Source organism: Bufo gargarizans, chromosome 2 (genome assembly GCF_014858855.1).
Source record: "Bufo gargarizans isolate SCDJY-AF-19 chromosome 2, ASM1485885v1, whole genome shotgun sequence".
NCBI classification, from domain to species: Eukaryota; Metazoa; Chordata; class Amphibia; order Anura; family Bufonidae; genus Bufo; species Bufo gargarizans.
The window spans coordinates 52,294,316-52,366,404 of NC_058081.1; the positions used below are offsets into that span (position 1 = coordinate 52,294,316).

General features: G+C 45.2%; 1 protein-coding gene and 10 non-coding genes across 12 annotated transcripts; 3 read left to right on the plus strand and 8 right to left on the minus strand.

Annotated features, from left to right (window-relative positions):
* Positions 1-18,809: 18,809 nt before the first annotated feature.
* Positions 18,810-18,881, minus strand: TRNAE-UUC. The gene has a single exon. It is a non-coding gene; the product is annotated as a tRNA-Glu (tRNA).
* A 1,891-nt stretch (positions 18,882-20,772) lies between these two features.
* TRNAE-UUC lies at positions 20,773-20,844 on the minus strand. Its single transcript has one exon. It is a non-coding gene; the product is annotated as a tRNA-Glu (tRNA).
* A 224-nt stretch (positions 20,845-21,068) lies between these two features.
* TRNAM-CAU lies at positions 21,069-21,141 on the plus strand. The gene has a single exon. It is a non-coding gene; the product is annotated as a tRNA-Met (tRNA).
* A 400-nt stretch (positions 21,142-21,541) lies between these two features.
* TRNAE-UUC lies at positions 21,542-21,613 on the minus strand. The gene has a single exon. It is a non-coding gene; the product is annotated as a tRNA-Glu (tRNA).
* A 2,421-nt stretch (positions 21,614-24,034) lies between these two features.
* On the minus strand, positions 24,035-24,106 carry TRNAH-GUG. Its single transcript has one exon. It is a non-coding gene; the product is annotated as a tRNA-His (tRNA).
* Positions 24,107-33,412: 9,306 nt separating this feature from the next.
* Positions 33,413-33,485, plus strand: TRNAM-CAU. The gene has a single exon. It is a non-coding gene; the product is annotated as a tRNA-Met (tRNA).
* A 628-nt stretch (positions 33,486-34,113) lies between these two features.
* Positions 34,114-34,185, minus strand: TRNAH-GUG. The gene has a single exon. It is a non-coding gene; the product is annotated as a tRNA-His (tRNA).
* A 1,426-nt stretch (positions 34,186-35,611) lies between these two features.
* Positions 35,612-35,684, plus strand: TRNAM-CAU. Its single transcript has one exon. It is a non-coding gene; the product is annotated as a tRNA-Met (tRNA).
* Positions 35,685-37,226: 1,542 nt separating this feature from the next.
* On the minus strand, positions 37,227-37,298 carry TRNAH-GUG. The gene has a single exon. It is a non-coding gene; the product is annotated as a tRNA-His (tRNA).
* Positions 37,299-41,557: 4,259 nt separating this feature from the next.
* TRNAH-GUG lies at positions 41,558-41,629 on the minus strand. The gene has a single exon. It is a non-coding gene; the product is annotated as a tRNA-His (tRNA).
* Positions 41,630-48,239: 6,610 nt separating this feature from the next.
* Positions 48,240-61,504, minus strand: UBL5 (ubiquitin like 5). 2 transcript variants are annotated; one of them, XM_044278917.1, is made up of 5 exons: positions 61,412-61,504; positions 54,394-54,457; positions 54,011-54,094; positions 50,047-50,084; positions 48,240-48,479 (listed from the first exon to the last, which is right to left on the minus strand). In XM_044278917.1, the coding sequence occupies exons 2-5, from the start codon at positions 54,447-54,449 to the stop codon at positions 48,436-48,438; spliced, it is 222 nt and encodes a 73-aa protein (XP_044134852.1). In that variant the 5' UTR covers positions 54,450-54,457; positions 61,412-61,504; the 3' UTR covers positions 48,240-48,435. The 2 variants fall into 2 exon arrangements, with proteins under 2 accessions (XP_044134852.1, XP_044134853.1); XM_044278918.1 differs by lacking the exon at positions 61,412-61,504 and adding an exon at positions 58,802-58,893.
* Between the last annotated feature and the right edge of the window lie 10,585 nt (positions 61,505-72,089).

The window sequence follows — 72,089 nt, forward strand, 5'->3', positions numbered from 1 at the left end:
AGACATTTTTTTTGGCACAAGTTAGCGGAAATTTTTTGTTTGTTTTTGTTTTTTCTTACTAAGTCTCATATTCCACTAACTTAGTCAAATCTGTTTTTATTGTTTTCAGGAAACATAGCTTACACATATCATATGCATATCACTTACATCATGCATAAACAGCACAGAACAGATGATAGAGCACAAATAGCCACATAATTATAATCTAGACATTTGGCTTCCAGGGAATGAACCCGACAATACAGGTAAGTGGACCATTGAAATCTCGCACGGCGATTCAGCAGTTCCATAGATGCATACTTAAGTACAGAAGAGACACACATAAACAACATCAACAAATGTGGGTCCTGTCTACCCCCACCCCCCCCTATTCCCTTCTCTTTTCCAACACCCTAAGGTGTGTTCAAGACAACTAGTTCACTCAGGGTTGTTTAGGAATATCCAAGTTATCTCCATCCCTCTTCCTCACATATTTCAACCATGGATCCCAAACCCGTAGATATCTTTCCCTAGTATGATATGTCCAACCCACTAATTCCTTCCATTCTACATATATCCTGCCATTTTGTCATGCCACATCTCTAAGGACGGTGGCTCTTCATCTCTCCATTTTACAGGCACCAATAATTTGGCTGCCGTTATCATGCATGTCGGTAAACACGCCTTGCCCGGCCTGAAGTCCTCCGTGGGTAGCCATAGTAAGACCAGTTTCGGTGAGAGCCGTCAGGTTGATATAACAAACCTGATTAATCACTTTTTCGATACCCTCCCAAAATTTCTTCAGCTTCGGGCAAAACCACCAAATATGTGATAGCGTTCCTCTACCTTCCCCACACCTCCAACACAGATCATCCTGTCTCAATCCTACTTGAAATAACCACTCAGGTGTTCTGTACCATCTAGTGAGTATTTTGAGTGAATTCTCCTGAATTAAAATGCACTTAGAGAAACCATGTGAGTGTGCCAGTAGATATCTCTTTTCCGAGTCCTCTAGCACACAACTCAGTTCTTTCTCCCAAGCTTCCACATAAGAAGGAGAGCTATCACATCTTTCCCTCATCAGCTGTTTATAGATAAGTGAAATGCACTTCGGGGGAAATTTGGGAAGCAACGTGTACGTTTCTAGCCAGGTAGGTTCCTCCAGAGGTACAAACTTAGATTTTTTAAATTTGGCACAAGTGTTCTCAAAGTCCTGTCCCTGAAGGAAATCCCACTTTAAACTATTATTTTCACTAAGGGAGGTATAATATCCATGCTGGGCAGTAGATTTCACTAAATCTCCTACTACTACTCCCTGCAACGATTTCCAAATGGGGCTGATCTCAACATGAGATGAGCTCAATATCTGAGGCAACATTCTAAGTGGTGTTAGAGGAGATAGCTTTCCCTTCCCCATATTAAGTGCTTTTGTCTTATTACAGGCTATAACAGTCCCCTGTGTGAGGACACTAAGTATTGCGTTTTTATCTGGCTTTTTAAAGGGGAACCACAGCATATAATCTGCTGAATAATCTAAGAGAGTGAGTTCCATGTCTATATGCATAGACAAGGGCCCAGGTCTCGCCAGTGCTACCCACCTCTCCAAGTGAATTGCCTGAATATACTGTTCTATCCCTGGGAGTGAGACACCACCTTGTTTCTTCCTTCTAGTTAGCAGTTCGAAGGGGAGTCTAGCCTTTTTGTTTGCCCAGATGTATCTCCCTATCGCCAATCTAAGCTTGGCGATATAATTGGCTGGTAAGTGCAGAGGCAGAGATCTAAGGGTATATAATAGTTGGGGAAGTACATATGCCGTAACTACATTCTTCCTACCTAACCAGGACAAATATGGCAATGAGTTTTTGGATAAGAAGGCTTCAATCTTTTTCAGCAGAGGAGGGAAGTTTAATCTGAACAGTAGTCTCGGATCCTTAGATACATGGACACCTAAATATTTAATAGAAGGTCGGGGGCCACTTAAAGGGAGTCATACTTTTAAGTCTGTCTTGTTGTGTGTTTGAGAGAGATACCCCTAGTGCTTCCGATTTATCTAGATTAATCTTAAAATTTGATAACGTCCCAAACTGTTGAAAGATATTCAGGACTTCAGGCATAGCATTCAGGGGGTCAGTAAGTATGAGAAGTAAATCATCAGCAAAAGCTGCCATTCTATGAGTAAATGTTCCTAACTGCAATCCCCGGACAGCCGAGCTTTGCCTAAATTTAAGGAGTAAAGTCTCCAGGGTAAGAATAAAAAGTGTAGGGGATAATGGGCAACCCTGACGCGTGCCATTGCATATCGAGAAGACGTCCGACAGAGTTCCATTTACCATAATTCGCGCCGATGGGGACGAGTAGAGCGAAAATATGGCATTGATGAACTGTTCCGGCAAATGGAATGCTTCCAATGCATTACGCATATATAGCCAACTGACTCTGTCGAACGCCTTCTCCGCATCGGTTCCCAGCAGTACCAGTGGGGTCCCATTCCTCTTAGCACAACAGACACTGTGAACCACCCTACTTACATTATGCCTCCCCTCCCTTCCCGGCACAAACCCTACCTGTTCCTCCCCCACAAGCCCAGGCAACAACTTAGATAACCTCGCACTCAGCAATTTAGCCCACCACTTTAAATCCGTGTTGAGCAGGGATATTGGTCTGTAGCTGCCACAAGCTTCTTGATCTTTACCCTCCTTATGGATCACTGTTATATGTGCTGCCTGAGCCTGAGGGGGAAGAGTCCCTCCCTGAAGTAGAGAGTTACATAGGCCAACAAAGTGAGGAACAAGTATATCTCTGAACTTTTTGTAGTACGCAATGGGAAACCCATCTGGGCCCGGGCTTTTCCCTATTGGTATGGTATCCAAGACTCGCTCCACCTCCTCTGCTGAAAAGGGTCTAAGCAAATCCAAGCCATCCGCCTCTGATACGGTCGGGATCTTAATGGATTTAAGGAATTCTTTAATCTGTGAGGCTACCTCAAGACCTGCTCCTCCATCTCCTAAGTTGTACAGGGATTCATAGAACTTACGAAACTCCTCGGCAATGGCGTGCGTAGTTGTAAATCTACTCCCATTCGAGGATTTAATCGCTTGTATAAAAGACTTATCTCTCTGGTGTTTTAGAAGAGCAGACATCAATTTAGTGCTTTTATTACCATGTAGGTAATGTTTAAAACGGAGGACTTGTAGGTTTTTGGCTGATCTAACATTAAGAAGATCTTTCACTTTCTTACGTAGGGAGGTAAGGGAAGCATACACTTCACCGGACTGTGATTTTTTATGAAGGCTTTCAAGTGTTGATATTTGCAGCAACAAAGAATTCAACTCTTTTAATCTCTGCCTCTTTACTCTAGCACCCAGACTAATAAGCTCCCCCCTTATTACTTCTTTGTGGGCCTCCCACAAAATGGGTCTTGATACCTGGTCTGAGTCATTGTTTGAAAAATAATCTTTTAGTTTTTGCGATATTAACTGTGCATTCTGTACATCATCTATCAGTGTGGAGTTCAATCGCCAGGTCCAGGATCTACGAGGGAGGTCAGCAAACTTCACCTTCACGCTAACAGGGGCATGATCAGAGATTACCGCGTTACCTATTTTGGCATCTGTAACAATTGGAAGCGCATGATTGGATAAGAATATATAGTCCAATCTCTGGTACGAATCATGTACTCTGGAATGGAATGTATAATCTTTATCCTCTGGGTGCAACAACCTCCAAACATCTGATACTCCCAAATCCGACAGTGCAAGGTGAAGTCTGCGGAGCTTTTTAACCGACGAGATCCTGGATCTAGATGTGGTATCTTTCAAAGTGTCAAAAATCATATTTAAATCCCCTCCTATGATCAGCAATCCCTCGGCAAAGGGCTTCAAGGTCTCAAGCGTCTTCAAAATCCACCTAATCTGATTGGCATTGGGAGCGTACAGATTCGCCATAGTGACGGTTAAATTAAGAATTTTACCCTTAACCAAGAGGTACCTGCCCTCTGGATCCGCAATTTTCGCTGACACTTTGAATGGGATATTTTTCCCAATGCCAATCGAAACTCCTCTGGAGGCAGAAGAATGTGACGCATGAAACCATAGGGGAAAATGTCTGCTAACCATATTAGGGATATGCATATGTCTAAAATGAGTTTCTTGTATAAAGGCTATATCAGCCTGTTCCTTCTTTAAAGTGTGGTACAGCTGGCTCCTCTTTTGAGGAATGTTAGCACCATTGACATTGAGGGAATATACCTGAACATCAGCCATATTTAAGCATACAATCTCCTAAGCGACTTGCTATTCCGTAGGGGTCAGGTAAGACAGGGCACACATAAAAACAAAGGAAAATAACTATGAACAAAACAAGTGGGCTACAGGGCCCAATGGCGTCTCTAGACGCAAAATCGCACATTCTCCTGAAACAATCAAGGCCGGCGGGGGGAAGCATGTGTGAAGAGGCCATCTGGACTCGTCTCCCCACCCGGTCAAACATGTTATAAAGTAAAACCCTTAATTCCTGAATATGTGAAACTGCATATAAGAACAAGGGAAAAAATTATATGGGTTAGCACAAATCCCCAACGGGGGTTAAAGAAGCATATCCACACGCAGATAGTCTGATATGGAAAGCTAAAAATGAGAGCAGTAGGACAGTAAACTACTCTTATGGAATCAAAGTCTCACTCCTCAGGTGATCCTTTTCTTTGGCGATCGGCTTTTACCAGCTGCTTGCCAGTGCAGATTCTGTGGAAGCTGAGGTAGATCTGGCGGGAACGACGTCGGCAGCCATGACGGGATCTCTAGAGGCTCCATCCGCAGGGCTTCCCATATCTTAGGCAAATCTTCCGGCGTGCGAACTGTGAGTTGACGACCTTCAATAGTGGTTGTGAGACCAAAAGGAAAAAGCCATTTCATCGGGAGCTTCCTCTCCCGCAGTGCGCTTGTGAGCGGGCGAAAGGCTCTTCTTTTCGCGAGCGTACTAGCCGCTAAGTCCTGGAACAACAGGATTTTATTTTCATCTAATAAGAGATCCCCCGCTTCTCTTGCAGCCTTGAGCAGAGCCGCAGTATCCAGATAATTCAATAAAGCGCAGACCACATCCCTCGGCGGATCCGTGGCCGGCGGCTTAGGCCTCAGGGCCCTATGCGCCCGTTCAATAACAATGGCGTCCGCCCTCTCTTTGCCTATGAGCATTTCAAACAGATGTCGCACCGTAGGCGTTAGCTCTTCAGCGGAGACTGACTCTGGTATGCCTCTCAGACGAATATTCTTTCGCCGGCCTCTATTCTCCTGGTCTTCTAGATACAGGAATGCATTATTCACCTGCTTACAGACCGAGGCGAGTTGACTGTGTAAACCAGCACTGTGCTGCGACATGAGGGATTGAGAGTCTTCCAGGGCTTCAACCCTGTGGCCCATATGCAGGACCTCAGTTTTAATGTCTGACAGCTCTTTCAGTACTGGCGTTAGAGCTTTGTCCAAAGACTGCGCTAGTGACTGCTGAAGGAAGGCTCTGGTGATCGGTAGTGCGTCTCTCTCACCTTGGAGCTCAGAGCCGGCTTCCGAGGAGTCTCCATCGGAGTCATCTTCCCGCGCCTCCACTGATGGCGTGTTTCGCGCCGTCTTCCCTCGCTCCGGCTGAGAAGAAGTCCTCTTGCTGAGGTATTTATTCATGTCGCCTTGCGAACTTTTCAATTTCGGGGTGCTGTCCACCTCCCCTCTTCTGTCTCTGCCGATTTTCCCCATAATCTCGTCGGGTAGCTTAGATATAGGCTAAAAGACCGGGTCTATGGTGAGGAGCTCAGACGCACACGTCCTCCACCATGCTCAGTCGGCTCCGCCCCCATATTCCACTAACTTGTGTCAAAAAATAAAATCTCACATGATCTCACCATACCCCTCACGGAATCCAAATGCGTAAGCATTTTTAGACATTTATATTCCAGACTTCTTCTCACGCTTTAGGGCCCCTAAAAAGCCAGGGCAGTATAAATACCCCACATGTGACCCTATTTCGGAAAGAAGACACCCCAAGGTATTCCGTGAGGGGCATATTGAGTCCATGAAAGATTGAAATTTTTGTCCTAAGTTAGCGGAAAATGAGACTTTGTGAGAAAAAAACAAAAAAAATCAATATCCGCTAACTTATGCAAAAAAATAAAAAATTCTAGGAACTCGCCAGGCCCCTCATTGAATACCTTGGGGTGTCTTCTTTCCAAAGTGGGGTCACATGTGGGGTATTTATACTGCCCTGGCTTTTTAGGGGCCCGAAAGTGTGAGAAGAAGTCTTGGATCCAAATGTCTAAAAATGCCCTCCTAAAAGGAATTTGGGCCCCTTTGCGCATCTAGGCTGCAAAAAAGTGTCACATATGTGGTATCGCCGTACTCAGGAGAAGTTGGGCAATGTGTTTTGGGGTGTCATTTTACATATACCCATGCTGGGTGAGAAAAATATCTTGGTCAAATGCCAACTTTGTATAAAAAAATGGGAAAAGTTATCTTTTGCCAAGATATTTCTCTCACCCAGCATGGGTATATGTAAAATGACACCCCAAAACACATTCCCCAACTTCTCCTGAGTACGGCGATACCAGATGTGTCACACTTTTTGCAGCCAAGGTGGGCAAAGGGGCACATATTCCAAAGTGCACCTTTCGGATTTCACCGGTCATTTTTTACACATTTCGATTGCAAGGTACTTCTTACACATTTGGGCCCCTAAATTGCCAGGGCAGTATAACTACGCCACAAGTGACCCCATTTTGGAAAGAAGACACCCCAAGGTATTCCGTGAGGGGCATGGCGAGTTCCTAGAATTTTTTATTTTTTGTCGCAAGTTAGTGGAATATGAGACTTTGTAAGAAAAAAATAAAAATAAAAAATCATCATCATTTTCCGCTAACTTGTGACAAAAAATAAAAAGTTCTATGAACTCACTATGCCCATCAGCGAATACCTTAGGGTGTCTACTTTCCGAAATGGGGTCATTTGTGGGTTTTTTCTACTGTCTGGGCATTGTAGAACCTCAGGAATCATGACAGGTGCTCAGAAAGTCAGAGCTGCTTCAAAAAGCGGAAATTCACATTTTTGTACCATAGTTTGTAAACGCTATAACTTTTACCCAAACCATTTTTTTTTTTTGCCCAAACATTTTTTTTTTATCAAAGACATGTAGAACTATAAATTTAGCGAAAAATTTATATATGGATGTCGTTTTTTTTGCAAAATTTTACAGCTGAAAGTGAAAAATTTCATTTTTTTGCAAAAAAATCGTTACCGAGCGATAAACGGTGAAAGGAGTGTAGTGCAGAAGTGTAAAAAGTGCTCTGGTCATGAAGGGGGTTTCAGCTAGCGGGGCTGAGGTGGTTAAAGGAAATCTGTCACCAGGATAATCGCTATTGAAGTAAAGCCATGGCTTAATAGCACTTAGTACCTTATTTCAAGATGTGCCTTTGTTCCAGCAATAGATATTTATCCTCTGAAAATCCTGTTTATTTGGTATGCAAATGAGCCAGTAAGGTGCCCAGAGGGGGCGTCACTCTTACAGGAAGGAGACCAGACACGCCCCCTTCCACAATGTGTCTACCATCAAAAGACTTAAAACCCCGTCCCCAGTCGCCCTTATCTGGTTAGGCCACGCCCCTTCTCACTCCTGAGCCGACGGGGATTGAAAAAATGAAGGTACAAATCTACTTCTGTCAGCTGCAGGGGTGGGACTTTCTCCCTGCAGCTCACGCTCAGACAGCACAGTGCTGCTATCTTATAGTGAGCGGTTCAAAAGGACACACTTCCGATCCAGTTAGGCCACGCCCCCGCACACTCCTTAGCCGACTGAGATTGAAAAAATAAAGTTGAAAATCAACTTCTAGGTCCCGCTAAGCCACGCCCCGATCTGGTTAGACCACACACCCTCCACTTTGCCGACAGGGATTGAAAAAATGAAGGTAAAAATCAACTTCTGACAGCTGCAGAGGTGGGAGGGAGGTTGACTTTCTCCCTGCACTCAACATAAGTCTGCTGTCTTAGAGTGAGCTGTTCAAAAGGACACGCCCCCTGTCCAGTTATACCACGCCCCCTCCCACTCAGCCGACAGGGATTGAAAAAGAAAGTAAAAAATCAACTTCTAGGTCCCACTAAACCACGCCCCGATCTGGTTAGGAGACGCCCCCTCCCACTCAGCAGACAGGGATTGAAAATGTTAAGTTAAATATCAACTTCGGTTAGCTGCAGGCCCTGCGCCAGACGGAGGACAGGGAGTCTGAAAGACGGACTGTCCCACCTAAAACTGGACCTTTGGCCACCCTAGGGGCAGGCTGCTGTGGAGGTCACAGATAAGGGGATGGTCTGCTATGGAGGTCAGTGTTAAAGCGAACCTTTCACCTCATTTTCACTTTATAAACTAGCAACAGTACCTTATAGATTATCTTGAGTGTGTTGTTATCCATGTTACTGCCGCTTTCCTGCGCTGTTTATTCATAAAAAAATCATCTTATAAAGTTCACATTTCGTGCTCCAACAGTCAAGCAACAAGTCAAGGGGGTAGCCCTTCCCTCTCCTCTGGCCGTACCGCCCCTGCCCTAACGCCGCCTCTATGCCTTGTAATTGACAGCCGGCTCAGTCGCCGGGACGGCGCTTCTGAATCCTGCGCATGCGCCGTCCTCCTCATTCGCCTGAAGATAGTGGAGCGCGCGCACGGGAGGGAGAGCAGACAGGCAGGCATCGCGTACGGCGCATGCGAGATTCTGTTACATGGTCGCGCTTGTGTCCGCCAGAAAGACAGGATCGAGTGGCGAATGAGGAGGACGGCGCATGCGCATGATTCAGAAGCGCCATCCCGGCGACTGAGCCGGCTGTCAATTACAAGGCATAGAGGCGGCGTTAGGGCAGGGGCAGCGCAGGAAAGCGGCAGTAACATGGATAACAACACACTCAAGATAATCTATAAGGTACTGTTGCTAGTTTATAAAGTGAAAATGAGGTGAAAGGTTCGCTTTAAGGGGCAGATTGCTGAAAAGGCCACTGTTAAGGGGGCGGGCCCCTGTGGAGGTCACTGTCAGGGGGTGGTGTGCTATGAAACTCACTGTTAAAGGGAAAGGCTACTGTAAAGGTCAAAGTTAAGGGGGTGGGTTGCTGTGGAGGTCCAATTTTAAAGGACAGGGCATTGTGGGGGGGAAGTCAGTGTTAAGGGGTGAGGTGCTGTAGATGTCACTGTTATAGTGGATAGTGTTGATATCTTTTGACGACACACACAAACATTAAATGAAATTTGATTAAATATACCCGAGCGACGCAGGGTCCTTCAGCTAGTGTTTTATAGTGCAGTGCCTGTATGTGCCATTGGCTGCAAAAGTTACATGCCTCCTCCTGGTTTATTTATGGCAGTCCAAGGAACCTATAGAATGAGTCACCTGCACTTTACACCTGTAACAGACTCTGTGTCCTCATCGCTGTGAAGGCCACATAGTCCCATAACAGTAACAGCCACAGTGCCTATAACAGTACCAATCACAGTCCCTATAACAGTAACAATCACAGTGCCCTATAATATCATCAATTACTGTGCCCTATAAAAGCTCCAATCACAGTGCCCTATAACAGTACCAATCATAGTGCCCTATAACAATACCAATCACAGTGCCCTATAACAGTACCAATCACAGTGCCCTATAACAATACCAATCACAGTGCCCTATAACAGTACCAATCATAGTGCCCTATAACAGTACCAGTCACAGTGCCATATAACAATACCAATCACAGTGCCCTATAACAGTACCAATCACAGTGCCCTATAACAATACCAATCACAGTGCCCTATAACAGTACCAATTATAGTGCCCTATAACAGTACAAGTCACAGTGCCATATAACAATACCAATCACAGTGCCTATAACAGTACCAATCACAGTGCCCTATAACAATACCAATCACAGTGCCCTGTAACAGTACCAATCACAGTGCCCTATAACAGCTCCAATCACAGTGCCCTATAACAATACCAATCACAGTGCCCTATAACATCACCAATCACAGTGCCCTATAACAGTACCAATCACAGTGCCCTATAACAGCTCCAATCACAGTGCCCTATAACAGTACCAATCACAGTGCCCTATAACATCACTAATAACAGTGCCCTATAACAGTACCAATCACAGTGCCCTATAACAATACCAATCACAGTGCCCTATAACAGTACCAATCACAGTGCCCTATAACATCACTAATAACAGTGCCCTATAACAGTACCAATCACAGTGCCCTATAACAGCCCTATAACAACCAATCACAATCACAGTGCCCTATAACAGCTCCAATCACAGTGCCCTATAACAGTACCAATCACAGTGCCCTATAACATCACTAATAACAGTGCCCTATAACAGTACCAATCACAGTGCCCTATAACATCACTAATAACAGTGCCCTATAACAGTACCAATCACAGTGCCCTATAACATCACTAATCACAGTGCCCTATAACAGTGCCCTATACCAGAATAGTCGCAGTGTCCTATAACAGCTACAATCACAGTGTACTATAACATCACTAATCACAGTGCCCTATAACAGTACCAATCACAGTGCCCTATAACAGTACCAATCACAGTGCCCTATAACAGTACCAATCACAGTGCCCTATAACAATACCAATCACAGTGCCCTATAACAGTACCAATCACAGTGCCCTATAACAATACCAATCACAGTGACCTATAACAGTTCCAATCACAGTGCCCTGTAACAGCTCCAATCACAGTGCCCTATAACAGTACCAATCACAGTGCCCTATAACATCACTAATCACAGTGCCCTATAACAATACCAATCACAGTGCCCTATAACATCACCAATCACAGTGCCCTATAACAGCTCCAATCACAGTGCCCTATAACAGTACCAATCACAATCACAGTGCCCTATAACAGCTCCAATCACAGTGCCCTATAACAGTACCAATCACAGTGCCCTATAACATCACTAATAACAGTGCCCTATAACAGTACCAATCACAGTGCCCTATAACAGTACCAATCAGAGTGCCCTATAACATCACTAATCACAGTGCCCTATAACAGTGCCCATGCCCTATAACAGAATAGTCGCAGTGTCCTATAACAGCTACAATCACAGTGTACTATAACATCACTAATCACAGTGCCCTATAACAGTACCAATCACAGTGCCCTATAACAATACCAATCACAGTGCCCTATAACAGTACCAATCACAGTGCCCTATAACATCACCAATCACAGTGACCTATAACAGCTCCAATCACAGTGCCCTATAACAGCTCCAATCACAGTGCCCTAACACAGTACCAATCACAGTGCCCTATAACATCACTAATCACAGTGCCCTATAACAATACCAATCACAGTGCCCTATAACATCACCAATCACAGTGCCCTATAACAGCTCCAATCACAGTGCCCTATAACAGTACCAATCACAGTGCCCTATAACAGCTCCAATGACAGTGCCCTATAACAGCTCCAATCACAGTGCCCTATAACAGTACCAATCACAGTGCCCTATAACAGTACCAATCACAATCACAGTGCCCTATAACAGCTCCAATCACAGTGCCCTATAACAGTACCAATCACAGTGCCCTATAACAGCTCCAATGACAGTGCCCTATAACAGCTCCAATCACAGTGCCCTATAACAGTACCAATCACAGTGCCCTATAACAGTACCAATCACAATCACAGTGCCCTATAACAGCTCCAATCACAGTGCCCTATAACAGTACCAATCACAGTGCCCTATAACAGCTCCAATGACAGTGCCCTATAACAGCTCCAATGACAGTGCCCTATAACAGCTCCAATCACAGTGCCCTATAACAGTACCAATCACAGTGCCCTATAACAATACCAATCACAGTGCCCTATAACAGTACCAATCACAGTGCCCTATAACAATACCAATCACAGTGACCTATAACAGCTCCAATCACAGTGCCCTGTAAAAGCTCCAATCACAGTGCCCTATAACAGTACCAATCACAGTGCCCTATAACATCACTAATCACAGTGCCCTATAACAATACCAATCACAGTGCCCTATAACATCACCAATCACAGTGCCCTATAACAGCTCCAATCACAGTGCCCTATAACAGTACCAATCACAATCACAGTGCCCTATAACAGCTCCAATCACAGTGCCCTATAACAGTACCAATCACAGTGCCCTATAACATCACTAATAACAGTGCCCTATAACAGTACCAATCACAGTGCCCTATAACAGTACCAATCACAGTGCCCTATAACATCACTAATCACAGTGCCCTATAACAGTGCCCATGCCCTATAACAGAATAGTCGCAGTGTCCTATAACAGCTACAATCACAGTGTACTATAACATCACTAATCACAGTGCCCTATAACAGTACCAATCACAGTGCCCTATAACAATACCAATCACAGTGCCCTATAACAGTACCAATCACAGTGCCCTATAACATCACCAATCACAGTGACCTATAACAGCTCCAATCACAGTGCCCTATAACAGCTCCAATCACAGTGCCCTAACACAGTACCAATCACAGTGCCCTATAACATCACTAATCACAGTGCCCTATAACAATACCAATCACAGTGCCCTATAACATCACCAATCACAGTGCCCTATAACAGCTCCAATCACAGTGCCCTATAACAGTACCAATCACAGTGCCCTATAACAGCTCCAATGACAGTGCCCTATAACAGCTCCAATCACAGTGCCCTATAACAGTACCAATCACAGTGCCCTATAACAGTACCAATCACAATCACAGTGCCCTATAACAGCTCCAATCACAGTGCCCTATAACAGTACCAATCACAGTGCCCTATAACAGCTCCAATGACAGTGCCCTATAACAGCTCCAATCACAGTGCCCTATAACAGTACCAATCACAGTGCCCTATAACAGTACCAATCACAATCACAGTGCCCTATAACAGCTCCAATCACAGTGCCCTATAACAGTACCAATCACAGTGCCCTATAACAGCTCCAATGACAGTACCCTATAACAGCTCCAATCACAGTGCCCTATAACAGTACCAATCACAGTGCCCTATAACAGTACCAATCACAATCACAGTGCCCTATAACAGCTCCAATCACAGTGCCCTATAACAGCTCCAATCACAGTGCCCTATAACAGTACCAATCACAGTGCCCTATAACATCACTAATAACAGTGCCCTATAACAGTACTAATCACAGTGCCCTATAACAGTACCAATCACAGTGCCCTATAACATCACTAATCACAGTGCCCTATAACAGTACCAATCACAGTGCCCTATAACAGTACCAATCACAGTGCCTTATGACAGCTCCAATCACAGTGCCCTATAACAGTACTAATCACAGCACCTTTAACAGTAGCGGGCACAGTGCCCTATAACAGTATAGTCGCAGTGTCCTATAACAGCTACAATCACAGTGTACTATAACATCACTAATCACAGTGCCCTATAACAGTACCAATCACAGTGCCCTATAACAGTACCAATCACAGTGCCCTATAACAGTACCAATCACAGTGCCCTATAACAGTACCAATCACAGTGCCCTATAACAGTACCAATCACAGTGCCCTATAACAGCTCTAATGACAGTGCCCTATAACAGCTCCAATCACAGTGCCCTATAACAGTACCAATCACAGTGCCCTATAACAGTACCAATCACAATCACAGTGCCCTATAACAGCTCCAATCACAGTGCCCTATAACAGTACCAATCACAGTGCCCTATAACATCACTAATAACAGTGCCCTATAACAGTACTAATCACAGTGCCCTATAACAGTACCAATCACAGTGCCCTATAACATCACTAATCACAGTGCCCTATAACAGTTCCAATCACAGTGCCCTATAACAGTACCAATCACAGTGCCTTATGACAGCTCCAATCACAGTGCCCTATAACAGTACTAATCACAGCACCTTTAACAGTAGCGGGCACAGTGCCCTATTACAGTATAGTCGCAGTGTCCTATAACAGCTACAATCACAGTGTACTATAACATCACTAATCACAGTGCCCTATAACAGTACCAATCACAGTGCCCTATAACATCACTAATAACAGTGCCCTATAACAGTACCAATCACAGTGCCCTATAACAGTACCAATCACAGTGCCCTATAACAGTACCAATCACAGTGCCCTATAACAGCTCTAATGACAGTGCCCTATAACAGCTCCAATCACAGTGCCCTATAACAGTACTAATCACAGTGCCCTATAACAGTACCAATCACAATCACAGTGCCCTATAACAGCTCCAATCACAGTGCCCTATAACAGTACCAATCACAGTGCCCTATAACAGTACCAATCACAGTGCCCTATAACAGTACCAATCACAGTGCCCTATAACAGCTCCAATCACAGTGCCCTATAACAGTACCAATCACAGTGCCCTATAACAGCTCCAATCACAGTGCCCTATAACAGCTCTAATGACAGTGCCCTATAACAGCTCCAATCACAGTGCCCTATAACAGTACCAATCACAGTGCCCTATAACAGTACCAATCACAATCACAGTGCCCTATAACAGCTCCAATCACAGTGCCCTATAACAGTACCAATCACAGTGCCCTATAACATCACTAATAACAGTGCCCTATAACAGTACTAATCACAGTGCCCTATAACAGTACCAATCACAGTGCCCTATAACATCACTAATCACAGTGCCCTATAACAGTACCAATCACAGTGCCCTATAACAGTACCAATCACAGTGCCTTATGACAGCTCCAATCACAGTGCCCTATAACAGTACTAATCACAGCACCTTTAACAGTAGCGGGCACAGTGCCCTATTACAGTATAGTCGCAGTGTCCTATAACAGCTACAATCACAGTGTACTATAACATCACTAATCACAGTGCCCTATAACAGTACCAATCACAGTGCCCTATAACATCACTAATAACAGTGCCCTATAACAGTACCAATCACAGTGCCCTATAACAGTACCAATCACAGTGCCCTATAACAGTACCAATCACAGTGCCCTATAACAGCTCTAATGACAGTGCCCTATAACAGCTCCAATCACAGTGCCCTATAACAGTACCAATCACAGTGCCCTATAACAGTACCAATCACAATCACAGTGCCCTATAACAGCTCCAATCACAGTGCCCTATAACAGTACCAATCACAGTGCCCTATAACAGTACCAATCACAGTGCCCTATAACAGTACCAATCACAGTGCCCTATAACAGCTCCAATCACAGTGCCCTATAACAGTACCAATCACAGTGCCCTATAACAGTACCAATCACAGTGCCCTATAACAGTACCAATCACAGTGCCCTATAACAGCTCCAATCACAGTGCCCTATAACATCACTAATCACAGTGCCCTATAACAGCTCCAATCACAGTGCCCTATAACAGCTCCAATCACAGTGCCCTATAACAGTACTAATCACAGCACCTTTAACAGTAGCGGGCACAGTGCCCTATAACAGTACCAATCACAGTGCCCTATAACAGTACCAATCACAGTGCCCTATAACAGCTCTAATGACAGTGCCCTATAACAGCTCCAATCACAGTGCCCTATAACAGTACTAATCACAGTGCCCTATAACAGTACCAATCACAATCACAGTGCCCTATAACAGCTCCAATCACAGTGCCCTATAACAGTACCAATCACAGTGCCCTATAACAGTACCAATCACAGTGCCCTATAACAGTACCAATCACAGTGCCCTATAACAGCTCCAATCACAGTGCCCTATAACAGTACCAATCACAGTGCCCTATAACAGCTCCAATCACAGTGCCCTATAACAGCTCTAATGACAGTGCCCTATAACAGCTCCAATCACAGTGCCCTATAACAGTACCAATCACAGTGCCCTATAACAGTACCAATCACAATCACAGTGCCCTATAACAGCTCCAATCACAGTGCCCTATAACAGTACCAATCACAGTGCCCTATAACATCACTAATAACAGTGCCCTATAACAGTACTAATCACAGTGCCCTATAACAGTACCAATCACAGTGCCCTATAACATCACTAATCACAGTGCCCTATAACAGTACCAATCACAGTGCCCTATAACAGTACCAATCACAGTGCCTTATGACAGCTCCAATCACAGTGCCCTATAACAGTACTAATCACAGCACCTTTAACAGTAGCGGGCACAGTGCCCTATTACAGTATAGTCGCAGTGTCCTATAACAGCTACAATCACAGTGTACTATAACATCACTAATCACAGTGCCCTATAACAGTACCAATCACAGTGCCCTATAACATCACTAATAACAGTGCCCTATAACAGTACCAATCACAGTGCCCTATAACAGTACCAATCACAGTGCCCTATAACAGTACCAATCACAGTGCCCTATAACAGCTCTAATGACAGTGCCCTATAACAGCTCCAATCACAGTGCCCTATAACAGTACCAATCACAGTGCCCTATAACAGTACCAATCACAATCACAGTGCCCTATAACAGCTCCAATCACAGTGCCCTATAACAGTACCAATCACAGTGCCCTATAACAGTACCAATCACAGTGCCCTATAACAGTACCAATCACAGTGCCCTATAACAGCTCCAATCACAGTGCCCTATAACAGTACCAATCACAGTGCCCTATAACAGTACCAATCACAGTGCCCTATAACAGTACCAATCACAGTGCCCTATAACAGCTCCAATCACAGTGCCCTATAACATCACTAATCACAGTGCCCTATAACAGCTCCAATCACAGTGCCCTATAACAGCTCCAATCACAGTGCCCTATAACAGTACTAATCACAGCACCTTTAACAGTAGCGGGCACAGTGCCCTATAACAGTATAGTCGCAGTGTCCTATAACAGCTACAATCACAGTGTACTATAACATCACTAATCACAGTGCCCTATAACAGTACCAATCACAGTGCCCTATAACAGTACCAATCACAGTGCCCTATAACAGTACCAATCACAGTGCCCTATAACAGCTCCAATCACAGTGCCCTATAACAGTACCAATCACAGTGCCCTATAACAGCTCCAATCACAGTGCCCTATAACAGCTCTAATGACAGTGCCCTATAACAGCTCCAATCACAGTGCCCTATAACAGTACCAATCACAGTGCCCTATAACAGTACCAATCACAATCACAGTGCCCTATAACAGCTCCAATCACAGTGCCCTATAACAGTACCAATCACAGTGCCCTATAACATCACTAATAACAGTGCCCTATAACAGTACTAATCACAGTGCCCTATAACAGTACCAATCACAGTGCCCTATAACATCACTAATCACAGTGCCCTATAACAGTACCAATCACAGTGCCCTATAACAGTACCAATCACAGTGCCTTATGACAGCTCCAATCACAGTGCCCTATAACAGTACTAATCACAGCACCTTTAACAGTAGCGGGCACAGTGCCCTATTACAGTATAGTCGCAGTGTCCTATAACAGCTACAATCACAGTGTACTATAACATCACTAATCACAGTGCCCTATAACAGTACCAATCACAGTGCCCTATAACATCACTAATAACAGTGCCCTATAACAGTACCAATCACAGTGCCCTATAACAGTACCAATCACAGTGCCCTATAACAGCTCTAATGACAGTGCCCTATAACAGCTCCAATCACAGTGCCCTATAACAGTACCAATCACAGTGCCCTATAACAGTACCAATCACAATCACAGTGCCCTATAACAGCTCCAATCACAGTGCCCTATAACAGTACCAATCACAGTGCCCTATAACAGTACCAATCACAGTGCCCTATAACAGTACCAATCACAGTGCCCTATAACAGCTCCAATCACAGTGCCCTATAACAGTACCAATCACAGTGCCCTATAACAGTACCAATCACAGTGCCCTATAACAGTACCAATCACAGTGCCCTATAACAGCTCCAATCACAGTGCCCTATAACATCACTAATCACAGTGCCCTATAACAGCTCCAATCACAGTGCCCTATAACAGCTCCAATCACAGTGCCCTATAACAGTACTAATCACAGCACCTTTAACAGTAGCGGGCACAGTGCCCTATAACAGTATAGTCGCAGTGTCCTATAACAGCTACAATCACAGTGTACTATAATATCAAGCCTTAAAGGGGTATCCTGGTGTCAGAAGTTATTCCCTCTCCACAGGATAGAGGTCACTGTTAAAGGGGCGGGTGCTTTGGAGGTCACTGTTAAAGGGGCGGGTGCTTTGGAGGTCACTGTTAAAGGGACGGACACTGTGGAGGTCACTGTTAAGCAGCGGTGTACTGTGGAGGTCACTGTTAAGCAGCGGTGTACTGTGGAGGTCACTGTTAAGGGGGCGGGCCCCTGAGGAGGTCACTGTCAAGGAAGTAGGGTGCTGTGAAACTCACTGTTAAAGGGGCGGGCTCCTATGAAGGTCAAAGTTAAGGGGATGGGCTGCTGTGGAAGTCCAATTTTAAAGTGGCGGGGCACTGTGGGGGGTGAGTGTTAAGGATTGGGGAACTGTGGAATTCACTGGTAAAAGGGGCGGGTGCTGTTATGGGGGATACTGTCGATATATTTTAATGACACACAGAAACATTAAATGAAATAGATGAAATATACCCGAGCGACGCAGGGTCCTTCTGCTAGTGTAATATATACTACAGCTGCCCAATGTGCTCCAGTATCCTGCAGTAAAATCCTTGTAGCAAAACACTACATGAAATAAACTGCTATAATGTGAATACCGATGAAATGACACTAATAATATAAAGTACAGAACTACAGAGGAAGAAAACTATTTGTTCCCATACCGGGAGTCGAACCCGGGCCGCCTGGGTGAAAACCAGGAATCCTAACCGCTAGACCATATGGGACCACATGCTGGCCCTCAGTGCACTCCTACTCATATGTGGTGTATTGTACAGACCTAGTATCAGCTCTCCTCCTCCTGTTCTGACACCCCCTGCACATTCACACATAACAGCTCCAATCACAGTGCCCTATAATATCACCAATCACAGTGCCTATAACAGTACCAATCACAGTGCCTAAAACAGTACCAATCACAGTGCCTAAAACAGTACCAATCACAGTGCCCTATAATATCACCAATCACAGTGCCTATAACAGTACCAATCACAGTGCCTATAACAGTACCAATTAAAGTGCCTAAAACAGTACCAATCACAGTGCCTAAAACAGTACCAATCACAGTGCCTAAAACAGTACCAATCACAGTGCCCTATAACAGCACCAGTCACAGTGCCCTGTAACAATACAAATCACAGTGCCCTATAACAATACCAATCACAGTGCCCTATAATATCACCAATCACAGTTCCCTATAGTAGTACCAATCACAGTGCCCTATAATATCACCAATCACAGTTCCCTATAACTTTACCAATCACAGTGCCCTATAACAGCTCCAATCACAGTGCCCTATAACAGCTCCAATCATAGTGCCCTATAACAGTACCAATCACAGTGCCCTATAACATCACTAATCACAGTGCCCTATAACAGTACCAATCACAGTGCCCTATAACATCACCAATCACAGTGCCCTATAACAGCTCCAATGACAGTGCCCTATAACAGTACCAATCACAGTGCCCTATAACAGCTCCAATCACAGTGCCCTATAACAGTACCAATCACAGTGCCCTATAACAGCTCCAATCACAGTGCCCTATAACAGTACCAATTACAGTGCCCTATTACAGTACCAATCACAATCACAGTGCCCTATAACAGCTCCAATCACAGTGCCCTATAACATCACTAATCACAGTGCCCTATAACAGTACCAATCACAGTGCCCTATAACAGTACCAATCACAGTGCCCTATAACAGCTCCAATCACAGTGCCCTATAACAGTACTAATCACAGTGCCCTATAACAGCTCCAATCACAGTGCCCTATAACAGCTCCAATCACAGTGCCCTATAACAGTACTAATCACAGTGCCCTATAACAGTACTAATCACAGTGCCCTATAACATCACCAATCACAGTCCCTATAACAGTACCAATCACAGTGCCTATAACAATACCAATCACAGTGCCCTATAACAGTACCAATCACAGTGCCCTATAACAATACCAATCACAGTGCCCTATAACAGTACCAATCACAGTGCCCTATAACAGTACCAATCACAGTGCCCTATAACAGCTCCAATCACAGTGCCCTATAACAGCTCCAATCACAGTGCCCTATAACAGCTCCAATCACAGTGCCCTATAACAGGACGGACACTGTGGAGGTCACAGTTAGGCAGCGGTGTACTGTGGAGGTCACTGTTAAGGGGGCGGGCCCCTGAGGAGGTCACTGTTAAGGAAGTAGGGTGCTGTGAAACTCACTGTTAAAGGGGCGGGCTCCTATGAAGGTCAAAGTTAAAGGGGATGGGCTGCTGTGGAAGTCCAATTTTAAAGTGGCGGGGCACTGTGGGGGGTGAGTGTTAAGGATTAGGGAACTGTGGAATTCACTGGTAAAAGGGGCGGGTGCTGTTATGGGGGATACTGTCGATATATTTTAATGACACACAGAAACATTAAATGAAATAGATGAAATATACCCGTGCGACGCAGGGTCCTTCTGCTAGTGTAATATATACTACAGCTGTCCAATGTGCTCCAGTATCCTGCAGTAAAATCCTTCTAGCAAAACACTACCTGAAATAAACTGCTATAATGTGAATACCGATGAAATGACACTAATAATATAAAGTACAGAACTACAGAGGAAGAAAACTATTTGTTCCCATACCGGGAGTCGAACCCGGGCCGCCTGGGTGAAAACCAGGAATCCTAACCGCTAGACCATATGGGACCATGTTCTGGCCCTCCGTGCACTCCTACTCATATGTGGTGTATTGTACAGACCTAGTATCAGCTCTCCTCCTCCTGTTCTGTCACCCCCTGCACATTCACTGCTGTCATAGCCATGACTTGTCCTATTGCTTACAGAGATAGGGGCCAAACCCTCCCCCCCCCTCCCCTCCCCCTCCAGAAACTCCCCCTCTTAGGAGGAATGTACAGAGTGTATCATCAGCTGCCTAGTTAGCGCAGTAGGTAGCGCGTCAGTCTCATAATCTGAAGGTCGTGAGTTCGATCCTCACACTGGGCACAAGTTTTAATTATTTGAGTAAATTAACCCCCACATTGCCAACATTGGATTTACGTGTAGAATTTATGTATAAATAAAAAAAGGTGTATATACATGTTTTTTTTTTTATTAGAAGATATATATATATATATATTATATGTTATGTATATATGTATAAATTATATTATAGTTAAATTGAAATATATATATTTTAGATTGTCTTTATTCATTTTTAGGCACAATATTATTTATATAATAATAATAATAATAATGCCCAGTATGGCCCAAACACATACTTTGATTATTCATACAGACATCAATATAAAATATAAAAAAAATGTATATAGAATTCCTAACATGTAAAAGAAATAAAATGTCAAATGCTGATTTCTATATGACATTGCAAAAAAAAAATTATACATTCCCATACCGGGAGTCGAACCCGGGCCGCCTGGGTGAAAACCAGGAATCCTAACCGCTAGACCATATGGGACTGCTTGCAAATTATAGTGAAACGTTTGCTCTAAAAGAACAGAGAGGTCACATGTTCTGTATCAGCCAATCAGATGGCAGATGTGGGATCTCGCTGAGGAGATGGCTGTACTGAGCTCTGAGCTGCCTCAGTGTTATAGTCTGGAGAGGGTTCAGCTCCAGGCCATAGCAACCTGTCCTGTCTGACTCAGTAGTGCAGTGGATGTGTTTTAGGGGGCGCTATTGTACCTGCTAAACAGCTGTGAATCAGGAGACCCTGGGAGCTGCTGATTGGCTGACAAGGATCACATGACCATGTGAATCTCTTGACAGGCGCCATTTTGGCACTGGCTATGGCGCAGTCCTGAGGCCTAGGGTCTCTCAGCATCACTTGATGCTTATGGTCAACCTATTTGAATGAGTAATTATGCATGGCACTGAACAGTGGACAGAGCGGCGCGGGAAAGGTTAGGAAAACATGGCGTCTAATTCCAAAATCAGCGCCACCCCTGTTTCCAGGATGTATGTGGTAATGCAGCTCAATTCCATTCACTTCAATACAGCTGAGCTGCACTACCACACACAACCTATGGGCAGGGGAGGCGCTATTTCTTTGATCATCAGCGGAGACACTAGAGAAATACATGGAATTTTCTATTACAGGGGATGTCTATGATGTCTCATCTCAGACAATGGGGCAAATCGCTAGGATATGCCCCCATTGCCTTATAGGTGCGGGTGCCACCGCTGGGACCCACACCTATATCGAGAACGGAGCGGACCAAAGTGGTGGCTAGAGGACTCCGGTCCGGCCACCAGCGAGCGCGCTCTCCATAGAAGTGAATGGGAACGCACTGCGCATGACCGTCCACCACTCTATGTGCCAGATGGAAATATCCGAGTCAGCGCTGAATGGAGGGAGGGTGCACATGCGCAGTGCACCCTCAACCACTCTCGGGGCCCCGCAACTATCAGACAATGGGGGCATATCCTAGCGATTTGCCCCCATTGTCTGAGATGAGACAACATCATAGACAACCCCTGTAATATAAAATTCCATGTATTTCTCTAGGGTGAGGTATGTTTTCCTAATTTATTATTTTTCATTTATTGCAAATTAGTTTTTTTATTTCAGTTTTTTTTTTTTTTACGTGTCCCCGCTGATGATCAGAAAAGACTTTTGGGCGAAAAGTGTTATTATTTAACCTTTTTTAAAATAAAGAAATCGCGCCTCATATCTGATGTGACTTTTTCTCTGCACATTTGCATTTTTCAGCCGACCATCCAGTAGTCCAACTGCACGTGATCCCCCTGCGCCCTGACGAATACTAAGACGCCTCGCCTAGTTCATCGCCTGCTGTGGGACTCTATAAATGCTATGTAAAATACAGACACTGCATCGGTCTAATCACACCCTGCACATGATAAATGACCCCCATTTTCACTGACTGCAGTTTTTCCAGGATTGTTACTACCGCCTGATTTACGTTTAAAAGGGATTCTGTCATCAAGATTTTCGATATGGAGCTGTTCATATCATCTTCTCAGCCTCCATTATCTAATTAAAAATATACTAGTTTTACTCCCACCTGTCCTTTCATTTTGGATAAAAATCGGTTTTATTAATATGCTAATTACCTTCCTAGCGTGCCCAAGGGGCTGTCCCTCCGGACGTTTGTGCCCAGCCGTGCCCCTTATCTCGTAGCCCAGCGCTGCCCCACTGCTAATTATGCACTCCTCTAATCGCCGATGGTGGGCCGTAATCTCGCGCATGCGCCCTAAATCCACTGGTCAGCGCCCGCGCGGTGTCCTGGCAGCAGCCTCAGCGAACGAAGCGCGCATGCACCAGCTGTCTGCGCACTGGCACTGACCAGATGATTTAGGGCGCATGTGCGAGATTACGGCGCACCATCGGCGATGAGAGGAGTGCATAATTAGCAGTGGGGCGGCGCTGGGCTACGAGATAAGGGGCGCGGCTGGGCACAAACAGCCGGAGGGACAGCCCCTTGGGCACGCTAGGAAGGTAATTAGCATATTAATAAAAAATGAAAGGACAGGTGGGGGTAAAACCAGTATAATTTGAATTAGATAATGGAGGCTAAGAGGATGAAATGAACAGCTCCAGGGCTTTTTTTCTCAGAGAAAAGGTGGTCGAACTCACCCCCCCTCCCCTGGCCACGCCCCTACCCACCCCTAGGACCGCCCCCTAAAACCGCCCCTTTAGAGAACAGGGATGCAAGTAAAATTTGGGGGGGCTATAAAAGTCCAGCCCAGCAAAGAAACCCCCCAGATTGGGATGGCACTGTTAATGGGGGATCTGTGGATGGCACTGTTATGGGGGATCTGTGGCTGGCATCCGATGCGTTCCGCCAGAAAAAAAGCCCTGAACAGCTCTATATCGAAAATCTTGATGACAGAATCTCTTTAAACAACAAAGAAAAGATGCCGTGACCCGGATTCGAACCGGGGTTGCTGCGGCCACAACACAGAGTACTAACCACTATACGATCACGGCAGACTGCTGTCTCTGAGAAAGAGGATGGCATCTAAGGGCTTTCCAGTGACCTCACACTATAGACTGCCTTGTAAACCAGTGTTTGCAAATTAGCTCTCCTCCAGTGCTTCCTATTGGTACACCCCCTAAGTGATTGCCTTAAAGGGGTATCCTGGTGTCAGAAGTTATTCCCTCTCCACAGGATAGGGGGTAACTATCAGTGGGGGTCCTACCACTTATGAGAATAGGGACCTTGTATCAGAGTCTTCACAAGACATGGGTTGCCCATGTTCCCTCCACAAATACCAGTTGGCACCGGGCATGGTAGGTAATGGCACCCCACACCATAACACCTGGTGTTGGTCCTGTGTCACGCTATGCTATACATGATGGCAGTAGACTTTCTCCAGCCCCAGCAAACAATAGTGTTCAGTGATGGAAGCCATTTCTGGCCCGGTACTAAGTATTGCTGCATCAGAGTTCTGGGGCTGGAGAATGTCTACTGCCGTCATGTATAGTATAGAGACACACAGGACCAACAACAGGAGTCATGGTGCGGGGCGCAATTACCTACAATGCTCTTTACCATTTAGGGAGGAAACATGGACCAGCCTTCAATATGTCCAGGACATCATGGAACCAGTCCTGCTGCCTTTTATTGACTAAGTAAGGAGACATGGTGTTCCACCAAGACAATGCCCGTCCACACACTGCCTGTGCTACAAAACATGCTCTTCAAGGTATCCAACAGCTCCATTACCAGATCTCTCCCCATCAAAAACATCTGGGACTGGATGAGATGACGGATCTCCCACCTACAGCAGCCAACAACCATCTTGGCTGAACTTAGGGTCCAGGATAAAAAAGCTTGGAAGGACATAACCCAGGAGGTCATCCAGCATCTGTATGACCGTCTCCATACCAAAGGGGCAGCCAGTACCCCAGCAAGGGGAGATGCCACCCAGTATTAATGTGACTCTGCCTCAACATAGTATTAGTGCAGTGAAATTTCCAGACGTGGACACCCCCCTTTTAGGACACGCTATTCCCACTTCTTTCGTAGAGATGCATCATGCTCTCCTCCCCTCAGAGCATATATGGGTGTCGGGGCTGCAGCATCCCAGCACTGTATACAGTTGGTGTTCATGGAGAGCTGCTTTTTGGGAGAAAGCAGTCCGCTCTCCAATCCATGGGAGAATTGCCGATTCTTCCAGGCATCGAGGAGGTCAGCCCTATCTAAGTGGTTAGTACTTTTTTTTTAATGGTGTTCATACGGGATAAATTGCATAAGTACATAGTGTGTAGTCCATTATAGACGCAACTATACCAAATATGTGGAGGCGTTTTTTTTTGTTTATTTGTTTGTTTTTTTCCCAGTGGAAAAAGTGTATTTTTTATCTTGGAGCTTTTCTTATAATTTTTTTTTACTTTATTTTTGCCCTTACAAGCCTTTACTCCACCGCACCTCCCGGACCCTTCCAAACCCACGACCTCCCACCCATCTCCCGAAGACTATCAAGGAGGAAAACAGAAAAATAAAAATTACACCAGATGACTCTCTTCAGGTCTATTCAGAACAGATTTAATTTCACACCATAATCTGGTTGGTACTCACAAACAGGGTTTTTCATAATTATATAAATATTTTTCCATTAAATAATTCCACTAGATTTTCTTTTTATTTAAACTTTGCTCCAACTTTTCACTAGCCCCACAAGGGGACTGTAACAGGTGATCTTTTGATCTCTTATATAATGCATTATACAGCTTAAGGGGCTTTCACACCAGCGTCATGTATTTCCATTTTTCTGCTCCTTTATAGGGAGGTGTAATGGACAATAAACAGCTATTTTGGCTTTATTTTGAATTCAATGTAAGGGGATAAACAAGGTGTGAGGAATATGGATTAATATTTTGGCCATATTGGGCTTTCTAGGGTAGGTACGAGGACAGGGAAACCCCACCATCAGGGGTGGTCCCTGGGCTGAGGATAGACCAGGATCTGACTAGGGAAAGATTCCCTTGTTAGCATTTCATTTTTACCTCAACACCTGGTCAACGTTCCTCTTTCCTCCACTTGAAGTAGTATATTTACATTCATTACTCAATTTGCGGTGGATGGTATATATGCAGTAATAGGTGGGCTGCATCTGCTCGTCCATGGGTTGTTATTATCTGTCACCAATTTTTGGGGACATTTTTAGCTTGATCAATATTTCCTCCAAGTTTAATGTATGTTTATTAGAAGGACTTGAGCACTATCCCATAGTATTGTTCCAAAGGAGTTTACTGGGTTAATATTTACTGTCAGCCATGTCCCCACACCAGCCATCAGCTGAAAGGTAGCAGAGGTAGTGAGCTCCACAGGGGGACCCTGCTTCAAAGCCAGCAGATGGCAGAGGACCTCTAGCAGTCCACCAGTGTTTACAACTTTTCACACTTCCATTCAGCCAGCAGAAACCCAGCTAATGGAACAGGAAAGACCTCTCTGCAGGGGGTCTAGTCCATTCCCCAGTTTAATCAAATCTAGCAGACAGCATGGAACCGGTGATTTATAAGGAATTATGAATCGCCCGGCCATCACATGCACAAACCGCATACATATTTGTGTCCCTGTGGCCACGATAAATAGGCCCGTAGTCATAGTCTGGCGGTGGGATGCCAGGCAAGGAAGATATACATATCTCCCCACAGAAACTAAATAATGGAACTATGATTGGACTCTACTTGTAGCCGGAACCCAGGCGGGTCTGTTGGTCCCAGAACCATCTCCCTGTGACCTTCTGTTCTGGAGCTATGAACCATAAAGTGTTTTGTGGGTCATTGAGCTGCCAGGATCAGCAGGGAGGGGGGGACCCTTCCCAGAGGCGGAAAGAGGAGGGGCCGGCTACAGTTTAAAAGGCTTGTGCAAGCAAGCGGGCGTGTCTTTTTCTGAAGGGGGTCACATTGTGCCATGTGTTTAGAGGGACCTGCAACCTATTGACATCATTGCCCTTCATGTGAATACAGCTAAGAACTAATCACAACCCAAAAGGACTCATCCATCTGATAAACTGACTTTCGCTCTGTTTAATCCTGTTTGTACCATACCACCTGTATTTGTAACCTCAGACCACTGTATATATCCTTGTGTGTATATAGTGTATTGTCTAGTCAGTGGTGTAGCGTGGGTTGCCAGCACCCGGGGCGAGCCATGTATTGCGCCCCCCACCCCTCCCAACCTGTGGACACGCCCCTTTTACAGATAATGTAGCAGTCCTATATAACACCACAGATAACATGGTGGTAACTCTCTAAGTACAGATAATGTAGTAGATGGGTATAAGGCCCCAGAATTCAGAACACGCACAGTGTGAGCTGAAGTCTGGGGCCAGGATGCGGCAGGGTGGGCCAAATTCTCAATCCACCCCCTGAACCCTACCATGAAACAAATATGTGTTTGGACATTACATACATCACTACAAAATATACGGTATAATACAGCACCACATACCTCATCCATCCAGTGACGTCTCCTGTGATGTAGACTTTCCTTTACGTCTTTATTCGGAGATAAGACCGCCATGACACCTTCTTTCAGCTGCGCCTCTACAGTTTCACAGAAAGCATTTTTAGATTCCTCACTTTACTATCATCCTCCCCTCCTTGTACCTCAACACTGTTATCCTGCTGCCCCCCAATACTGTGGTAGAGCCAGACAGATAGGAGGACCAGAGCTGAGGCACACTCATATATACTAATATTACAGAGGGGCCATTATATATTATAATAATACATAGGGGGCTATTATATATTATAATAATACATAGGGGGCTATTATATATTATATTAATACATAGGGGGCTATTATATATACTAATAATACAGAGGCGGCCATTATATATTCTAATCTGTGTGGAGGGGGCATAGAGGAGGCAAAACCACTGTGTAGGGATGAGCGAATTTGTTATAAAATTTGTTTGTGCTTCGTTTGGTGGTAGAAGCAGAGTTGCAATATGGATTCCGTTACCACAGACCATAACGCAATTCTATGACGTAGAATGCATAACGGAATGCCTTTAGAGACATTCCGTTATTCCTTCCGTCATAATAGAAGTCTATGGGCTGCATAACGGATCTGTCCCATTTCCGTTATGCAGTCCATAGACTTTTATTATGACGGAAGGAATAACGGAATGTCTCTAAAGGCATTCCGTTATGCATTCTACGTCATAGAATTGCGTTATGGTCTGTGGTAACGGAATCCATATTGCAATTCTGCTTCTACCACCAAACGAAGTGTAAACAAATTTTAAAATCTGAAATTCGCTCATCTTTACCACTGTGTGGAGGGGGCACAGAGGAGACAAAGCCCACAGTGTGGAGAGCGTACAGACGAGGCAAAACCACCTTATGGAGTTAAAGTGAGTCTGTCATCAAAGTTTCACCTTTTTAACCCTTCCCATAGATTTCTAGCAGCCTTGCAGTTAATAAAAACATTACCTTTTATGAGCAATCCTGGACTTATAAAACCGGCAAAAAACAACTTAGTGGTATATGCAAATGGGGCTCGCAAGTGCCCAGGGGCGGTGTTACCCTCGTAGGTGCCCAGCTAGCTCAGCCCTATTGTCGCTTCCCCCCACCCATTCTTTCCCTCTGACCGCCCATCTACTTACTTCTTGCTTCGCCGAGATCCTGCGCCTGCGCACTTAGTTAATTACTGTGATGCCGTACAAGGAATGGGCATCGCAGTGCGCATGCGCCGGCCGACAGACTTAGTGCGCAGGCGCGGGCAGGGGAGCACCCAGGAATTTTGTCTAGGGGGGGTCCGAAAGGCAAAAAAATGTGGCATGTGTAGTGTGCTGTGCTAATTACATTTTTCAAAGCCCCCTTCATCTTTAAAACTGCAGGGACGGGGGGGGGGGGGGTGTAGTGTGTTGCGCTGATTCTTTTACTTGGCGATTCTAAAAGCTCTGCAGGAAAAGAACAATGCGGCGCGCAAAGCGCGCCGCACATTTTTTTGGCCTCGCCCATTATTAAACGCCCCTCCTACATATAATAGGCCACTCCCAACAAACACTGTACAGCTGACATTCTATAGTTGCGGCCTGTCTCTACACATCATACTGAGAGAGTATGTCCTGGCTGCACTGCCTGCTTCACATCATACAATAGACAGCCGGCTGCAGCCAGGAAGCTCCTCCTCCGCTCTCCTCCCTCCCCCAATCCTGCTCAAGGCCTGTGGTTCCCCCCACCATCTGCCTGCTGCCCCCTTTGGCCGTCCTCATCCAGCTCTGAATCCTCCTTCTGCAAATGGCAGGGGAGGAGCCGGAGCATCTCCTCTCCTACATAGCGCCCCCTACCTCTTACATCCAGTGATGTCACCTTTGTTGTAGACGTTCTCTTTCCTCATCTTCTCCATTCAGACCAGACCGCCATGATGATTCTTCAGCATCTCCCGTCTCTGCAGGGATTAACAAACAGACATTAGTTTCCCACATTTCCATCATCTTCACATCTTCTGAACCCCCTTTCCTGCCACCCCCAATACTGTGCCCGCTGTGCCCCCAATACTATACTGCTGAAACAGTCCCCCTGGAAATACTACTACCACACAGATAGTGTCCCCAATACTGTACCCGCTGTGCCCCCAATACTATACTGCAGAAACAGTCCCCCTGGAAATACTGCTACCACACAGATAGTGCCCCAATACTGTGCCCGCTGTGCCCCCAATACTATACTGCAGAAACAGCCCCCCTGGAAATACTGCTACCACACAGATACTGCCCCCTTCAACAATTATTGGCACACAGTGCTCTAAAAAAATAACTGCGCCCAGACACTAATAGTATAAAGATAATGTCCCCCAAAAATGATTGTATCCCCGCTTAGTACCCGCTGTTGAGCTAATGTCCCCATAATGTATGCCAGTATAAAATACCCCTATATAGTGCCCCAGTAAATGCCCTCATAGTGCTCCTCTCCCCTTCCCCATAGTGTCGCCCATAATATGCCAGTAAAAAATGCCCCTTCTAAGTGCCACCATATGCCCCAATAGTGCTCCTTTCCCCCATAGTGCCTACCATAATGTGCCAGTAAAAAAAATGCCCCCTTAGTGCCACCAGATGCAATAATGCCCCCATAATGTGCCAATAAGAATAAAGAACCCTTTAGAGCCCCCACTTCCCCTTAGTGCCCCCAAATAATGCCCCTATAGTGCCACCAGATGCCCCATAGTGCTCCTCTCCCCCATGGTGCCCCCCAAATAATGCCCCCATAGTGGCGTTCTCCCCTTTACTGCCCCCCATAGTGGCGTTCTCCCCTTTACTGCCCCCCATAGTGGCGTTCTCCCCTTTACTGCCCCCCATAGTGGCGTTCTCCCCTTTACTGCCCCCCATAGTGGCGTTCTCCCCTTTACTGCCCCCCATAGTGGCGTTCTCCCCTTTACTGCCCCCCATAGTGGCGTTCTCCCCTTTACTGCCCCCCATAGTGGCGTTCTCCCCTTTACTGCCCCCCATAGTGGCGTTCTCCCCTTTACTGCCCCCCATAGTGGCGTTCTCCCCTTTACTGCCCCCCATAGTGGCGTTCTCCCCTTTACTGCCCCCCATAGTGGCGTTCTCCCCTTTACTGCCCCCCATAGTGGCGTTCTCCCCTTTACTGCCCCCCATAGTGGCGTTCTCCCCTTTACTGCCCCCCATAGTGCAGTTCTCCCCTTTAGTGCCCCCCATAGTGCAGTTCTCCCCTTTAGTGCCCCCATAGTGCAGTTCTCCCTTTTGTGCCCCCATAGTGCAGTTCTCCCCTTTTTTTGTGCCCCCATAGTGCAGTTCTCCCCTTTTTTTGTGCCCCCATAGTGCAGTTCTTCCCTTTTTTTGTGCCCCCATAGTGCAGTTCTCCCCTTTTATAGTGCCCCCCATAGTGCAGTTCTCCCCTTTTATAGTGCCCCCCATAGTGCAGTTCTCCCCTTTTATAGTGCCCCCCATAGTGCAGTTCTCTCCTTTTATAGTGCCCCCCATAGTGCAGTTCTCTCCTTTTATAGTGCCCCCCATAGTGCAGTTCTCCCCTTTTATTGTGCCCCCCCCATAGTGCAGTTCTCCCCTTTTATAGTGCCCCCCATAGTGCAATTCCCACCCTTTTATAGTGCCCCCCATAGTGCAGTTCTCTCCTTTTATAGTGCCCCCCATAGTGCAGTTCTCCCCTTTTATAGTGCCCCCCATAGTGCAGTTCTCTCCTTTTATAGTGCCCCCCATAGTGCAGTTCTCCCCTTTTATTGTGCCCCCCATAGTGCAGTTCTCCCCTTTTATAGTGCCCCCCATAGTGCAGTTCTCCCCTTTTATAGTGCCCCCCATAGTGCAGTTCTCTCCTTTTATAGTGCCCCCCATAGTGCAGTTCTCCCCTTTTATTGTGCCCCCCATAGTGCAGTTCTCCCCTTTTATAGTGCCCCTCATAGTGCAGTTCTCCCCTTTTATAGTGCCCCCCATAGTGCAGTTCTCTCCTTTTATAGTGCCCCCCATAGTGCAGTTCTCCCTTTTTATTGTGCCCCCCCATAGTGCAGTTCTCTCCTTTTATAGTGCCCCCATAGTGCCAGCTCCCCCCCTCAAAAAAAAAAAAAAAATACACCTATACTTACCAGCAGCGATGCGATGCAGCCTCTTCCGGCCCGTGTCCCTGCTGTGTGCTGCCCGGCTCAGGCAGCGCGATGATGACGTCATCGTGTCGCCAGAGCCGGCCTCTGATAGGCTGCAGGCATTAGTGCCTGCGGCCTATCAGAAGAACAGCGGAGGGACACACCTCTCCCTCCCCTACCGCAGCACAGCTATGGAGATGAGAGCTTCCACAATGGAAGCGCTCATCTCCTACTGCCCCCGCCCCCCCGCCCCCCCGCCCCCCGCCGCCGCTGATGCTGCTGCTGCCGCTGCCACTGCTACACTTACATCCAGGGCTGCGCCGCCTATGGTGATCGGCGGTGCGGCCCTGAAGGATAAAAAAAAATAATATTTGCCTGGTTGTTCTAGGGGGGGTCCAGACCCGCTGGACCCCCCCTGTAGGTGCGCCACTGGGCGCGGGATCTCGGCGAAACAAGAAGTAAGTAGATGGGCGGTCAGAGGGAAAGGATGGGGGCGAGCAGATGGAAAGACAGGGCGGGGTGAAGCGACGATAAGGCTGAGCTAGCTGGGCACCTACGAGGGTAACGCTGCCCCTGGGCACTTGTGAGCCCTCATTTGCATATACTACTAAGTTGTTTTTTGCCGGTTTTATAAGTCCAGGATTGCTCATAAAGGTAATGTTTTTATTAACTGTAAGGCTGCTAGAAAGCTATGGGAAGGGTTAAAAAGGTGAAACTTTGATGACAGACTCCCTTTAAAATACCTAATGTAAGGGGATGTACTGTATGGTGAGCAATGTAACTGTGGGTGACTTTATAAAAGCTTCTAGCAGCTCTCACACCCCTCATATACTCCACTACAATCTCCATAAAAATACAGCCCCCAGACCCCTCACCAGGAATCACTGAGCACAGCATGCTGTAAGTGCCTGCACTCTCCCTGCTCTGGACGCTGCTCTGCTTCTCCTTACAGCCCTTTTCCTGTAAGGGGCGGGAGGAAGCGGTCACATGATCTCATGACATCATGCCCTCGAAGAAGCCAATACATTCTAGACCTGTCCTGAAGCCTATGAGGCAGAATGGAAATGCCTGCTTCCCTCCTTTAGAAAATGCCTGCTGCCGGGCGCCCCCTGCAATTTGGCGCCCGGGGCAACAGCCCCCCTGCCACGTTACGCCCCTGTGTCTAGTGAGCCTTTAAGGCGATTAAATATATAATTTAATCTTGTTCTGTCTGGTATCTCGATCACGAATCCCCGCGTCCGTGTTTCGGCCTAGTAATACGCTACCGCGGGTTGGTTTCTTACCCTATATAATCCCGTTAGCGTATAGCTTATATCAAACAAGGAACTGGTGGCAGTCTTCCCGGGCTGAGAACGCGCTGTTTCACTGGGGCAGTGAAAAGACTCTCTCAGCTTGTTGCCTCTCTGTGCCCGCGTGGACAGGAGGAGTCTGTTAAAACTGTACCAAGACTGACCCTACCCGCTCCTCCAGGAGGGCGTAACATCACACCTTGGTAACCAGTGACCATACCGTATCTCGTAAGCTCGATGCAGTTAACGTCCGACGTCAGTCAGGGCGCGGTATTCGTCCCACAAGGTGATCATTTTATTGTGCAGGGTGTAACAATTGTGTATAGTTTTCTTTTTTATATTTTTCTAGGTAGGCAAAGGATTATATTTTTCCACTCTCTGCCTCCATCTACACATGGTCCATTTTGGATCCGGATTCAAAGGGGTCCAACTGCCTCGTTAGCGCAGCAGGTAGCGCGTCAGTCTCATAATCTGAAGGTCGTGAGTTCGATCCTCACACGGGGCATGTGTATTTTTATTTCTACCTATTAAGGGCTACTTTTAAAAGACAAGTACTCCATACATTGAATTTAATTTATTTAAAGGGGGAGACGGACCCCTCCAAAACCTTCCTGTGCCACTAGGGTGTCTTGCTGCTTCCTGTTGTCATTGTCACACCCCACAACTATGGCATCTATTACTAGTTAGTCTCCGTCAACAGTAATTTGCCACTAGAGGACGCTAGTGGAGGCGTTTAGTTTTTTTGTTGTTTTTTTTTTTTAAGTGGAAAAAAGTTTTTTTATTTTTTATCTTTGAGCTTTTCTTGCATTAATAAATTAAAAACTCCAAAGACATACTGATAGGGACCTTAGATTGTGAGCCCCATAGGGGACAGCTAATGTCTGTAAAGCGCTGCGGAATATAGTAGCGCTATATACATGCATAAAATAAATTAATTAATTAAAACAATAAGAAATGTGATAAAGCTGGTTATGGCCATTAACAAACCAGCTTCCACTTTCGAAACTGGCACAAAAACAACTAATTTCACTTGCAATTCATTTGGACACATTTCCACATATGGCAGTTTTGCTGGGATTAATACTTCTGTCCTATGTACATTTAAGACAACAAAAAATGTAAAAAACTAAAAATGCCGTGACCCGGATTCGAACCGGGGTTGCTGCGGCCACAACACAGAGTACTAACCACTATACGATCACGGCAGACGATGGGAGTGGGAAAATTAAAGGCCTTCTTCAGTCTTCTCTGTGACCTCATACTATAACCCTCTACAGCCCCAGACAGCCCCTTTAACCCCTTAGTGACCAGCCTTTTTTGGACCCTAGTGACAAAGCAATTTTTTTTAAATTTTATTTTGACATAGAAGTAGCTGTCGGAGGACTGGTTATAGTTTTTAATGGAGCCATTTTAGGGTACACATAACTCGCTGATTAACTTTTGTGAACTCTTTCTGGAAAAAATAGCAATATCTCCACTGAGTTTTTATGTTATAAATTTTGCGACTTTAATTTTTGGGCATAAATAACATTATAACTGTACTCTCTGGGTCACTAGGATTACAACAATACCAAATACATATAGTTTTTTTTTTAGTTTTACTACAATAAAACACATTTAGTAAAAAAAGACGAAAATGTTTTTGCATCGCCGCATTACAAAATCCATAACGTTTTAATTTTCTTTTCTATGGAGCTGTGTGAGGGTTTTCTTTTCGCAGAATGACTTGTACCTTTTATTAGTAACATTTTGGGGTAAATAACACTTTTTGATCTCTCTTTATTTATTTTTGGCAGCAAATAAGCAAAAAGCAGCAATTCTGGCTTTTTTTTTTTAAGGGTGTTCACCATACGGGATAAATTACATAAGTGCATAGTGCGTAGTCCATTATGGACACAAAGATACCAAATATCTAGAGGCGATTTTTATTTTATTTTTTTCATTTGAAAAGTGTATTTTTTATCTTGGAGCTTTTCTTTAAAAAAAAAAAATGTAATAAATATTTTTGCCCTTACAACCCCATACTCCAACGCACCTCCCCGACCCTCATAAATCCACAACCCCCCCACCCATCTCCTGAAGACCATTGAGGAGGAAAAAAGAAACAGAAACAAAAATTACCCTTTTCAGGTCTATTCATAACAGATTTGATTCCACACAGGATTTTTCGTAAATACCGTATACATTTTTTCCATTAAATGTTTTTACTAGATTTTCTTTTAATTTAACTTTTTAAACTTTCTTTAACTTTTTGCTAGCCCCACAAGGGGGCTGTAAAAGGTGATCTTTTGATATAATGCATTATACAGTTTAAGGGGCTTTCACAACAGAGCCATGTATTTCCATTCTTCTGCTCGGTTATAGGAGCAGAGGGATGAAAATAACGGAAGTTCCGGATTCGGCACATAACTGAAGCACCCAGAGCCTAACAGACCCCATTGACTATAGTAGGATCTGTTTCCTTTAGGAGAAAAAAAATTCCTGCATGCAGGAATTTTTGCTCAGCTATTTTTGATGAATTCTGAGACGGAAGCCCCAAACTGAGCTCCTCACAAGTGTTGATCGAGCACCAAAGTGCTCGGGTGCCCTGGTGCTCGAACAGAACATTTTGGGATGCTAAGGGTCTCAACTGCCTCGTTAGCGCAGTAGGTAGCGCGTCAGTCTCATAATCTGAAGGTCGTGAGTTCGATCCTCACATGGGGCATGTGTGTTATTTTTTTTCTACATATTAAGGGCTACTTTTAAAAGACAAGTACTCCATAAATTGAATTTCATTTTTTTTAACCCCTTCAGGACACAGCCTTATTTCACCTTAAGGACCAGGCCATTTTTTGGTAATCTGACCAGTGTCACTTTAAGTGCTGATAACTTTAAAATGCTTTGACTTATCCAGGCCATTCTGAGATTGTTTTTTCGTCCCATATTGTACTTCATGACACTGGTAAAATGAAGTAAAAAATAATAATATTTTTTTTTTTTAAATACCAAATTTACAAAACAATAGTAAAAAATGGCAAATTTCCAAGTTTCAATTTCTCTACTTCTATAATACATAGTAATACCTCAAAAAATAGTTATTACGTTACATTCCCCATATGTCTACTTAATGCTTGGATCATTGTGGGAATGATATTTCATTTTTTGGGGATGTTACAAGGTTTAGAAGTAAATCTTGAAATTTTTCAGAAATTTTCAAAAAACAAATTTTTAGGGACCAGTTCAGGTCTGAAGTCACTTTGTGAGGCTTGCATAATAGAAACCACCCAAAAATGACCCCATTCTAGAAACTACACCACTCAAGGTATTCAAAACTGATTTTACAAACTTTGTTAACCCTTTAGGTGTTCCAGAAGAATTAATGGAAAATAGAGATACAATTTCAAAATTTCACTTTTTTGGCAGATTTTCCATTTTAATAATTTTTTTCCAGTTACAAAACAAGGGTTAACAGCCAAAGCAAACTCAATATTTATGGCCCTGATTCTGTAGTTTACAGAAACACCCCATATGTGGTCATAAACTGCTGTACGGGCACACGGCAGGGCGCAGAAGGAAGGGAATGCCATACGGTTTTTGGAAGGCAGATTTTGCTGGACCGTTTTTTTTTACACCATGTCCTATTTGAAGCCCCCCTGATGCACCCCTAGAGTAGAAACTCCAAAAAAGTGACCCCATTTTAGAAACTACGGGATAGGGTGGCAGTATTGTTGGCACTAGTTTAGGGTGCATATGATTTTTGGTTGCTCTATATTACACTTTTTGTGAGGCAAGGTAACAAGAAATAGTTGTTTTGGCACCGTTTTTATTTTTTGTTATTTACAACATTCATCTGACAGGTTAGATAATGTGATATTTTTATAGACCAGGTTGTCACGGATGCGGCGATACCTAATATGTATACTTTTTATTTATTTATGTAAGTTTTACACAATGATTTCATTTTTGAAGCAAAAAAAAATCATGTTTTAGTGTTTCCATAGTCTGAGAGCCATAATTTTTTCAGTTTTTGGGCGATTACCTTGGGTAGGGTATGATTTTTGCGGGATGAGATGACGGTTTTATTGGCAATATTTTGGGGTGTGTCGATGCAGACGTGGCGATACCTAATATGTATACTTTTTTTTATTTATGTAAGTTTTAGACAACAGCTTTTTTAAAACAAAAAAAAATTATGTTTTAGTGTCTCCATATTCTGAGCCATAGTTTTTTTATTTTTTGGGCAACAAAAAATTTTAAAAACTAAAAATGCCGTGACCCGGATTCGAACCGGGGTTGCTGCGGCCACAACACAGAGTACTAACCACTATACGATCACGGCAGACAATGGGAGTGGGAAGATTAAAGGCCTTCTTCAGTCTTCTCTGTGACCTCATACTATAACCCTCTACAGTCCCAGACAGCCCCTTTAACCCCTTAGTGACAAGCCTGTTTTGGACCCTAGTGACAAAGCAAATTTTTTAAAATTTTATTTTGACATTGAAGTAGCTGTTGGAGGACTAGTTATAGTTTTTAATGGAGCCATTTTAGGGTACACATAACTTGCTGATTAACTTTTGTGAACTCTTACTGGAAAAAAAAGCAATATCTCCACTGAGTTTTTATGTTATAAATTTTGCGACTTTCATTTTGTGGCATAAATAACATGATAACTGTACTCTCTGGGTCACTGGGATTACAACAATACCAAATACATATAGTTTTTTTTTTAAGTTTTACTACAATAAAACACATTTAGTAAAAAAAAGACGAAAATGTTTTTGCATCGCCGCATTACAAAATCCATAACGTTTTAATTTTTTGTTCTATGGAGCTGTGTGAGGGTTTTCTTTTCGCAGAATGACTTGTATCTTTTATTGGTAACATTTTGGGGTGAATAACACTTTTTGATCTCTCTTTATTTATTTATTTTTGGCAGCAAATAAGCAAAAAGCAGCAATTCTGGCATTTTTTTTTAAGGGTGTTCACCATACGGGATAAATTACATAAGTGCATAGTGCGTAGTCCATTATGGACGCAAAGATACCAAATATCCACAGGCGATGTGTTTTTTTTTTTTTCATTTGAAAAGTGTATTTTTTATCTTGGAGCTTTTCTTTAAAAAATAAAAATTTATAAATATTTTTGCCCTTACAACCCCATACTCCAACGCACCTCTTGGACCCTCATAAACCCACAGCCCCCCACCCATCTCCTGAAGACCATTGAGGAGGAAAAAAGAAACAGAAACAAAAATTACCCTTTCAGGTCTATTCATAACAGATTTGATTCCACACAGGATTTTTCGTAATTACCGTATACATTTTTTCCATTAAATTTTTCACTAGATTTTCTTTTAATTTAACTTTTTAAACTTTCTTTAACTTTTTGCTAGCCCCACAAGGGGGCTGTAAAAGGTGATCTTTTGATATAATGCATTATACAGTTTAAGGGGCTTTCACAACAGAGCCATGTATTTCCATTCTTCTGCTCGGTTATAGGAGCAGAGGGATGAAAATAATGGAAGTTCCGGATTCGGCACATAACTGAAGCACCCAGAGCCTAACAGACCCCATTGACTATAATAGGATCTGTTTCCGTTAGGAGAAAAAAATTTCCTGCATGTAGAACTTTTTGCTCAGCTATTTTTGATGAATTCTGAGACGGAAGCCCCAAACTGAGCTCCTCACAAGTGTTGATCGAGCACCAAAGTGCTCGGGTGCCCGAGTGCCCTGGTGCCCTGGTGCTCTGGTGCTCGAATAGAACTACTATAGGGCTACTTTTAAAAGACAAGTACTCCATACATTGAATTTCATTTTTTTAACCCCTTCAGGACACAGCCTTATTTCACCTTAAGGACCAGGCCATTTTTTGGTAATCTGACCAGTGTCACTTTAAGTGCTGATAACTTTAAAACGCTTTGACTTATCCAGGCCATTCTGAGATAGTTTTTTCGTCACATATTGTACTTCATGACACTGGTAAAATGAAGTAAAAAAAATAATTTTTATTTATAAAAAATACAAAATTTACAAAAAAATTGTCAAAAATTGCAAATTTCCAAGTTTCAATATCTCTACTTCTATAATACATAGTAATACCTCCAAAAATAGTTATTACGTTACATTCCCCATATGTCTACTTAATGCTTGGATCATTGTGGGAATGATATTTCATTTTTGGGGGATGTTACAAGGTTTAGAAGTAAATCTTGAAATTTTTCAGAAATTTTCAAAAATCCAATTTTTAGGGACCAGTTCAGGTCTGAAGTCACTTTGCGAGGCTTACATAAGAGAAACCACCCAAAAATGACCCCATTCTAGAAACTACACCACTCAAGGTATTCAAAACTGATTTTACAAACTTTGTTAACCCTTTAGGTGTTCCACAAGAATTAATGGAAAATATTCAAAATTTCCCTTTTTTGGCAGATTTTCCATTTTAATAATTTTTTTCCAGTTACAAAGCAAGGGTTAACAGCCAAAGCAAACTCAATATTTATGGCCCTGATTCTGTAGTTTACAGAAACACCCCATATGTGGTCGTAAACTGCTGTACGGGCACACGGCAGGGCGCAGAAGGAAAGGAATGCCATACGGTTTTTGGAAGGCAGATTTTGCTGGACTGTTTTTTTTTACACCATGTCCTATTTGAAGCCCCCCTGATGCACCCCTAGAGTAGAAACTCCAAAAGAGTGACCCCATTTTAGAAACTACGGGATAGGGTGGCTGTATTGTTGGTACTAGTTTAGGGTGCATATGATTTTTGGTTGCTCTATATTACACTTTTATGTGAGGCAAGGTAACAAGAAATAGCTATTTTGGCACCGTTTTTATTTTTTGCTATTTACAACATTCATCTGACAGGTTAGATCATGTGATATTTTTATAGACCAGGTTGTCACAGATGCGGCGATACCTAATACGTATACTTTTTTATTTATTTATGTAAGTTTTACACAATGATTTCATTTTTCATCAGTCCTGAGGCTGTGGTATGGATGTGTCCTGAGGCTGTGGTATGGATGTGTCCTGAGGCTGTGGTATGGATGTGTCCTGAGGCTGTGGTATGGATGTGTCCTGAGGCTGTGGTATGGATGTGTCCTGAGGCTGTGGTATGGATGTGTCCTGAGGCTGTGGTATGGATGTGTCCTGAGGCTGTGGTATGGATGTGTCCTGAGGCTTTGGTATTGATGTGTCCTGAGGCTGTGGTATCGATGTGTCCTGAGGCTGTGGTATCGATGTGCCCTGAGGCTGTGGTATCGATGTGCCCTGAGGCTGTGGTATCGATGTGTCCTGAGGCTGTGGTATCAATGTGTCCTGAGGCGATACCACAGCCTCAGGACACATCGCTGCGCTCATGAATAGGGACCCTCTCATCAGTAGTACTGAGCCCTGATACATGTGTGGAGCCTGAAATAGGGGCTACCACCTGTATGTTATCAATGTGTCTTTTTTGGTATATTTGATAACTGTGTGTGTTGATCACTGATTCACGGGTACCAACACCATATGTTATTGTATTGCCCCCTGTATGTGCTCAATATTCCCCTGATGAGTTATGACATGAAACATGCGTGTAGGGATTAGCTGCACTAGGGCACAATAGGGCCAAGTAGCAAAAGGACAAGGTTCCGGACAAGGTCGTTCTTATTAGAACGGGTGCTCCGTGATTAGGACGCTAGGGTCACGCTAGCACCCACATCTTAGGGCTGTCTAGGGACCCAGAACCCACTAATACCCCTGTCCAGCACTAACTGCGCTTTCCTCAGTAATACCACATCTACTGACTATCTATACAAACCGGAGGACTCCAGCAAAACGGTAGGACTACCGGTTATCTTAGGTGCCGCCGTGCACCACGTTATTCACTATCTTTTGTGTTATCATGCACTTTTTGTTATCAAATTAAAATATCTAGGGACTTTATTCTATCAAATGAATTAAAAGTTAAGTTTTAATAAAAATCACCATCCCCACTCTGTCTGTAATCTTAAAGGGGTTCTGCACCTTCATTTAACTGATGATCTATCCTCTGGATAGATCATCAGCTTCTGATCGGCTGGGGTCCGACACCCGGGACCCCCGCCGATCAGCTGTTTGAGAAGGCAGCCGCGCTCCAGCAGCGCCTCTGCCTTCTCACTATTTACAGCCGGGCCGCCCGCCCACTGACGTCACGACTTGTATCAACTAGAGTGGGCGGGGCTAAGCTCCATTCAAGTGACCAGAGCTTAGCCGCGCCCACTCTAGTTGATACTAGTCGTGACGTCAGTGGGCGGGCGGCCCGGCGGTAAATAGTGAGAAGGCAGAGGCGCTGCCTTCTCAAACAGCTGATCGGCGGGGGTCCCGGGTGTCGGACTCCAGCCGATCAGAAGCTGATGATCTATCCAGAGGATAGATCATCAGTTAAATGAAGGTGCAGAACCCCTTTAATTATGGGTGATCAAGTCATCAATTAACATACAGCTTCCCTCTAGTCGCAAATACAACAAATTTCACTTGCAATTGATTCGGACACATTTCCACATATGGCAGTTTTGCTGGGATTAATACTTCTGTCCTATGTACATTTTAGACAACAAAAAATTAAAAAAACTAAAAATGCCGTGACCCGGATTCGAACCGGGGTTGCTGCGGCCACAACACAGAGTACTAACCACTATACGATCACGGCAGACAATGGCAGTGGGAAGAATAAAGGCCTTCTTCAGTCTTCTCTGTGACCTCATACTATAACCCTCTACAGCCCCAGACAGCCCCTTTAACCCCTTAGTGACCTGCATGTTTTGGGTCCTAGTGACAAAGCAATTTATTTATTTTGACATTGAAGTAGCTGTCGGAGGACTGGTTATAGTTTTTAATGGAGCCATTTTAGGGTACACATAACTTGCTGATTAACTTTTGTGAACTCTTTCTGGAAAAAATATCAATATCTCCACTGAGTTTTTATGTTATAAATTTAGTAACTTTCATTTTTTGGCATAAATAACATGATAACTGTACTCTCTGGGTCACTAGGATTACAGCGATACCAAATACATATAGTTTTAAAAAAAAGTTTTACTACAATAAAACACGTTTTGTAAAAAAAATCCATAACGTTTTAATGTTCTGTTCTATGGAGCTGTGTGAGGGTTTTAGTTTCTCAGAATGACTTGTATCTTTTATTGGTAACATTTTGGGGTGAATAACACTTTTTGATCTCTCTTTATTTATTTTTTGAGCAGCAAATAAGAAAAAAGCAGCAATTCTGGCATTTTTGTTTTTAAGGGTGTTCACCGTACGGGATAAATTACATAAGTGCATAGTGCGTAGTCCATTATGGACGCAAAGATACCAAATATCTAGAGGCGATTTTATTTTTATTTATTCATTTAAAAAGTGTATTTTTGTATCTTGGAGCTTTTCTTTAAAAAAATATTTTAATAAATACTTTATTTAAAATTATTTCAACATTTGACATCAACATATTTTTGCCCTTACAACCCCATACTTCACCGCACCTCCCGGACCCTCATAAACGCACAGCCCCCCCACCCATCTCCTGAAGACCATCGAGGAGGAAAAAAGAAACAGAAAAAAAAATGACCCTCTTTAGGTCCATTCAGAACAGATTTGATTCCACACAAAAAACCCACAGGATTTTTCGTAATTACCGTATATATTTTTTCCAATAAATGTTTTCACTTTTCTTTTAATTTAACTTTTTAAACTTTAACTTTTTGCTAGCCCCACAAGGGGGCTGTAAAAGGTGATCTTTTGATATAATGCATTATACGGTTTAAGGGGCTTTCACAACAGAGCCATGTATTTCCATTCTTCTGCTCGGTTATAGGAGCAGAGGGATGTAAATAACGGAAGTTCCGGATTCGGCACATAACTGAAGCACCCAGAGCCTAACAGACCCCATTGACTATAATAGGATCTGTTTCCATTAGGAGAAAAAAAAATTCCTGCATGTAGAACTTTTTGATCAGCTATTTTTGATGAATTCTGAGACGGAAGCCCCAAACTGAGCTCCTGACTAGTGTTGATCGAATAGAACACTTTGAGATGCTCGGGTGCTCTACAGAGCCTTTTCTGGACCAAGGGCCACAATAACCCCCCCCCCCCCCTCCCAATAACAAAGCCAGCCACACAGTGCACCATTAGTTCTTACCTGCCCCTTCTCCTCTCTGACACTTGAGCAGACACCAGAGGGCGCTCACAAGTGTCATCCAAGTCCTACACTGGTATCTAGAGAACAGAGCCGCACTCAGTCTGGTACCTACAATCCATCGGCCATGTCTTTCAGAAGGACAAGTCTGTGATGGATGGGGGCTGCACTGAACAGCATGGTGGTCCACAGGTTGGTCATATATAAAGGTAGGACAGTCTCAAGCCAATTTTGCAGTTCTTTTAGGCAGAATTTAGATCAAGAGGTTTTAAAATTCTGGCAACCTTTTTTAAAAAAAAGATAAATCCGCCCAGAATGGATCTACTTAGGCCTCTTTCACACGAGTGTGACGGATTAGGTCTGGATGCGTTCAGGGTGCGTTCAGTGAAACTCGCACTATTTTTCAAGCAAGTTCAGTCAGTTTTGTCTGCAATTGTATTCCGTTTTTTCCGCGCGAGTGCAATCCATTCTGATGCGTTTTTCACATGCGTGATAAAAAACTGAAGGTTCTTCTATTAGGCCTCTTTCACACGGGCGTGAGTTTTTTTGCCCGGATAAGAGCCGGGTGCGTTGCGGGAAAATGCGCGATTTTTTCTGCGCAAGTGCAAAACATTGTCATGCGTTGCACTCGCGTGAGAAAAATCGCGCATGTTTGGTACCCAAACCCGAACTTCTTCATAGAAGTTCGGGCTTGGGATTGATGTTCTGAAGATTGTATTATTTTCCCTTATAACATGGTTATAAGGGAAAATAATAGCATTCTGAATACAGAATGCATAGTAAACCAGCGCTAGAGGGGTTAAAAAAAATAAAAAAATAATTTAACTCACCTTAGTCCACTTGCTCGCGAAGCTGGCATCTCCTTGTGTCTCCGCTGCTGATGAACAGGACCTGGGGTGAGCTGCTCCATTAAATACAGGTTAAGGACCTTCGATGACATCACTCCGGTCATCACATGGTACTTCACATGATCTTTTACCATGGTGATTCACCATGGTAAAAGATCATGTGATGACCGGAGTGACGTCATCGAAGGTCCTTAAGCTCTATTTAATGGAGCAGCTCACCCCAGGTCCTGTTCATCAGCAGCGGAGACACAAGGAGATGCCGGCTTCGCGAGCAAGTGGACTAAGGTGAGTTAAATTATTTTTTTATTTTTTTTAACCCCTCTAGCGCTGGTTTACTATGCATTCTGTATTCAGAATGCTATTATTTTCCCTTATAACCATGTTATAAGGGAAAATAATAATGATCGGGTCTCCATCCCGATGGTCTCCTAGCAACCATGCGTGCAAATCGCACGGCATCCGTACTTGCTTGCGGATGCCATCCGATTTTCACACACCCCATTCACTTCTATGGGGCTTGCGTCACGTCAAAATCGGAAAATATAGAGCATGCTGCGATTTCAACTGAACGCACAAGTGATGCGTTAAAAACATCGCTCATGTGCACAGCCCCATAGAAATGAATGGGTCAGGATTTAGTGCGGGTGCCATACGTTCGCCGCACGGATCGCACCCGCACGGAAAACTCGCCCGTGTAAAAGGGGCCTTAGGAGGGAAAGCAAATTGAATGTCTTTTAAAAGCTTCCGTTTTGCATTCTGTCTGGGCATTCCGTTATTTTCAGTTATAACCATGTTATAACGGAAAGCCATAACGGAATCCCTAACGCTAGTGTGAACCCACCCTAAGGCCTCTTTCACACGAGCGTGACGGATTAGGTCCGGATGCGTTCAGGGTGCGTTCAATGAAACTCGCACTATTTTGCAAGCAAGTTCAGTCAGTTTTGTCTGCGATTGCGTTCAGTTTTTTCCGCATGGATACAATGCGTTTTGAAGCGTTTTTTACGCGTGTGATAAAAAACGGAAGGTTTACAAACAACATCTCTTAGCAGCCATCAGTGAAAAACGCATCGCACCCGCACTTACTTCCGGGTGCCATGTGTTTTCACGCAGTCCCATTCACTTCTATGGGGCCAGGGCTGCGTGAAAAACGCAGAATATAAAACGCAGAACTGATGCGTGAAAAAAAACGCTCACTTACACAGACCCATTAAAATTAATGGGTCAGGATTCAGTGCGGGTGCTATGCGTTCACGTTACGCATTGCACCCGCGCGGAAAACTCGCTGGTGTGAAAGGGGCCTTACAGGACAGTGAGATAAGGGTCAGGAAAAAAGGATACACTGTCCGTTTTTCATTGATTTTCTGGTCATCTGGCCGTTTTGTAATATTCATTTTGCATCCAGTTTTAAGGACCAATAAAATTGATGATTTTCATTGGATTTAAAAAAAAAAACAGCCCCTGCAGTATACAAAATATCCCTCCTTAGGGCACAACTACGCTGCTACATGCATCCATCTTGGGTGGATTTTTTGCAACTGTCGTGTCGCAGCATGTCACATGACCATAGCCTATCATTCTAAAAATTGTTGAGACAAAATGTTGCGCAACACATGTCATTGTGTATCCCTAGCATTAAAGGGGCAGGGGGCTGTGGAGGTCACTGTTAAAGGTGTGGGCGCTGTGGAGGTCACTGTTAAAGGGCGGGTGCTGTGGAGGTCACTGTTAAAGGGGCAGGGCGCTGTGGAGGTCTCTGTTAAGGGGACAGGCAACGATGGAGGTCACAGTTAAGGGGACGGTCTGCTATGGAGGTCAGTGTTAAGGGACAGGGTGCTGTAAAGGGCGAGGGGTGTTGTGCAGATCACATTTCTTAGGGAACAGAGCTCTGTGGAGGTCACTGTTCAGGAGACGGGGAACTGTGGAAGTCACTAATAAAGGGTGATCTATACGAGTGTATTACTGCACTGCGGCGGCAGCACGAAGAGCACAGCTCATAGCAACCAATGACGCCGTGCGCTCCTGCACTCGGCAGGAATCCAGGCCGGTATCTCACGGTCTGTGTTCCACGGACAGTGTGCATGAGGCTTTACTTTTATCAGTCCACAAAATGTTGCGCCATTTCTCTTAGGCCGGTCAATGTGCTCTTCAGCACGTCTTTTTTTTCAGCAGTGGGACTTTGCGGGGTCTTCTTGCAGATAGCTTGGCTTCACATAGGCGTCTTCTAATTGTAACAGTACTCACAGGTAACTTCAGACCTTCTTTGATCTTCCTGGAGCTGATTGATGGCTGAGTCCTTGCCCCTTTGGCTATTCTTCTATCCATTGGAATGGTAGTTTTTTGCTTTCTTCCACGTCTTTCAGGTTTTGGTTGCCATTTTAAAGAATTTGCGATCATTTTAGCTGAGCAGCCTATCATTTTCTGCACTTCTTTATATGTTTTCCCCTCTCCAATCAACTTTTTAATCAAGGTACGCTGTTCTTCTGAACAATGTCTGGAATGACGACCCATTTTCATCAGAATTTCAGAAATGCGGTGTAACCAGCATGTACAACATTTGCTGCCTTCCTTTCTTAAATAAGGGCAATAATTGCCACCTGCTTTTCAAAGAATGAATGACCTCACTCATTGAACTCCACTGCTATTATTTTGAACATGCCCCTTTCAATTAGTGATTGAATTACAGAGAATTATATTCTGTAAAATGTCATGACTGTTGGGTTTCTATTATTCTACTACACCTGCATATATATATACCTCCTCCACTTGCACGACCAGAAGCAGTCACTCCTCTCAATGCTGAAGGCCCTGTGCTCAAGTGTGATGATGTCACCATGTTCTCCCAGCGATCATGCAGAGCGCATGGTGACATCATCACACTTGAGTGCAGGTCCTTCAGCATTGAAAAGAGACTGCCTCTACACGTGCAAGCGGATGAGGTCATTTTTTTAAAACCCTTTACACTAGCGTACCAATTTTTTAAGGGCTATTAGACGGGTACACTCCTAACGTTGAAAATGGTCACACTGGCTGGGGTCCGTCTGGCCGTAGAAAACATGATGGTCGCTATTCACTTGGCATTGACATGAATATGTTTTTCACTGTTGTCTGAACGTAGCCCTAAAGAGTTTTTCTGGGAATTTGATATTGGTGGCCTATCATCCATATCAGACCATCAGTGTTCTGATTCCTTACACCCCTGCTTATCGAGCTGTTTGAAGAGGCCGTGGCGCTCCTTGAGCACTTAGGCCACTGAAGTCCCGTTCAATCGGTCACATGTTCCAGGCGCAGCCCCCTTCAATGTGATGGTCTTGGGTGGCAATACGAAGCACAGCCGCTATGCAGTGTACGTGCTGTGCTTGGTGAGCTGTGAGGAGGATGCTGATCTGATATTGATCGATCTATCCTGAGCACAGGCCATCAATATCAAATTCCCGGAGAACCCCTTTAAGTCACAGTGACATGTCAGAGCATCACATCGGCATGATGCGGATTTCCAAAGCTATACAGTACATTGACCACTGATATGCAGAGACTACCGTGTAATTCCCCTTTAAAGGGGTTCTGCAGTTTGTTTAAACTGATGATCTATCCTCTGGATAGATCATCAGCATCTGATCGGCGGGGGTCCGACACCCGCCTATCAGATGCTGATGATCTAGCCAGAGGATAGATCATCAGTTTAAACAAACTGCAGAACCCCTTTAAGGGTAGGACCTCATCATTATCACACAGTGGAAGGCTGTGATGTATCGCACTGTATAAGCATACTGTTGTATACAGAACATTTATTGGCATAAAAGGCTGAGTCTGCAAAAAAAAAAAAAAAAAAAGGTCTAGCTGGGTGTTACCAGTTGGGGTGTGTGTCCCTGCACAGTCTGACACTATCTAATCAGTGCTGCCAGTGTCAGACTGTGCAGGGCACACCCTACACTAGCAACACAGAGATTGAACTTTATTGCAGACTGCTAGCAATTCATTCATAAACTTCTAGCAGGAATAATAGAGGAATGGCACAGCATAGAGCTGTGATGGCCAACCTCGGGCACTCCAGCTGTGGTAAAACTACAACTCCCAAGATGTACACTTGCTTGGCTGTTCTCAGGACTCCATAGAAATGAATGGAGCATGCTGGGAGTCGTAGTTTCACCACAGCTGGAGGTTAGCCGTCACTGGATAGAGTCATAAGTATAGATTACATGGAGGATGCAAGTAGTTACAAAACAGACATGTCAGGGGAGGAGACGGGTCCTCATTCAGAACAGTAATAGCATACACCAGGCTGATTTATTATATACAGAACAAGAATTTTATTATTTAAAAAAACAAAAACTTTATCCAAAAACAATTTAGGCCAACATGGCAGCTGCAGCCTTTCTGACGTTCAGGATGTAATAAGACGATATCTTCCAGCGATCCAAGCAGTCGTGTAAACACCAGAAAAGAGGGAGGACTGGGTGGGGAACGGCGAGAAGGTGCCGGTTACTGGTAATACAGCTCCAGGTTCATCCCATCGTGAATTTCATCTGGAGAGGACTCTGTTAAGGAACTATTAGTCTGGACAAATACAGGTTAGTGCTGACCGGGCACCCGAGACCCTAAAGTGTAAAGGTGCTTTTAGACGCACCTATTATTGGGAACAGCCGCTTTTACAAACAGTCCATCTGTCCATCTAAATGCGCCGCCGATCACCCAATGAACGAGCAAAACGTCCGACGATTGTTTCGCTTCACGCTTGTATGCCCCTAGAGGAAGCGTCGGGCGGTTGCTCCAGACTGGGTCAGTAACATATGTGACTTAATGTATTTTTTCCTTTAGCAGCCTCACATGGTAGGGGTGCACTAGTGCTGTGCGGTGTATTGCAGTTTGTGTGCACTATACTATACGAGCCCCACCTGTCTGATGCCTGATGCGGATACTAGTCCCTTATGGTCTGGAGATCACTCTGTTTTAAATTTTCTGATACACTTCTGTGTTCCCATGGTTGCTGCTTTGTGTATTAATGTATTGTATATGAATGTTTAATAAAGGATTTATTGATAACAGTTACTTGTGTGGTAGCTCTTTGAGCGTTATAGGTGATATACGAATAACTCCACGCGAGATATTTATGATATTTATTTTTTGGTGTGATACCAAATAGATAGTTTTTTTTCACATTTTACTACTTTTTTTGCAATAAAACCCTTTTTTAAAAGAAAAAAAATGTTTTTGCATTGCCGCTTCCCAAGACCCATAACTTTTACATTTTTCTTTCTATGGAGTTGAGTGAGGGCTTGATTTTTTGCGGGACGACTGGTATTTTTCGTTAGTATCATTCTAGTGTAAATGGCTCTTTTTGATCACTTGTTATTACGTTTTTCCGTTGCAACTAAGAATAAATGAGCAATTCTGTCTTTTTTTTTACGGCGTTCACAGTATATGATATTAATGTAGTCCGGGTCATTACGGACGCGGTAATACCAAACATATGGGGAAGATTATTTTTTTGCAATTTTTTTCATTGAAAAGTGTATTTTCAATGGAAAAATAAAAAAGCATAATTTTTTACTTTTTTTTTTACCACTTAATAGTCCCACAAGGGGACTATAACAGCTTTTTGATTGCTTTTAAAATGCAATGCAATGGGAGACAGAGGGAGTCCGCTCCCTCCGCCAGCACTTCACATGCCCGCGGCATGTAAAGTGTTAAACAACCCGGGTCGGCACTCCTGTCGGTCCGGGCTGTTAGAACAGGGCCGCGGCTCTCATTTGAGAGCCGGGTCCCCGCTCTCCGCGGGTTCAGTGCGGCGCTTAGACTGGGCTGCCGTAAAAAAAAGCGGCGGTTCAGCCTAAGGCCCCTTAGTGACCACCCTAAAAACACGTATGGGTGGTCACTAAGGGGTTAAACAAAACAGGTCTATGGAAAGTGTCATATTCAATTATATCGAAATGTCCCTTGTATCCTGTGTGTCTACATTATTTCATGACCCCGCTGTGTGCCCATCTAACAGAGCAGGAGGGCTGTATACTGGTTTGGAGGTCGGCATCGTGGGAAGAGTTACAGAGCGCTGGGCGGAGGATGCGCAGATTTCCTCATACTTAGAAAGGATACAGTCACCAAGGGAAACATGGTCCTTAAATATTGTATACCTAGAAAAGAGGGAAAAACAGAAAACAACACATTAATGGGGGCGGCTGCACATGTTCTGGGAACAGCACGTACATGTAGGGTTAAGAGGTAAACTGGTGTCAACGATATACCGCGGTATGAAGACACAGTGAAATGGCGATATCGCCATTTCCAAATAACCGCAGTATTTTGTAACGTCACAGGAGCGGTCATATGCGTGCTGACCACTCCTAAATCTGTGTCAGCCCGCCCCTGCATCGTGCATACGCGTACCGTACATATTACTTTCTGCAGCGGCCGCCCCCGGCTCCTCCTCGCTCCCATATTCAAGTCTCCGCGCACCGGCCGAGCACAGGAGCGAGGCGCGCAAAGTCAGTCAGCAGTCCGTGTCCAAGCCAAGGTGGGGGAAGAGGAGTGAGAGACCCTAACTGCCCAGGGGTCAGAAATAAAAGGTTGTTCTATGTCTTCTGTGGCGCTGGTCCTGCCTGCAAGCTGCACTGCACATGGGGAGGGACTTGGTCTCTTATAGCAGGAATAATATACAAGTCATCACCAGTCCCATCAGTATAAAGTCTCCCTGTCACCCCCATACAGGAGCAACAAGAAGACATTACTGTATGGGGGCCACAAGACATTATTATACTGATGGCGGAGGGGTTACAAATTGTTGTCCCATACAGTATAATGTCACCTTGTGGCCCCCTTACAATATAGCTCCTGAGTCCAGACAGTATAATGTCTCCTGGTGGCCCCATGCAGTATGAGTGACTCTTGTGCCCCGCTGCCTGACCATACAGTATATAATGTCCCCTTGTGCCCAGCTGCCTGCCCATACAGTATATAATGCCCCCTTGTGCCCAGCCCATACAGTATATAATGCCCCCTTGTGCCCAGCCCATACAGTATATAATGCCCCCTTGTGCCCAGCCCATACAGTATATAATGCCCCCTTGTGCCCAGCCCATACAGTATATAATGCCCCCTTGTGCCCAGCCCATACAGTATATAATGCCCCCTTGTGCCCAGCCCATACAGTATATAATGCCCCCTTGTGCCCAGCCCATACAGTATATAATGCCCCCTTGTGCCCAGCCCATACAGTATATAATGCCCCCTTGTGCCCAGCCCATACAGTATATAATGCCCCCTTGTGCCCAGCCCATACAGTATATAATGCCCCCTTGTGCCCAGCCCATACAGTATATAATGTCTCCTTGTAGTCCCCACACAATATAATCTCTCCTTGTAGCCCACCGCTCCATACACTGATATCTCATAGTGGCCCCAAGTCTTTTCTTCTAAATAGGTACTTATCACAATAAATATCATTATTGTGCTAAATTTCTTTAAATTGTTATCGTGCTCCCAACTCTACATACAAGCAGCTAGTAATAAGCTGCCACTGCACTTGGAAGAACGGCTGCTGATGAGAGGTTTCTGTCCATCAGCGACCTCCATTCATTTACACTGGGGACAGACAGGGGAACTAGCGCCTGCGCAGTCCATCCCCAATGTAAGGAAATAGAGGTCTATTAAACCAGACATATTGCCTGGTGGGGTTGATCATGCTGATGAAATTATCTTTCGTCTTATCGCTATAGGATGGACTGTGGCAGCGACATATTCGTTTATAAATGTATGCAAATCAGGCAGTTGGAGCACCGAGGGGCCGGAATAGCTGCTAGATCCCTAGTGCACAGTACACTCCCCCCTCCCCTTCCATTGATAGTGTCACGGCGTGGTAGGGGAGGGGAACTCCACACCAAACACAAAAGGGAGGGAGAAGGTACCAGGCCTGCAAATTAGAGAAAGGCGGAAGGTCACCACCTAATAAATCCCAACCCGAGCCCTGACTGCTAACAGAATGAACAGACCCCGATAGTAGGACTGTTCATCCGCAGGAACCTAAGCCTGGCTCACCCTAGAAGGCCCTGAAGATAGTGATTGGGCCACAAACGACCTGGTCCATGCCAGCTGCAGAAACAAGAGTCTGCCTCAGGTCTGGTACCAAGAGACAGGGAAATAAACACAATACAAAAAGGAAGGACACTAAACTCCAGGTAAATGGAAAGAAGGAACTCAGCCGATATCCAAACACCAAACGATCCACAACCAGAATGAGCTATGAGTGATAGGTAAAGCCAGACTAAGAAGGGAGTAGTAATGGTCACATGCTCTACACCTGAAAATGAGATTTGGACATCCTAGCAACACATAGACAAACTGAAACCAAAAGAAGCTGTCAGATCGGGTGTGACAGATAGGACTAATAGTCCTGTCTAATGGTTCCTGTGCTGTGACTCACTGATGGTCCAGCATTAAAGGGGTTATCCAATTTCTGAAACATCCCCCCCCATGTGCCAGGCCCCTAACAGGTAATATACTTACCCCACTGCTTTTCCCTGCACACGGATGAAAACATCCGGTGTCGGAGGGGAGCAGCCAATTGCAGGCGGGGACTAGTAGCGGGTAGCGAGGTAAATATATTACCTGTGAGGGGGCCAGCACATGGGGGGGGGGGGGGGGGGGATAACTCCTTTAATATGCTATATTCCGTCACTGGTGCATTCCACTAGAAGAGGGCGGACATTGCTCCTCTCGATGTCAGTCCACCCGGAAGTGGCAGCTTCACAGCAGGAGAGGAGCTCAGCTGCTGGGAGGATCACATGCAAGTACGGCGCTCTCTCCACTGCCACCAATGATTGCAGGCACATAAGCCACAGCACTGTCATGAATTCCTAGTGGAATACACACCAATGACTGGATATAATATACTAACGCTGGACCACCAATGATTACTAGCGAGTCAGCACAGGAACCATCAGACAGGGCTTTTAGCACAGTCAATCAAGGGGAGGAGGGAGTGCACGGAGCACCAAGGGGAGTAGCAGTGCTCCAGGAGCTACGCCGGCCCCTTCGTGCTCCAACTGCATGGATGATCAACCCTACCAGGCAATATGCCTGGATTAGTTGGGTTGATCATGCTGACAGAGGCTCTTTAAGTTACTTTGTAAATACATTACAGTACTGATCCTGGAGAAACATCCTGTATTATACTCCAGAGCTGCACTCACTATTCTGCTGGTGCAGTCACCGTTTGCATACATTACAGTACTTATCCTGTATCACTCACTAGTCTCCTGATCGTCACTGGAAACCATCAACAAGCTTGACGTCAGACAAACCTCTCATAGCTGAGCCAGTAAGCGGTTGTGCCAAGTTTTGACGTTATCTCCTATCCACAGACTAGGAGATAACTAGCTGGTCACAACCCCCCATCCCCTCCCCCCCCCCCCTTCCCCAAGCTAATGGAGCAGCAGATATATTTTTGGGTGCTTCCATAGAGAATTAATGGAGAGGCAGGGTTCATGGGAAAGTGACCGCAGTTCTCGGGATCTTTGAGGGTCCTAGAGGACCTATCACTTCTCCCGACATTTCTGCTTGGTAAATTATTCCCCATAATGTAGTTCTGCAGCATCCCTACCAAGACATTTGTGTTGATACATTCCTCTGTTATTCCTACTATAAATTTATAAACAAACTGCCAACTGGGAGCTACCAGTTGGGGTGTGTCATTGCCCACTTTGACACTGCCCAATCAGTGCTGTCAATGTTAAGACCCAGTAGGCAATTTATTCATAGACTTGCGGTAGGAATAACAGAGGAATGGCACAATGCTGAGTGATAAGAATGGATGCTGCAGAACTGTTAAGGGAACGTGAGCATTTACTAGGACATGTCAGGAGTGATGACAGATTCTCCTTGAAGGCTAATTAACGACATCTTTGTAATTTTTCCAAGTACACCCCCTTATCTATGTGTTCTTTGCAACAGGATACAGATGCCTAAACAACCCCCCCCCCCCCCCCCCAGCAAGTGGCAGTTCAGGGTTTGATGAATTACGCCTGACATTTCCGTACAGCGGCTGACAATCCCCGACACTCACCACTTCTTCAGGACTATCTTCTCCCATCGTGTTCCTGTCTGAGCTGATATCAGTTTCTTCAGGTCTTTGATGGTGTCTTCGGAGCTACACCGCAACAAGTTAAGGACACACCCAACTAAAACAACCACTAAAAGAGAGGAAAAGGATACGTGGTGCTGGTGGTCAAACCCCAAGGCGGGTGCAGAAGGAGCACCCAGGAGCGGGAGAGGAACCATGAGGTCAGCACCAGGTGGAAGGAACACAAGGCCATCGAGCGGAGAACAACCGCGGCCTGTGATGGGAAAGCCACCTCACCAGGGTGGAGATCCTAGGCACCATGACGCCAGTTACACCAGTCTGGGGGCAGGACCGGTTCCTGGTTCGCCTGGACATTTTAAGGATACTTGCATTTCACTCGCACTTTCTTCCCCAAGCGGTCGTTGCAGACAACCTCAATCATGGCGATCCCTGGAGACAAAGCACAGAGGCACCGATCAGATCTAATATTGTTACGGGATTAGTGAGAGCCCCCCGACAACAGGTTTAAAAAAATAATAATAATTTTTTAACTGCACATATAACATCCCCACCGCTCCAAGTGTCACTGATCCCCCACCAACGGACCATAAGGATACAACCATACAGCGCGGTCGTGAGGCACCTTGTGGCCGTAAGGACCGCAGCGGGCTCTAATTAGACTAATGGGACCCGAGACACCAAATATATGGGCGGGGGGGGGGGGATTTGCATTTTATTTATTAAAAGAATACAGGCTTTTACAATGGACAGCCCCACGGCTATAAAGGGGTCTTGCCCCTCTTGTACAGAGCCACACAAAGGTGATCTGTGGGGTGGTGCCAAGTGTCAGACCCCCACCGATCTGATACTGATGACCTATCTATACCCAGGGAACCCCCTTAACAATACATCAGTTCACCAGGGTGCACTATGTGCCCAAGCCCCTTAGTGTACTGTTGTGTCAGGGTGCAAGAAGGGGTTAAAGGGCCACCCTGGGAATAATACATCGTTAGTAAGTGCCGGCAGCCTGCCTCTGCCGCCTCCGGTGTGTGTGCATGCTGCGGGCCCCATCAGCTTCAGCACAGACATGGTCACAAGCTCTGCTGCAGCCAATTGGCCTCAGCAATGATGTGGCCACAAGCAGCGCGGCGCAGCTGGAGCGGAGCATGTGACCATGTCCGTGCTGCAGCGCAGAGGTCGCACTCCGTTTTTTTCCAGAAGAGTAAAAATATTCCTCTGACCACTTTTGAGTAGTATTTTTACCTGAGGAGGAGTACGAAAACTACGGGAATTCAAATCTGTGTTGGAGGCTCTGTGCAAAAAAGCATTATACGCAGGACTTTTTTGTCTGGTAAATAGACAGGATCCCGAACCGGATCCCATCATAGTCGGCGGAGTCTGTCAGCTACTTCCCTGTCCGTTAGGCCTACATGTTTTTTTTTGCTGAACTTTGCAGGATGGAAAACCGCGGTACACTACACTGTCCCATCCTGCAGAGTTCTGCAAAACAAGTGTGATATATATATATACACACACACACACACACACACACTTTTTACAATCGAACTCCACAGTACAGCATCTGTCTGAGGCGTCCGTTAATGTATACGGTTTTTGTGTAAGCTCAACGCATCACAAAAACCCAGCCTTACGTGCCCGATCCAGCACTCGTCTAACGGAGCAGAACAACAGAAATGAATAGGGCTGCTGTTAACGCTTTTACACGGGCGAGATTTCCGCGCGGGTGCAATGCGTGAATTGAACGCATTTCACCCGCACTGAATCCTGACCCATTCATTTCTAGGGGGCTGTGCACATGAGCGGTGATTTTCACGCATCACTTATGCATTGCACAGCATGCTCCTCTTTGTGCGTTTTTCACGTAGCGCAGGCACCATAGAAATGAATGGGGTTGCGTGAAAATCGCAAGCATGTGTGGATGCGGTGCGATTTTTTCACGCACGGTTGCTAGGTGACGATCGGGATGGAGACCCGATCATTATTATTTTCCCTTAAAACATGGTTATAAGGGAAAATAATAGCATTCTGAATACAGAATACATAGTACAATAGTGCTGGAGGGGTTAAAAAAATAAAAATAAAATTTAACTCACCTTAATCCACTTGTTCGCGCAGCCGGCATCTCCCTCTGTCTTGTTCTGTCAGGAATAGGACCTTTGATGACGTTCATCACATGGTCCGTCACATGATCCATCACCATGGTAAACGATCATGTGATGAGCACAGTGACATCATCAAAGGTCCTATTGCTCACAGAAGACGACAGAAGAGAAGCCGGGCTGCGCGAACAAGTGGATTAAGGTGAGTTAATTGTAATTTTTTTTTAACCCCTCCAGCGCTATTGTACTATGCATTCTGTATTCAGAATGCTATTATTTTCCCTTATAACCATCTACACAACCTTGAATCCAAACCTGAACTTCTGTGAAGAAGTTTGGGTACCACATTCAGTTTTTTATCACGCGCGTGCAAAACACATTACACCCGCGCGATAAAAACTGAACAACGGAACGCAATCGCAGTCAAAACTGACTGCAATTGCGTACCTACTCGCGCGGGTTTGCCGCAACGCATCTGGACCTTATCCGGACACGCTCATCTGCAAGGGGCCTAAGAGATGGATATTTGTGCGGGGGAACCATTACTAATCTAAATAACATCAGGCAATTATAGCCAAGTGATAAGCCCAGTCCAATATAGCGTACTTTATCACTTGGCTATAACCGCCTGCCTTCACTACGTGATGTGTGTGGTGCAGTGACGATCACACACTGATGTCACCTCTGAGGAGTCTTCTTCAGCTCCTCCGCTGCCATGTTTCCCGGGGTCCTTGTCCAGCGGATCAGTCTTCAAAATGCTTTCAGTGTTACTATGGCAGCCAGGACGCTATTAAAGTCCTGGTTGCCATAGTAGTAGTGGGGAGCGGGGGAGCGGTATACTTACCATCCGTGCGGCTCCCGGGGCGCTACAGAGTGACGTCAGAGCGACCCATGCGCATGGATGACGTGCCATGCGATCACGTGATCCATGCGCGTGGGGCACCCTGACGTCACTCTGGAGCGCCCCGGGAGCCGCACGGACGGTAAGTATGCTGCTCCCCGCTCCCCACTACACTTTACCATGGCTGCCAGGACTTTAGCGTCCCGGCAGCCATGGTAACCATTCAGAAAAAGCTAAACGTCGGATCCGGCAATGCGCCGAAACGACGTTTAGCTTAAGGCCGGATCCGGATCAATGCCTTTCAATGGGCATTCATTCCGGATCCGGCCTTGCGGCAAGTCTTCAGGATTTTTGGCCGGAGCAAAAAGCGCAACATGCTGCGGTATTTTCTCCGGCCAAAAAACGTTTCGGTCCGGAACTGAAGACATCCTGATGCATCCTGAACGGATTTCTCTCCATTCAGAATGCATTAGGATAAAACTGATCAGGATTCTTCCGGCATAGAGCCCCGACGACGGAACTCTATGCCGGAAGACAAGAACGCAGGTGTGAAAGAGCCCTAAGGTGTATTGGTATGCCTTAGACTTGTACAGGCGTCAGTGACGCTTGTACAGGCGTTACTGCGACCTCTGCTGTGGGGACCGCAACTCAAACACATGGGGAGCCAGCAAGGAGGACCAGAGGAGATAACTATGAGTCTTCTGGTTAAAGAGGCAAGCGTCTTATTCCCGGAGACCCCCTTTAAGAGCCGATATGTTCAGGGTTAACCCCTGGTTGTGTCAGGTGTCTACAGAGATCACAAGCAGCAGATTGTAGCAATTCCACTTTGCGTCCGTTAATAGATTCCAGTGCAGATCCTCCACATCTAAAGCCCCATTCACGCCACCGTATTTTGGGTCCACGTCCGATCCACATTTATTAGTTTCTATGGGTCCACAATATACGTGGAGGGCAGAGGGATGTCATCTGCGTCCTGTCCGTGTGGTGGTTCTGTAAATTATAGAAACTGTCCTGCTCTAGTGAAGGAAGTGAGAAAAAATGCGACGGTGTCCGTATACTGCCGACCCGGTATCACGCAGTTCTGCATGTCGGGAAAAAATATAAGATTGCATTCCGCATTTTTGCGAACCCATAGACTTCAATGGGGCCATGTCCTGATTTTCAGTATAGGACAGTTTTTATTTTGTAGAACAGAAGAAAAGGGCCCCACAGAAGTGAATGGGTCAGCATCTAATCCGCCCCCAAAAAAAAATACGGATCCGGACAGCAATGAGCCCTTACACAGAGCGAGCAGGAGGAGACGATAGATAGTGACATGCTGTCATCTAGGACCAGTGATGGGGCCCTTCTCCTAAAGCTGCCACTAGAGGAGCTCAAGGCAGTCCAATGGGAGCTGTAGTACTTCAGACGCAGTGAGCGCCCCCTAGTGGTGAGATCTGTCTATACACAGTGCCCAGTAGTCACTAAATCCCTTAGGATTCGGTGCCCCGCCCCTTTTTTTTGTGGGGTCCAATTGTAAATTTTGCTATGGGGCCCTAGACATTCAGCGCGCCCCCTGCTGGTTGGTTTTATAGGACAGTCCAATGATCCAGCCCCTCACTGCCGGATTACAGATTTCTGGGCATCTGCATAACGGCTGGGACAATAATACCTGGAACAGGGAATGAAGGGAAGCGGCCAGCAGTCCCAGCATGCCTTGCTGCATTACTGTCACCTGGACGGCATGCTGGGACTAGTAGTCCGCTATATACCGCTAGGCTATAAACAGAGGCATTTCTACATGTACATAAATGGTTAATAACGCAGCAGAGCAGATTATAACACTCCTCTTACCGGGGCAGCTACAGAAATCACCGTACGGCTGTAGTAGCGAAGTAGTAGGCACTGAACTTCCGGCGGAAGAGATTCGTACACTCTGGACAACAGCGCTGCGCTCTGTGGTTTCAACTAGAAGACTGTCTAGTCCGTTGGCAGTCTGCTCTATGGTTTGGCTGGCCGCTGACTTTTAGCAGGTGTTTCATATATCTCAGACACCAGAGGGCGCTCGTGTCTTCTGCTATTTCTACTATAGGCTGTGTGTAGCTGGCTTCTTGGTATGGACTGAGTTTTACAGGATGGGCACCTAGAACATACTGGCACTGGTGGTGGGTAAATGCCAGTGTCTGCAGCAGAGTGCCACATACAGTGTCCCCATAGCAGAGTCCCACATAGTAGTGCTGGCTGGCCACAGCATCCAGGGCCCCTATAGCAGTATAACTACAATGTCCTTATGGCTGTGCTTCCTGGCAGTGCCAGTCACATCCACAGGCCTGCCAAGCATCCATACATTCACAGTCTGCCCAGTGGACTGTGGGTCAGAGTCCAAGGTTTGCAGAAATGAGATATTTATGAGACTGACATAGACAGATATTGTAGATAGATAGATTTGAAACACACTACTCACAAAAAGTTAGCGATATTTGGCTTTTGGGTGAAATTTATGGAAAACATAAAAAGTTCTGGCTCCAGTGATATTATATCATGAAAGTCGGGCATTTAGGTAGAAGCAGCAATGGTGATTTTCTCATCTCAAACAATTTATTGAAGCAAAAGCCAACCCCAGTGCTGGGTATACCGCCACAAAATGTCAGTGTAACTGGTCATGTGGCCTTCAGCATCAATTGCAGCTTGACAACCACGTCTCCTGCTGTTCACAAGTCAACTTATTGTAAGCTGAGGCATGGCATCCCAGTCTTTTTGAAGGGCGGCCCTGAGGTCATTGAGGTTCTGGGGTACAGAGTTATGAAACTCTACAGTCAGCTGATCCCATAGGTTTTCAATGGGATTCATGTCTGGAGAAAGTGCAGGCCACTCCATATGAGGTCCCCCAGTCTCCAGCAGCCGTTCCCTAATGATGTTACCTCAATGAGCTGGTGCATTGTCATCCATGAAGATGAAATTAGGCCTGGACTGGATTAATGATGGAAGTCAATAGGAGAACCCGAGCATTAAACCAGGCACCCCCTGCTCTGAAGGAGGGCCTCATTCACATTGTAGTACAATTGTTCAGGTAGTGGGACTCCTACACTCATAAAGCCTATACACTAAGGGAAAGGGGTGTCAAAAATTACAAGGAACCGGCACTCCAATGCACCCTTTATTACATATTAAGGAGGGCATCATACACCCTTGAAAAATTATGATTCATGGCCTGCTGGTGACCCTCAAAAACATTAGGAGCAAGGGCCTGCTGGTGACCCTCTAAAACATTACGGATGAGGGCCTGTTGCTGAGCTGACCATCTAAAACATTAGGGGTGAGGGTCTACTGCAGAGCTGACTCTCTAAAACATTAGGGGCGAGGGTCTGCTGCTGATCTGAGCATCGAAAAAATTATAGGCGAGTGCCTGCTGCTGAGCTAACCATTGAAAAAATTATGGACGAGGGCCTGCTGGTGAGCTGACCCTGTAAACATTATGGTTGAGGGCCTGCGGTGAGCTGACCCTCAAAAACATTATATGTGAGGGCCTGCAGTTGAGCTGACCCTCTAAAAGATTGTAGGTGAGGGCCTGCTGGTGAGCTGACCCTCTAAAACATTATATGCGAGAGCTGACCATCTAAAAGATTGTAGGTGAGGGCCTGCTGGTGAGCTGACCCTCTAAAACATTATATGCGAGAGTTGACCCTCCAAAAGATTGTAGGTGAGGGCCTGCAGTTGAGCTAACCCTCTAAAAGATTGTAGGTGAGGGCTTGCTGGTGAGCTGACCCTCTAAAACATTAATAGCGAGAGTTGACCCTCTAAAACATTATATGCAAGGGCCTGCAGGTGAGCTGACCTTCTAAAAGATTGTTGGTGAGGGCCTAGTGGTGAGCTGACCCTCTAAAACATTACATGCGAGGGCCTACAGATGAGCTGACCCTCTACAAAATTAGGAGCAAGGGCAGACGAATAAGCATGTTTATAGAATGGAAGAGGAGGAGGATGAGAAAAGGAAGCTTGAACCATATACCCTTTTTTGTGGTGGAAGGGTGCATGGGAATACAGTGTATTAAATATACCATAAAAGCCACATTTAAAGTGCCTTTATGTTCAGCCGCTTTCCTCTGGTGGAGTAGAGAAGTCAGGGGCAATCCAGGCCTTGTTCATTTTTATAAGAGTCAACCGGTCAGCATTTTCAGTTGATCCCCTGCTGGTTGGTTTTATAGGACGGTCCAATGATCCAGCCCCTCACTGCCGGATTACAGATTTCTGTGCATCTGCATAACGGCTGGGACAATAATACCTGGAACAGGGAATGAAGGGAAGCGGCCAGCAGTCCCAGCATGCCTTGCTGCATTACTGTCACCTGGATGGCATGCTGGGACTAGTAGTCCGCTAGATACCGCTATACTATAAACAGAGGCATTTCTACATGTACATAAATGGTTAATAACGCAGCAGAGCAGATTATAACACTCCTCTTACCGGGGCAGCTACAGAAATTACCGTACGGCTGTAGTAGCGAAGTAGTAGGCACCGAACTTCCGGCGGAAGAGATTCGTACACTCTGGACAACAGCGCTGCGCTCTGTGGTTTCAACTAGAAGACTCTCTAGTCCGTTGGCAGTCTGCCCTATGGTTTGGCTGGCCGCTGACTTTTAGCAGGTGTTGCATATATCTCAGACACCAGAGGGCGCTCGTGTCTTCTGCTATTTCTACTATAGGCTGTGTGTAGCTGGCTTCTTGGTGTGGACTGAGTTTTACAGGATGGGCACCTAGAACATACTGGCACTGGTGGTGGGTAAATGCCACAGCAGAGTACCAGATAGAGTGTCCCCATAGCAGAGTCCCACATAGTAGTGCTGGCCACAGCATCCAGATGACAGGGCCCCTATAACAGGAGATTGTAGGTGAGGGCCTGCTGGTGAGCTGACCCTCTAAAACATTATATGCGAGAGCTGACCCTCTAAAGGATTGTAGGTGAGGGCCTGCTGGAGAGTTGACCCTCTAAAACTTTATATGCGAGGGCCTCCAGGTGAGCTGACCCTCTAAAAGATTGTAGGTGAGGGCCTGCTGGTGAGCTGACCCTCTAAAACATTACATGCGAGGGTCTGCAGGTGAGCTGACGATCTAAAAGATTGTTGGTGAGAGCCTAGTGGTGAGCTGACCCTCTAAAATATTACATGCGAGGGCCTACAGATGAGCTGACCCTCTACAACATTAGGAGCAAGGGCAGACGAATAAGCATGTTTATAGAATGGAAGAGGAGGAGGATGAGAAAAGGAAGCTTGAACCATATACCCTTTTTTGTAGTGGAAGGGGTGCATGGGAATACAGTGTATTAAATATACCATAAAAGCCACGGACAGGAGATATAGCACGGATAATGTCAATGCTGTCACCAGCGCCTAATAAAAAATTACAGGGAATGTCACAGGTATTTAGGATGTGGAAACGTTAGACAGGAGAAATACCGCAGATAATGTCGCTGATGTCAGCAGCGCCTAATATAAAATTACAGGGAATGTCACAGGTATTTGGGATGTGGAAATGTTACACAGGAGATGTAACATAGTATATACGGCCGAAAAAAGACATCTGTCCATCCAGTTCGGCCTGTCATCCTGCAAGTTGATCCAGAGGAAGGCAGAAAAACCCTGTGAGGTAGAAGCCAATTTTCCTCACTTTAGAGGAATAAAAATTCCTTCCCGACCCCAATCAGGCATCAGAATAACGCCCTGGATCAGCGACCCCTCTCTAGTCGCTATAGCCTGTAATATTATTACACTCCAGAAATACATCCAGGCCCCTCTTGAATTCCTTTATTGTACTCACCATCACCACCTCCTCAGGCAGAGAGCTCCATAGTCTCACTGCTCTTACCATAAAGAATCCTCTTCTATGTTTGTGTACAAACCTTCTTTCCTCCAGACGCAGACAATGTCCCCTCGTCACAGTCCTGGGGATAAATAGACGATGGGAGAGATCACTGTACTGACCCTGATATATTTATACATAGTAATTAGATCTCCCCTCAGTCGTCTTTTTTCTAAAGTGAATAACCCTAATTTTGATAATCTTTCAGAGTACTTTTCAGTTATTACTTTAGTTGCCCTCCTCTGAACCCTCTCCAGCTCTGCTATGTCTGCCTTGTTCACAGGAGCCCAGAACTGTACACAGTACTCCATGTGTGGTCTGACTAGTGATGTGTAAAGTGTCAGGACTATGTTCTCATCACGGGCATCTATGCCCCTTTTGATGCAACCCGTTATCTTATTGGCCTTGGCAGCAGCTGCCTGACACTGTTTTTTACCCCAGGTAATGTCACTCTCTACGGGAAAAGTACACTGGATGTCACAGACATTTTTGGGATGCGCACACGTTACACAGGAAATGTAAAGCAGATAATGTCGCTGTCTGCAGCGGCCATAACTATTGCACTCTATTTAGCGCAGGGTGCGCTAAAAATAGATATTGCCGCCACACACAATAGTCCTTAAAAGTTTTAGCAATTTAGTGCAGGTTGCGCTAAAAATATATATTGCTGCTGCCACACATAACAATAGTCCTGAAAAGGATTTTTGGGTCTCTAACAAGTTTTTCAACTTAAAAAAAATAAATTTCACTCCCTACACTATCTGTCTCTTCTTCAGCACAGCTCTCCCTGACTAACACTGAGCCGAACACGTGTCATCGGGTGCTATATAGCATCTGATGACGCGTTCCGGCCAGCCAGTCACTGTAATGCCAGAAACCAACATGGCTACAGCATTACAGTGAAGGGCAGTACTTACCTGCACATTAATTGGTTGTGTAGCAGCCAACAAACGTGTAGGAAGGAGACTAGAGGATTGCGCTCAAGCACATGCGGTATTCGGCTGAATACCGCCATGTACTGAGCATCGAGATGCTCGAGCCGAACTGGTATTCGGCCGAGCATTCTCAATCAACATTGCTAGACACACCTGCCCAAACTGTAACCACCACCACCACCACCAAAGGCTCGTCTGGTGGCTGATGCATAGTGCTCTCCTTGACGTCTACAACATAGTTGGCGGCCATCATTTCTGCTCAGCATGAATCGACTTTCATCAGTGAACAGCACTGAGGCCCACTGGTCCCTCGTCCAGCGTAGATGCTCCCTGGCTCATGCAAGACAATGACGCCTGTGACCGGTGGTGTGGTCAGGTACCTTGCAGGTTGTCTAGCTTTGCAGACCACACTGATGTAAATGGTTTTGAATGGTCTGACGTGACACTCGGGTGCCTTTACCTCCCTTAAATGTGCCTGGAGTTGTGTGGCATTCATCATACGGTTCCGCAGGGCATTGTTCACAATGAAGTGGTCATCAGTGTGGGATGTGGCCAAAGGACGTCCACTTCTATGCCTTTCTGTGACTCTTCCAGTCTCTGTATCTCCCATACAACCTGTTAATGACTCTCTGTGACACTAAGCTCAGTGGCCACTTCTGTCTGATAACATCCTGCTGGAAGCCTCGAAATGGCGAGGTACTTTTGATCAATTGTTAGGTGTCGTCTTGGTCTCATGATGTCAAAATGTGAACAGCATGATGAGGAGGACTGTTTAAATACCAATTCTAATTGAACCAGGAAACTTACTGGGCGATTCATGGATCAAACACTGGTTGTGAATTTTGCCGTTAAGCTCCTTGTTAGAGAACAGCAAGTTGGGCAAAAAGTACTAAAACAGTTAGACATTTGCATTCAAGAGTTTAGAGAAGGTCACATTAAGTCCATCTGTAAAGGTTAGAGTGCATTTTAGGTTCGTCCTGAAATTTCATCCACAAGGGGGTGTAGTGCTGTGGAGGTCACTGTTAAGGGGGTGTGGTGCTGTGGAGGTCACTGATAAGGGTGTGTGGTGCTGTGGAGGTCACTAATAAGGGGGTGTGGTGTTGTGGAGGTCACTGTTAAGGGGGTGTGGTGCTGTGGAGGTCACTGATAAGGGGGTGTGGTGTTGTGGAGGTCACTGTTAAGGGGGTGTGGTGTTGTGGAGGTCACTGTTAAGGGGGTGTGGTGCTGTGGAGGTCACTGATAAGGGGGTGTGGTGCTGTGGAGGTCACTGTTAAAGGGGGTGGGGCACTGTAGAGGTCACTGTTAAGGGGGTGCTGTGGAGGTAACTGTTAAGGGGGCAGGGTGCTGTGGAGGTCATTAAAGGGGGGAGGTCACTGTTAAGGCGGTGGGGCGCTGTAGAGGCAAATTCTAAGGGAGTGGTGTGCTGTAGAGGTCACTGTTAAGGGGGCATGGCCCTGTGGAGGTTACTGCTTAGGGGGTGGGGTGCTGTAGAGGTCACTATTATGGGGGTGTGAAGCTGTGGAGGTCACTGCTAAGGGGGACAGGGCACTGTAGAAGTCACTATTAAGGGGACGGGGCACTGTGGAGGTCACTATTAAGGGGGAAGGATGCTGTTTGTAACTGCCAAGGTATATAGGGCTATTAGTGGCTTACCCATAAAAGTATATATATATATACACACACAGCATGGTGGCTCAGTGATTAGCACTGATGCCTTGCATTGCTGGGGTCCTAGGTTTGAATCTGACCAAGGACAACATCTGCATGGAGTTTGTATGTTCTCCCCGTGTTTCCGTGGGTTTCCTCCGGTTTCCCTCCACACTCCAGGGACAGACTGATAGAGAACTTACATTGTGAGCCCCATTGGGGACGGCCTGATGCTAATGTCTGTAAAGCTCTGCGGAATATGTCAGCGCTATATAAGTGTGTACGATAAATAAACACCTGGATCTGGTAACACTTGACTGCTCCAGCACAGATGACACTGCCGGTTGTTCTCTGTATTCTCGGTATAATTACGTGTAATTTGTGGAATTTCGTCTGTGATGACTCAGTAATGGTCGCTGATCCCTTACAATGTCCTCAGTCCGCTCATTCAGTCTCTTCACTATATCTCTTTGTTGTATCACCAGGGGCGTAGCTATAGGCTCATGGGCCCTGGTGCCAGAGTTCAGTTTGGGTCCCCCTACCCTCAATACCGTATCCTAACACCACCAGACCCCTGCACGCCCACCATGCCCAATGGCAGAACTAAAATGCCACAGAGAAAATACATTTTAATACAATAAGTGCATAATAATAATAAGAAGAATGCCATCTAAAAGTAGTAAAGTATTTTATTTTTTATTGAAAATAAAAAATCTGAATGAGATAATAAAATGTAGTGCCGCGGCCTTCTCACTGTTTACCGCAGGCCCAGTGACGTCACGACTAGTATCAACCATTCAAGTGAACAGAGCTTAGCCGCGCCCAGGCCAGTTGATACTAGTCGTGACGTCACTGGGGCAGCGGTAAACAGTGAGAAGGCCGCGGCGCTGCTGGAGCACCGCTGTCTTCTCAAACAGCTGATCGGCGGGGGTCCTGGGTGTCAGACCCCCGCCGATCAGATGCTGATGATCTATCCAGAGGATAGATCATCACTTTAAACAAAGTGCAGAACCCCTTTAAAAGCAAGCTGTTGCCGAGAACCAACATCACAATCATTGCAGACTAGGCCTGGAAAAGAGTCAAATCTACCTGAGAAGAGTCATGGTTATTCATGATCTCCTGCTCTCCTGCTGATGACTGACCGGCTTCTACCTAGTTTTCTCCCTTTCTGTCTAGAAGAGAACTGCCAACCATCAGCAGATGGGCAGGAGAGCAGGAGATTATGGATAACCAGGACTCTTCTCAGGTAGATCTCACTCTTTTCAAGGCCTGGGCTGCAATGGTTATGATGCTGGTTCTCTTCAACCACTTACTTTTAGCTCATGAGTGACACACCGCTGAAATCAGCATTTCTGTCACTATTTTATGCTGCCCTCAATGAGGTCAGAATAAAATTGATGACAGGTTTCCCTTTAAGAAATATTTTCACTGTAGTCACCTCTGTGAAATACACATCTATGTTCAGGGTTTTATCCTGTGGAGCTAAGCAGATTCTGTACAAATGTATCACCCTGAGCCATGCAACAGATTAACGAACCAGAACCATGTAACCTAATGTGGGATTCAACAAGAACCAAAAACGAGCTAGTATGAACCATTTAACTAGTTGAAACTTAAAACTTCCAAACCAAAAGGAAACTGGTAAATCTGAACTGGGAAACTTTATACTCACAATCCCACTAAAATGTTTGTCTCCGGGCTTTTGCCTCAGAAAACTTGTCAATCGTGCTCTGATATCAAGTTTCTTGGCCCTCTCATTTTCAACACTTAGTAGGGCTAGAAGACTTAGTCTCTGTTGAGACATTGTGCTCCTGAGATCATTTTTGATTAATTTCAACTTTGAAAATGATCTCTCTGCTGAGGCTACTGTAACTGGTAGTGTAAGAAAGAGAAGAAGAGCTATGCAGACGTGCGGTAGAGTGGAAGACAATACAGAGTTGTCAACCATCAGAAGTATGGCTAGATCTCTAACAGATGAAGATTTTTTGATATCTTCTAGAAGTGCAGACCGAAAACCTAACAGCTGGCCAGGACAATCATTAGCTAAATCATCCTGGTAGACGTCTTGCAATGTTGTTGCTTCTTTAAAGGCTGCATCATCTGATTCTACTGAAAGTGTTGCAGGCTGAGGAATTTGGAATCTTTGTAGAACAGTATCCATGCCAATAAACCGATTTTGTAGCTGACTTATGGCAATATCCAAACACCGGTAAAAGACAGCGGTTTTGAATCTTTCTTCTTGGTCTTGTAGCCTTTCATCAAACACAGCTCATCAAAGTGTCGTTTCACTTTCCTCCCTCTTTTATTTTTAAATTTTGCTTGAATGCCCCATTTGTTCGCTAGAGAAACTGCTGTCCTTTCTGCCTCTTCATAATTATTTCGGAAGCTGCTGAGAACTTGAGCAGCTTTGTGTAGCAGTTTGGTTGCCTTGGAGAGATCCATGTCTTTTGACTGCAGCATTTTAGAAACTGAATTAATATTTTCAAAAATTTTGGCTTGCAGGACAATTAAAAGAAAATAGAAGGATTCCAGTTTTGCCTTCAGGCTCTAGCCTCATCTCACTCTTTTGGCTTGGTGGAAATGATAATGATTTTCGACAAAGCCTGTAAAATATCTGAAACCCTAAACCGTCATGACGAGAGGACCATCTTGTTGGGCAAAGCTGTTTTAACCACCTCAGCCCCCCTAGCTGAAACACCCTTAATGACCATGCCACTTTTTACACTTCGGCACTACACTACTTTCACCGCTCGGTCATGCAACTTACCACCCAAATGAATTTTACCTCCTTTTCTTCTCACTAATAGAGCTTTCATTTGGTGGTATGTCATTGCTGCTGACATTTTAACTTTTTTGTTATTAATCGAAATTTAACGAAATTTTTGCAAAAAAAATGAAATTTTTTACTTTCAGTTGTAAAATTTTTCAAAAAAAATGACATCTATATATACATTTTTCCCTAAATTTATTGTTTTACATGTCTTTAATAAAAAAAATGTTTGGGTAAAAAAAAATGGTTTGGGTAAAAGTTATAGCGTTTACAAACTATGGTACAAAAATGTGAATTTCCGCTTTTTGAAGCAGCTCTGACTTTTTGAGCACCTGTCATGTTTCCTGAGGTTCTACAATGCCCAGACAGTAGAAAACCCCCACAAATGACCCCATTTCGGAAAGTAGACACCCTAAGGTATTCGCTGATGGGCATAGTGAGTTCATAGAACTTTTTATTTTTTGTCACAAGTTAGCGGAAAATGATGAATTTTTATATTTTTTTATTTCCTTACAAAGTCTCATATTCCACTAACTTGTGACAAAAAATAAAAACTTCCATGAACTCACTATGCCCATCATGAAATACCTTGGGGTGTCTTCTAGGGCTGCAACGATTAATCGATATAATCGATAATATTCAATAACTGGATTCGTTGCTGACGAATCCAGTTATCGAATAATCGTCCGATTCGTTGTCGGCGCCGTTTACCCACTTTCGCCCGCCCCTTCATCAGACTTGCATAAATTATACACATCATCGCCGTCCTCAGCCACCCAGGCTCAGCCTCTTCCTCCTCGCTCGCTGCAGACTCCGCCCACCGACGCTGAAGTCACGTGTCACAGAGCCTCTGAGCGCAGTGTGCTAGCGGCGCAAAAGTCTCTCTCCTCAGCTCAGGGCGCGAAACTAAGGCTCCTTAGCTCAGTCCCACTCCCTCCGGACTGGCTCTCAAGGTAATGTCTGGTCACTGGTGCAACTCTACATGTATTATGACGGGCTGCACGTGGCCCCAATTATGAATGATTATGTCCGCCCTGTCGTCCATGCTCCCTGCCTGCCTGCAACTAGCCGCCACAAATTTGAAATAGCAGGCAGTGGGGAATGGGGATGAGTCTCAGTCAGACAAGTGACTGCCATGAACAGTGCACTAGTGCAGCACCTGCACTCTGCAGTTACTGTATGGGGGGAGCAAAAGGACTGCACTCACTGACTGCAGACATGAGGCATGAGCGCAGCAGCCACAATAGGAGACAGTGGGGGCAGCAGACCAGCAGCCACGCAGACGGTCTACTGTATACTGTGTGGGGGGCCACAAGGAGACATATTATGAGGGCAGCAGTAGCAGTCTGTGCGTGTCTGCTGACCCATAATGTCTCTCCACTCTCCATGTCTCCTTGTGTCCCCCATATACAGTAATATCTTGTTGCACTGCACTGTTATGGGGAAAGGGATCTGTGCACTGTTATGGGGAAAGGGATCTGTGCACTGTTATGCCCATAACAGTGCACATATCCCCTTCCCCATAACGGTGCACATATCCCCTTCCCCATAACAGTGCACATATCCCCCTCTCCATAACAGTGCACATATCCCCCTCTCCATAACAGTGCACATATCCCCCTCTCCATAACAGTGCACAGATCCCCCTCTCCATAACAGCGCCTGCCACAGATCCCCCTCTCCATAACAGCGCCACCCACAGATCCCCCTCTCCATAACAGCGCCACCCACAGATCCCCCTCTCCATAGCAGCGCCACCCACAGATCTCCCTCTCCATAACAGCGCCACCCACAGATCCCCCTCTCCATAACAGCGCCACCCACAGATCCCACAGATCCCCCTCTTCATAACAGCGCCACCCACAGATCCCCCTCTCCATAACAGCGCCACAGATCCCCCTCTCCTAGTGTCTTCTTTCCAAAATGGGGTCACTTGTGGCGTAGTTATACTGCCCTGGCATTTTAGGGGCCCAAATGCGTGCAAAGTAGTTTGAAATCAAAATCTGTAAAAAATGTCCGTGAAATCCGAAAGGTGCTCTTTGGAATGTAGGCCCCTTTGCCCACCTAGGCTGCAAAAAAGTGTCACACATGTGGTATCGCCGTACTCAGGAGAAGTTGGGGAATGTGTTTTGGGGTGTCTTTTTACATATACCCATGTTGGGTGAGAGAAATATCTCGGCAAAAGACAACTTTTCCCATTTTTTTATGCAAAGTTGGCATTTGACCAAGATATTTATCTCACCCAGCATGGGTATATGTAAAATGACACGCCAAAACACATTCCCCAACTTCTCCTGAGTACGGCGATACCACATGTGTGACACTTTTTTGCAGCCTAGATGCGCAAAAGGGCCAAAATTCCTTTTAGGAGGGCATTTTTAGACATTTGGATCCCAGACTTCTTCTCACGCTTTCGGGCCCCTAAAATGCCAGGGCAGTATAAATACCCCACATGTGACCCCATTTTGGAAAGAAGACACCCCAAGATATTCAATGAGGGGCATGGCGAGTTCATAGAAATTATTTTTTTTTGGCACAAGTTAGCGGAAATAGATTTTTTTATTTTTTTTCTCACAAAGTCTCCCTTTCCGCTAACTTGGGACAAAAATTTCAATCTTTCATGGACTCAATATGCCTCTCAGCGAATACCTTGGGGTGTCATCTTTCCGAAATGGGGTCACATGTGGGGTATTTATACTGCCCTCGCATTTTAGGGGCCCTAAAGCGTGAGAAGAAGTCTGGAATATAAATGTCTAAAAAATTTTACGCATTTGGATTCCGTGAGGGGTATGGTGAGTTCATGTGAGATTTCATTTTTTTAACACAAGTTAGTGGAATATGAGACTTTGTAAGAAGAAAAATTAATAAATAAAAAATCAATTTCCGCTAACTTGTGCCAAAAAAATGTCTGAATGGAGCCTTACAGGGGGGTGATCAATGACAGGGGGGTGATCAGGGAGTCTATATGGGGTCACCCCCCTGTAAGGCTCCATTCAGACGTCCGTATGTGTTTTGCGGATCAGATCCATGGATGCGTGGATCCGTAAAACACATACGGACGTCTGAATGGAGCCTTACAGGGGGGTGATCAATGACAGGGGGGTGATCAGGGAGTCTATATGGGGTGATCAGGGGTTCATAAGGGGTTAATAAGTGACAGGGGGGGTGTAGTGTAGTGTAGTGTAGTTTGGTGCTACTTTACACAGCTACCTGTGTCCTCTGGTGGTCGATCCAAGCAAAAGGGACCACCAGAGGACCAGGTAGCAGGTATATTAGACGCTGTTATCAAAACAGCGTCTAATATACCTGTTAGGGGTTAAAAAAATCGCATCTACAGCCTGTCAGCGAGCGATCGCCGCTGGCAGGCTGGAGATCCTGTCTCTTACCGGCCGATCCTGTGTGCGCGCGTTCACAGGAAGTCACGCGTCTTGCGAGATGACGCGTAGCCGCGTGACTCTGCCTGGGACAGCCGCCTCCGGAACGCGATCCTGCGTTAGGCGGTCCGGAGGCGGTTAAAGTTAGGGAGAATTCGGAGTTAAAGGATGCTAAAAATGCCCATCTCTTCACACTTTCACCAAAGAAAGTATACAAAGACTGAACGGTGTCAAACAAATTTGACATTTCAGTTATATTTGAAACTGCATCCTGCAAAACTAAGTTGAGGTTATGGGCAGCACAATGTGTGTAAAGAGCATTTTTTTTCTTTGAGAATGCGAGTCTGAACACCTGTGTAAATGCCACTCATGGTGGCAGCTCCATCACAGCCCTGGCCCCAACATTTTGATAAATCCAGACCTTTCTTTTCTATGGATTCTATAATAGGTTTTTAAAGGGCAGCCGCTGATTGATCTTCAACACATTGGAAACCTAGAAATTCTTCCTTTATTTTAATACCAGTTGTCCTAAGGATTTCATCTCGCTCAACAATGACATAT

Bases quoted from the DNA above. Each gene is read 5' to 3' on its own strand.
- UBL5 (XM_044278917.1), bottom strand. From the start codon at position 54,449: ATGATTGAGGTTGTCTGCAACGACCGCTTGGGGAAGAAAGTGCGAGTG. The intron at 50,085-54,010 runs GTGAGTGTCGGG...CCTCTTTTCTAG, and splicing joins AAGATAGTCCTGAAGAAGTG to GTATACAATATTTAAGGACC. The intron at 48,480-50,046 runs GTATCCTTTCTA...AGTCCTCTCCAG, and splicing joins CCATGTTTCCCTTGGTGACT to ATGAAATTCACGATGGGATG.